Source organism: Drosophila willistoni (assembly GCF_018902025.1).
Source record: "Drosophila willistoni isolate 14030-0811.24 chromosome XR unlocalized genomic scaffold, UCI_dwil_1.1 Seg8, whole genome shotgun sequence".
Lineage (NCBI taxonomy): Eukaryota > Metazoa > Arthropoda > Insecta > Diptera > Drosophilidae > Drosophila > Drosophila willistoni.
Genome location: NW_025814059.1, coordinates 720,765 through 792,853, shown reverse-complemented (window position 1 = coordinate 792,853; position 72,089 = coordinate 720,765). Strand labels below are relative to the sequence as shown.

The window sequence follows — 72,089 nt, the reverse complement described above, 5'->3', positions numbered from 1 at the left end:
AGAATAAAAATAGCACATAAACCGGACAATACCCTCAAATATGTATTCAACAAAACAAAATCCAAAATAGAGATGACTAATAGAAGCAATGTGATATACAAAATCCCATGCAATGGACAAGGAAACATACCGTGCAATAAGATATACATAGGGACGACAAAATCAAAATTAAAAACTAGGATTTCCCAACACAAATCGGACTATAAAATGAGGCATTACACAGACACACCAAAAACAGCACTAATGACACACTGTGCAACGAGTGGCCATGCACCGAATTTCGAAGAGACGACAATATTAGATGAAGAGCGGCACTATAACAAAAGGTTCACGATGGAGATGCTATATATCATCAATACACCGAGCGCCACACGACTTAACTTTAAGACTGATACTGACAACTGCGCTCACATATACAGACATTTACTTGACAAGAATTAGTTCGTAACTCCACGTCAAACGGTGCTGACGTGTTAAATAATGTATGTTACAAAAGATTTTGTTGATTGTCACATAATTGTTAAATGTTCTTGTATTTTATTGTAGTTGCCCTGAAGACGGTTGCCGCTGCGCAACCGAAATATATCGGAAATAAACAAATAAAACAATGTTTCATTTTTATTTGGAAAAAATGACCTAAAGCCTGATCAAAAATAAATTTTATATTATGAATTTAAGGAATTTTCATTAAAGTAAGAATTGTGAAAACAATTTCACTTTCAAATCGAACCATATTGGTATTTTATCTATTTAGGTTAAATATTTGTCTTTTACTATGGTTTGTTTTTTTAAGGATCTTGAAGTGGTGTAAAGTGTAGAGTGTCTCAAGGTCGGCCTTTTTTTTTTGTTAGTTCTATTAGGACACTTATTGGGTCACATTGTGACCATTCTCTGACTTCTGCCAAACAGCCAGTCAGCCTGCTTGTTGTCAATAATAAAAAGCCGTTTGTATTTTCTTACCATTTGGAAAAACGTGCATATTAAATGCGCGTTGTTTGGTTGCATCTTGGCCTCTTCCGCGCGACCTTTTTTTATTTTTCTTCATTGTCGTGTTGTGGCCCTTTGTGCCTTGGCCCTTTTGCTAACAGCCATGAAATTAGACACATGTGACCAAAAAAAAAAAAAACGAAAAGAAAAACGGAAAAGGGTTCATGACCCTACCAATACTATACATATATCGTGGGAGGGGAGGGGAGGAAGACACCGAGAAAAAGTGAAAAATATTGGAAACTTAATTACCTTTTTTTTGTTGTTGTTCGTGTTTTTGTTTTGTTGGGCAGGTTCAACTTATAAACATTAACTTGGAACTTCCTAACGAAGCAGCTGACAGTTGGGTTACACCCGCGCAGTTAGAGAAGGATCGAAAGGGCAATGAGGGGAGGAGTGGAGTCGAGTGGAGGGGGAGGCAAGAGATAGAGAGGGTTAATGGCTAATGGTTTTCTTCGATTTTCTCATGTGTAAAATTGTTGTAAGTTTGTTAATTTGTTTAATTGTCTTGCCCCAGTCGTCATGTGAACACATCATCGTCGTCATCTTGTGCGGTTGTTGCTTGTCTGTCTGTCTGTCTGTCTGACTGTTTGTCTGTCTAGACGCAATGAAGCCGAAAATGTTTTTTGAAAGAAATTTAACTATTGTAGCTCTTCCTCCAGGGGGGGTTTCCTTTTGTATAACATAACATAAAATTCTTCATCCTCTCTCTCAGAGAGACACATCAGGTGTACCAAAAAAAGAAGAAAACTACAATGCTAATGAAACCCTTTTTTCTCAACATATTTCTCAAACGATCGTGACGATGATGCGTTGCTGCCTGCTGCCCCCTTCGATGCGTCTTTGTGTTGAACTGTGAAGAAAAAGTAAAGCTGAACAACAACACAATCATCGGCTTAAATGGCGCTCTTTTGGGGGCCGCCTTTTAACAATAGTTGTAGAAAATAAAGGCGCTTTTTTTTTTTTTTGGTTTGGTTTTTGGGGTTTCTTATTTTTCTCAAATATTTTTTTTTGGTTTTGTCCATTTTTTTTTTTTTGTTTTTTTACAATAACTAAAACTACAAAGCAATGAATAAGTTACATGTGTACACTTGCAGACAAAAGGGCCATGAATACACTTCGATATGGTAATGCCATGTGAATTGAGTTTGAAACGAATTGGTAGAAAAATTTTGAATGGGAAAAAAATGCTCAAAAGATCGAAACCAAAAAGAAAAAAATTTCATTCAAACAGTTAATGGGCTAAAAGGTCTTTTCTTGGGTGCCCAAAACAAACCGTAAACTAAAATGACTCTCAAGAATTTGTATTAAAATGATTCAATCGATGATTGGACCAACCAACTAAAACATTTTCTGATTTCATCCATGTCTCTTTGATTATGAAAGGGTTTTTTTTTTTGTGTTTGATTGTTTGCTTAGTGTTGTATAAGACATCTTTATTCAGTTGTTGCAGGACACGTGCCTTTGTTACTCTTTCAGCTCAAACAAAAAACGAGTTTATTTAGAAAATAAATATATTTTCTCCATTTTACAATTTCAAAGAAGAAGAAGGATTCTTTGTGATAGAAACAGACAATATATTTTTTTCCCTGATTCGTAAATGGCTAAAGTGCCAAAGTGAAAGTAACGCACAAGCATAGATTAGCTTAGCTTAGTGAAGGCTTTTACAACACTACTCGAATACATCGATGTGATTACTGCAAACTTTCGCAACAATAATACAGAGTTTAGCTTATTAAATACATTTCCAGTGCCAAACCAGTTCCGATGCAAGGATTTACTTTACTTTTAACACTGTTTAGACACAAGGATTTGTTTGAAGTCTAATCCAGGCTATCTCTAATACAAAGGTTTCCTTTTTAAAAATCTCTGCTGTATTTATTGATCGGACGGAAAATTTTGCTTAGTAAAAGCTTTCCCAACACTGATTTAAGATTCTTATAAGTAAATGATATTTACTGTACTACCAAAGAAGGGTGTATATATTGCATAAGGATACAAAAATTTGCTTAATAAATACGTTTTCACGTTGATAGGATGGACATGAACTTCTTTAGTAAAAGCTTTTCCAACACTGCTATACAAAAGTTTGCCTTTTAAAGACTTTTGATGTGTGTAACTACTTATTGTTCCTATTCAAGGATTTACTTAAACAAAAACATTTCAACACTGATATTTTCAACACTTTTGACTGCAATGCTTTACTACAATACCAACATGTCCCATTTTACTTTTGCTTTTTTATTCCCGATAATATCACATAATTTTCAACATTATCAATCACCTGTGTTAATTTATGGTCTACCCTTAAGCTTACCATTTTACACATTCACTAACTCTGCTGATTGTTCGCCGGTTGTCCACCCCACCCTCTGCAGTTTTGGTGAAACCTGCCCCGCTGGTATCCTAATTAAAGCGACACCTTTTATGGGAGACATACATGCATACACACTCACATCTTTGTACATAAAACATTCATTTTTAATTCAAGCTTTTAATCATTTGTCAGTGAAATTGTAGAAATTAATAAATTTTTCATGAGACAGTTGAGTGAAAAATTAGACAAGTTAGACTTCCCCTATCTATCTATGCGACAATGTACCCCGGACCGCCCCTGATCTACACAACCCCTAAGCCATATCGCCCGTTTAGACCAATTTGAAACCCTATTTTAGATATTACCCCTATACACTATGCTAATTATGTGAGATACTCCTAAAAATTCGATGTCTGTATATAGAGTTTTACTTTAATAAAAATGTTATAATAATTCACTTTTTTGTTTCCTGAAAGGAGAGAGAGAAATTTATTGAGTCGGTTAACCTGAAAGGCTGCACATGCTCAATGGTCGGACACATGTGACGTAGATAGTGACGGGGGTTAGTTCTCTTCTTGGTTGGATGTTGCCTTTTTTTTTTTTGACCACAACCAAGAAGACACGCAACCAAATGGAACCGAACCGAACCAAACTGAACTATCGAGCATTCTAGGGTTGTCAGTGTGTGTGTGTGCGAGTGTGTGTATATAAATTTAATTTAGTCGGTCGGCTGTTTGCGCCTAACAATTAAAAGGCAAACTTCAACTAGAAACAATTTTCAAGATGAATACAACAAGATAAGAGGAGTGCAGAGAACGAGGGTCAAAGCTGTCGGTCGGCATGAAGTTGACGCCTGCATTCGATGGGAAGACTTTGTGGACTAGAGATGGGATCCTAGACAAAAAAAAACACGCTAACTGTAGGCACATTTAAAAATACCTTAATTATGAGTACAGAAAACTTTTTTAACATGCAATTAAGTAGGATTTTCAACAAAACCCAAAAAACGTTTCAAATGAGACGTAATAAAACTTTGATATACATTTAACTAAAGTTATTTACTTATAATTAGTTCTTAATTCATTAAAACTAACTTTAGTTAGAACTTACCTTAATTTTCCATTCATGTGCTACAAAGAGAGTTGTAATTTTCTAAAAAGTAAAGTTTAATTTGTTAATAACTTTTTTGGGAATTTACAAAAAGATTTTCAAGACTATACAGTTTGGATTATAGATACAGCTATAAATGGTTTACTTAACATATTTTTTGAAAGCAATATCGACGGTTAAGATAAATATTCACCTCGATTTGAGAGTATATCAAAGAGCCCCTTTGGATAGATAGTTTGCTGTCTAGTTCGTGTCACGCTCTCATCTCTAGTGCGTAGATCGTATGCGCCGGCGTCTCTCAAGTGACACAGCAAATGCGTGTCCCTCCATCTCTTCCCCCCACCCCATCCCCATCCCCATCACCATCTCCAATACCCAAAGCCAAAGTCAACCCCAACTACTTACGTGCATACCTGACGCAAAAAAATGTTAATAAAAATCATTTAGACAAAAAAAAACTGAAATATAAAGGAAGGAAAAATAGTGTGTGAGACCATTTCTCAGCTCGTTTCTTAAGCGTTTCAAATTGACTTTAGTCTTTTGGCCTGACTCTCCATGGAATATTAATTTTTTGTTTTTCGTTTTTTTTTTTTTCTCTCGTTTCGGGGGGGCAGGTACATATATGCAAATGAATTCGTTTGAACGTTAATGAGTTGAAAAACGCCTCCTGTCTTTGTTTTTGTACCTTAGTGTGGCACAGCCGCCGTAGCCGTTGCTGTTGCCGTTGCCGCCGATTGTTGCTGTTGCTGTTGCCTTCTTTTTCGCTCTTGCCGCGTTGTGTGGCTGCTACTGAACTTCAACTTCACTTCAATATTAATTAAAGAAAAAAAAGATTTTTTTCGTTTTCTTGCTGTTGTTGTTGTTGTTGCTGTTATTGTTATTGTCGTTGTTTTCTGTTGCTGTTGGTTTTTCTGTTATTCTGTTATTTTTTTCTGCTATTCATTTGCGTTGTCAGCATTTTTATACCCTTACACAGAAATGGCCTAATCCATATTGGCTACAACATCACAGAACATCATTATGGTTATATATACATATATATGTGTATATGATTGATCAGCAAGTTGATATTACAAATCAATTAGTACAATTGAATAGCCAAGGGAAAAGTTATCGACTGACGACTTCATCCTTGGCTAAAAACCAAAAGAAAGTTGGCCAAAAGAGTATCTTAACTTCGATCCGAAATATATTCGTATATGGCTTTCTGGCTTCTTGTTGTCTTGACTGTATTTTATTTCCTTTAATTAATCATATGCAATTTGGGGAGTCTCGAAAAAGATCTCAACTCTCAACTGTGTTGATCCACTTAATTATTTAGCAATTTATTCTCACAATTGTTAACAATTTTTTGTTCGTTATTCTTTTCGGTTTTTTATTTTTATATAGTTTGTAGTTTTTTTTTTTTTTTTGGTGTTGTTTGTTTTCCGCTTTGCACGTTTTGCGTAGTTTGGTAGCCAGTTTTGTTGGTTTTTCTATAGTTTTCGGGGCTTTTGTTTTCTGTTTTTTTTTTTTTTTTTAGTTGGTGGGAAGGGGAGTTGGGGGTTGCCATTAAACTAATGAAATTAGGAGGAGAAAAAAGTTTATGCTGATAAGACAAAACTATTAAGGTTTTATTTTATGGTCTACGAAGGAAAGAAGGGTGGGAAGGAAATTAAAGCGTAATTAATGGTTGAGCTGCTCGGACTGCGATTAATCAAGATCAATTAAAAAACGAAAATAAAAAAAAAATAGAGTTCAAAAGTATTGAACTAAAAACTACAAACTAACAAAACAAAAGAGTGAGAGGAAATTACGAATTGCAGATAATGTGTCTAGGGGCAGTGGGAAACATTTTTAAAAAACCAAATTCTTATCAGAAAGTATCAAAAGTTTTCAATTTGGCTATCAATTACTAATTCACAGGAAGAAGAATTTAGTCTAAACTTTAATATCCTTAATTTGCTGCAATGCTTATTCCCCAAACGATGCAAAGGGGGGGGGGGGGGGGGGGGAGTAGATAGAATCATTTTTATTACCCAATTATACACCCGTTTACCCCTATGCCTAAATGGTACTAAATAATAAATGAAAAATAGATAAAAATGCGGCATGCCAAATTGGGTCGTGGGATTAAAATTTGAAAATGGACCTTTAACATGCAATTATATAACATATTCACATAGAGAGACATATCCATGTGTAAATATGTATATGTGTATAAATTTAATGCATGTGATTAATATTTCGATAAGAGTATAAACCCATTCTTATCTATTCACCTGATGACTGACTGACCGACCAACCAGTCGACCAATCGACCAACCGACCGACTGCCTTTAAATTTAATACAACTCAACACCCCATTCAATGAAGTTGGCCTATTCATTCAATCTATCAATTCAAGATAACAATTCAGCCATAACTAATTCAGAAAACAACTCATCTAAATTCTCTCATTAATTTTGCACAAAAAACAAAAAAAAAGAAGCAAAGCTAAGCAAACCAAACCGAAAATCAATCAATTTGTGTATTTTATAGCTGTCGCTTGGCATTGTGTGTTGTGTCTGACATTTTCCGAATTGCCATTTAATTAATTAATCGACTTTAAAATTGTCAATTTCAAATGTTTATCACTTATTAAAAATCTATTCAAATCGAAATACAAAAAGCCGCCAGCCAGCTAAAAGACAGCCGTATAAATTTTCATCGTTAGTCGAATCATAAAACCCACAAAACACACATACTAAATAAATAAATTTATCTAACAAAATATCTACGTATGTATATATATATATAATATATAGAGATATTTTTTGGCAAATAAATTTATATTTCAAGAAATTGCACACTCTAAATAAATATATGTATTTATGGTTTAGTTTCGGTTCTCCATCGACTTTGTTTAGTTTAGTTCGAGTTTTGTTAAGATCGCTGACAGTGATAAGTATGGGGCCACACGCATTAATTTGTGGCTGGAGCTTTCATTAAAATCAGAAATAAAACATAAATGAAAATAAAACCAAAAACCAAAACCAAAAAAAAATGAACTCGAGAGCAAGAAAAATGTTTTTGTGTGATTGCGTTATTGTCCGACTTTTGTCTTGAAGATTGGGTTTTCGAATCGCTAAAAACTTGGACACGCCATATTCGCATTCCCGTTCCTCTGCAGATGGTTACGTGACACGAGACGAGACGAGAAAAGAATCTATCGAATATAAAATGGAAACTAATTGAAGTTCCCTTTGAATCCTTTGAAGCAGCCTTTTGCTAGTCCATGAGTTAATAACTTTGTAATTAGTCTATTATAATGTGTGATGTATTTGAGTTAATGTGATTATTAGTCACTATCATCTCTAGTTTTTGGAAATATATGCCATGTCTGTTGTTTGTTATGGGTAGCTGCTGCTACTCTGAGCTTATGAGCCTTATGAGTTTTCTCTTGTCGTTCATCCAGTCAGTCGCTCAGTCACTCAGTCACTGTTGCTCTGACGCACGATGACGTTTAAATTTCAAATGATTGATTCCCCGCTGGCAAAAACTTTGATTAAAGCCGCGCAGCAGCCTCAACCATGTGGCAGCAGTCTCAACAAAACTCTGGAGGAGTTTGTGGGCCACGCCCATTTGAGTCTTGTTTAGTTGGCAGGCCTATTTGCGTGCTTAAATATTTTAATTAAAGAATAAAAACAACAACAGCAACAACAACAACAAGCCATGTTAGTTTAAAATAAATTTTTGGAGGGAACCATCACCGCCACCCCCTTTTCCACCCAATCCATCCCTCGTCTATTACCCCGACTGGGTTGTGTTTTTTAATTGCAGTTAACATGTCTATTAACAAGCTTCGAGTTTGTAACTAACAACTTTTTCAACATTTTGTTTCTTGTCTCTTGTAAAATTTTTTAATTGCAACTGTCATCGCGTAGATAGAGTGGGTAATTGAAGCGTAGGACTGGAAAAACGTTTTTGAAAAACCAAAAAAAAAAAAAAAGATATATGTACATAGCCATAGGAATAATAATGAAAAAAACTCCAACCTGTCAAGTCAAAAACCCACCCCTTCCCTCTTCAAACCCCGCCCATTGGTAATCCCAGACCAACTCCACCTTGCATCAGTCATCGATCAAAGTGCCCCGCAACGAGCAAAAATTCTCAAATTTCGTTCAGGTGTAGAATGTCAAACCGCAAAAGAAAAATTAACCATAAAAAAATTCACACGTTTATTATGTCAATAGAGTGAGAGACAACGAGACTGATAGAGACAACGAATTGCGAATTGAATGAGGAAAAACCGCATTGAAAAGCCGTCAAAACAAAATTGACAATTAATTGATTTCGATTTATTTCATTACACTTTTCACCTTACCTTGCATCTTGGTTTATTAGCCTCATCTTAAGCCCAATTGGCAATTCCCTACAGTTACGTGGAGTTGTTTATATTCTGGAGATTATTAAATAATGAATTATTCAAAAATCATCAGAATAGGAAAAGTCAATTGCCAACTTGTTGGTGAAATAGTCAAATTAGTTTTCCGGTACACGTGTCGTATGAGTGATATGAAAACCAAAATTTTGCACAAAATATAGAAAAAATGTATATTGATTTTGTAAACACTAGTTTAACAGCAGATTCAAGAGCATCACAATGGATTTGTAGAATGAATAAATAAATGTTGTAATATGTTTTAAATGATATCAAAGCCAAATCGATAAAGATAAAAGTTAAAGTTGAGTTAAGAGAAGCCAAGCTTGGCTTAGATGGCTTGGGAAATAAGAATTCTTTTATTTGAGTTTAATTTTTGGAACTATCTTAATAAGTTCTCAATTGTAACAAGTTCATTGTGTAAACACACATGTTTGACATTAATAAATATAATAAACGAAAAACTTTATCTTCAATTATGATTATGGGGTATGATGAACGAAAAAAAAAACTCACAAATATTGCCCAAAAATGTATGCGTATTAAATTTTTGGTTGTACAATAAAAATATCTGAAATGAATACTTATCATTATCTTTTTCGGTTGGAAAGACTTGCCGCCGTTTGTCATCAACGGAGTCTTTGGTTAATGGATGTGGTTGGTGTTTTTTGTTGTTGTTGTTGTGTTTTTTCGGGCTACCGCAGTCGTTGAGTCTGCGAGGTGCGATCTTTTTTTTTTGTTTTTGTCCAACAACGCGTTGTCGCGTCTGTCTTTGTGTTGTCGCCTTTTGCTTTTTGGAGGTTGGCGGCGGTGGGGACTGGCCACCGACTGAGGCGAACACTCTGTCCTCTCTGCCTCAACAACAGCAACAACAACAACAACAAGTTCACAACTTTGCGCGCTTATCTTAATTGTTGCTCGCATATTAATTTCGTACCTGCTGTGCCAGTGTGCCAGAGTTCCGAGTTGCCTGTGTGTTGCCTCAGTCCCTTGCTGGAACCCAACTTGACCAACTGGAACTGGGACAATCGGCAGTCGACATTGGACAGTCGTTGGTCGGTTGTGGTGTTATCTTCCCTCCAACTTCTTTTTGGTCCCGCTCAATCACTGCCTGTTCCAACTCCTCCTCCTCCTCCCAGTTGTTTCTTTCTCTCAGTCTCAGTCGCAGTCTCAGTGTTGTCTCAACTTTATTGTTGACAAATTAATAGATTGTCTTGTCCATATTAACACGTTTACGTGTTGTGTCGCTTCCTTCCGGGAGCATTAAAAATTTATGTGCAGCAATAACAACAACAACAATTTTCGAACCTATCTGAGATGTGTCTGCTACTCTCTGATTAGTATTGATATGCATTTTATCGCCTCAGACACACACACACACACACACACACACACACACAGAGAGAAAAAGAGAGTGAAAGACTTCTGTATATACATACATATATATTGGATTGTATATATTTCATTTCGTAAGCTGATTTTAATTAACCACAAGACGAAGCAGGCGTGATAAGTGCATCAGACTTAAGAGACATTGCCCAAACCGATCACCTTGCACCGTCCCAGAGACCATCCATCCATCCATCCATCCATCGATCGCCGGAAGCGTTCGTTACGTGTTATTTTAGAGGCCTCCTCTTGGCCTCTTGGCCTCTCGTTCTGTCTCTTTTTCTTGCATCACGTTTGGCGTAGATGATAGTCTAGTTAACTAGAGATCTGATAAGCATATAAAATGATTGATTGCGATTACGACTACGACGACGACGACGACGTTGGGCTGCAAGAAGAACTCCAAGAAGAAAGTTGCACACACTCACCTGAAAGTCGCGTAGATCTATAAAAATTAAGATAATAAAAAACTATACGAAAAAAAACACAACAAGGTGATAATTGAGTCAGAGGCGGCGGCGGCGCCTATGCGACGTGATTCTTTCTCATTGAAATGGCAACGCGATAAGAGGAAATCGAGCTACAACTTGAAAAGTAGTTAATTTGATAAAATATAAAAAAACCAAAAAAAGAAAAACTCTCATATAACAGTAAAAATCCCAGATGCATTTGGTATCTTTTAATGAAGAAATATCTGTTAGTTGTTTTTTTTTTTGTTTTACTTTGAGAATTCGTAAGCAAATGTTTTACTGATTGTAAGAGAGTTTCACGAGTAGTTGAAATATTTTTTGCCATCATTTTTCCATCTGCATAATTTTTATATCATTTTTTGTTGCAGAAATGTTATATAATCAATAATAAAAAACCGATAATAAACGGTTATACTAAATGTTGGTGTGGGCTTAAAACGAAACGAAGTGTTTCTTTTTTTTTTTTTTGAGGATAAAACAAAAAAAGAAAATAATGTTTAATGCTGTTTGAGGCGGCTAGCTGTCGCGTTCAGCGAGTTAAAATGAAAAATTTCTGACCGTAAACAAATCTCTTCAACTTTCAACAGTCCATTTCTGACATTTCTCATGCCCCATCATCATTATCATCATCATCGTCATCATCATCATCATCATCATCATATTCATCATCATAGCCCGCTCGTCGTCGTTGTTGTAGTCATCATCAACATCATCATCATCACCGTCGTCGTCATCGTCGTCGTACTCATTGTCAGACCTATGGATGATATGTGGATAATGGCTTTCTGTGCACCATCAACAACAGTTTATCTTGCCCTAACCTTCAACCTTTTGTTGTAGCGGCAATCAACTTGAATCCGCCTTCCGCTTTGCCTTCCCTTAACCGATCCTATGATGCCTACTGCCGCTCTCTACCCTTCACTCAGCTGTTCAACACCTTCGCGTTGGAGTTTTATTTTTTTTGGATTGGAATTGCAGCTGGCTAGTAAAAGACAGACAGGCCGCCAAAAGTGTAGACAACTTAAATCAAAGTGCTAATTTTAAAATAACAACCCTGTAGACAGCCTAAACACACAGCCAGAAACAGTAAGACGGTTATAAGACCAAGAGAGAGAGAGAGAGAGAGAGAGAGAGACGAGGAGTGAGGGCCAAGCTACTCATATTGGAAAAACGTTTACGCGAAACTGCTTAACTAGCTTGGGCAACAACAATTGCTAGTGGTAGTCGTCAGGGAGTAAGATGAACGGCACGAAACAGGATGTTGGAACGTGGAACACAAAACGGCCAAGCCAAGGCAAACCAAACCAAACCAAACCAAGTCAGGCCAGGCCAGGCAAAAATTTGCAAAAAGCAGCAACTGCGCGAGAGTCTCCACCATTTGCCATATACTCATGCCATGATGATGCCCATGCCATCTCATCCCATCCTTATCCCCATCCCCATGATTGTTGATGTTGAGTTATAGCGGGGTATATTAATTTTAGCTGCCGTTGATGGGCTTGAGGGGCTTCCAAAAAACACAAAACAAAACAACAAAAATTTTCGCACATTCACAGCTTTTTTTTGAAGAAGAAGAACTGAGCTGAGAGTTCGCTCAGTTTTTTTTGGTTTTGTTTTGCGAGGCGCTCATTCTAATTGACGAAAATCAAAAAGACAGACATACAAAGATCGAGATCCCTTTTTGTGTGTCGACTTGAAACGTCGGGACCACGTAATTGTTTGCACATATTTCTGAAACACCAACAATCTTGGAGGATCCACAAAACGAGAGATGGCAGCGTGACTTTTAGTCAAAATGACACGATCTTACAAACCTCCTTACACACCCCACCCTCCAAACAAGGCAAATAAGTGAAAACACTTAATCTTAAATAGACACTAGAAAAAGGGGTCTCATTGGTCTCTTGCTTAGTTCAGAAACTAATTATAAGTGGTAAATCATTTCATTCATTTGTCATCACGTGAATTCACAGGGTTTTTCCATCAGTTTTTTTTGTGTCATTCTCCCATCGCTGAGAGTTTTGCGGGCTATGCAATCTGCAATCGTCATTTCGCTCGTTTGCTTCCCTGGTATGCGCTTCGTCTTCGTTCTTAGAAAATTGCCGTCTTCTTTGGGGTTTGGCATTGGAATTGAAATGAAATGATGATCGTTGATCGTTGTTGGTGCTGCCGTTGTTGCCATTGCTCCAACCAGAGCTCTGCTCTTCACGTTTTTCGGTGATTTTCACATTGAAATATTTTGCCCGGTGCGAAAAATGCCAGAAGAACGGACTTGAGAGGACCTTCTGCTTTTCGCTCCTTATTTTTTTATTGTTTTTGTTGGGTGTTCGTTTTTATTATTTTTTTTTTTTTTTTCTCCTCATACAATATAAACAATAAAAACAGGCATATTTGTTTGCTCGGCGTTTTGCGTTGTCGTTGATTTATTATTGGGTAACAATTCATAAGCCTTTATTGATATTTTTCAATTCCTGAACGTCGCTGCGCGTGTGAGACACAATAAATTTTGAAATAAATTGGATTTCGCAGTTTTAATCAGCAAGCCAAAGGAAGGGAAACAGCACAGAACAAAAAACTGGGAATGCTAAGGGAATGGCTTGATGAGTCCGAGGTCTTCTCCAATCCAAGTCCAGTTCCACACACCAAGTCAGGAGGCAGAGTGACAGAGAGGAAAAACGAGAGAGAGAAAGAGAGAGAGACAGTGTGTGTTCCAGACTTTGCTTAGCCAGAGTAGACGCCACAAAATGAAACTGAAGGTGAAGCTGTTGCCTTGCAATGCCGCCTAGGCAGGCCACTTAAACGATATGCCACAGTAACAACATCAATTGAACATTTTTTTTTTTGTTTTTTGCTTGGCCTCAAGTCGAACTTGAGATGCCCTGGTTAGTACACATTGTTATTTTAATCGATATTCTACGGATTGGTATTTATCTTTTAAGGAATTGCTATCACACTTTTGCTGTTTTCAGCATACGGTCATACTATTTTAAAATTGTAACGATTTCTAAGCTGCTATAAGAGTAAAGAAAAGTATATTGCATATTTAAGGATATTTACCTAAGATCAAGGTTTCATGATTAAAAACTGAATAAAGTTCATCATTTTATAACCTAGAAAATTGACACTTAATAAATTGGTAATAAATGGTTAAAGGAAATATAATGTTCCTTTTATTTCGTTTTTTTAGATTGTTTCTCCTGAATTGTTTTTCATATATGTATAGTAGTTTCTCTTTACTAAATTAATCCTCTCATATGTGTAGTTTCTCACATCAGTATCGTTCCTTTTCTTGCATAACAATATCATTTAAAATTCATTATTAATGAGAGATTATAATAACTAGCTGGAGGTCAATATTTATCTCACATATAAATCAAAATGTTCACTAACAAATATACATTGATTACACAGTGTTACGGAATTTTCAAAATATTTATAATTTGTTTAAAAACGGCAAGTAAGTAAATATATGAAAAAACTGTGTAGTTGATATTGTCAGGACATCCTTAAATATCCTTCTTAAGACACCTTTTTTTTTAAAGATTCACGAAAATTTTTAGATATATCCTAAAAATTGGTGATCCAATTTTCATCGTTTTGAGTTGGGTAGAGGAAATATCACCACATCAAACAACGTATCCCTTTTTTCCCTATATCAAAAGCAATTGAAAGCCAAAAGAACTTGGAGTATTCCATTTTGTGTTCGATTTATTTCCCTTTGATGCCTCTTTATGACACTAAATCATATTGACGAACTTTTTTAAATGTGTTAATAAATAAAGTGCACTTCTTTTCCCGCCGAAAGATGGGTTTGTTGTGAGTATTAAATTGTAATTGGGCACCAATTATCACCAGCATAATTTTATTTGCTAAGTGTTTTTTAAGTAACCACGAGTAGAGTTTCCCGTTTTTTATATGAATTATATAAAAGCATTTTATAATCTAAAAGAAAAAAACAATATAAAAACTTGATTTAGAGACTAAAAGAATCTTTCGAGAATATTTTTATTTTCAGTCATATTTCTATCTAACTAAGACTTTGTTTCTTTAAAATCTTGTCAACATAAATAACTTGCAAAAAACTGCATTTAAAATTTTAAATTCCAATTTTATTTTTAATTTTATCAATAGCTAGTAAATAGTCTTTGATACCTTATAACTTAACTTATGTAAGTGTAATTAAAGGTAACTGAAGTAGCTGCTGTTGCCTGTTATTGAAGTGTTGCCAACTCTATGACAAACTAATTATACCCTGAGAAACATATCAGTTGAAGACTTATTAAAAAACTGAGAAAAAAGTGCGTTGCGTCTCCAATGATGGGGCAAGCAGCAGCAGTTGATGTTGAAGCCGTGGGCTTTGTTTTTTCCTCTTTTTTTTTTTTGGTGTTTTGCAGAAGTGTAAAAATATGCTGCCAATGTTGCAATTTATTTATTTATTTTTCGCCATTTTTTTGTTGTTGTTCCTGATGCACTGTGTTTGTGTGTGTGTGTATGTTCACATTGTTTATTTCTCACACACACTTATTGGCCCGCAGGCGCTACTGGGCACAACTCTTCAGTTTCAGTGATCCCCTTGTCTTTTGTAGCTCCTCCTCAGCCTCCTCCCTACTCGTCCTCCTCCGTTGTAGCGTTGCCCAGTCAGCCACTCCTCTCTAGCTCCAGTTTGGCTCGCTTCAGTGAGCAGGGCTGCAGGCCTTGGCAATTGGCTTGTCTTGTCTTGTCGTACGTTTTCCAGCTAAGATTGGCGACGCCATGTAGTTAACGCGTTCGCACTTTTTTTCTCTCTCTCCTCACTCTTGTTTCCTCTGTTGCTGTTGCTGCCTGTTGGCTTGGTCTCTCTGGTCAGCCGACACCATGCCACCTACTTCGGACTCTTTGCCTCAACTCTAGTGTCCAGTCCATTGAGTTTTCATGCTGCTGCTGCTGCTGTTGCTGATGCCACGCAAACCGCAGCGAAATTGGCTAAAAATGACACTCGTTTTCATTGCTTGGGAATGGAGTGGAAAAAAAAAAGAAAACATATATGTAAATATATATATATATATGTCTAACTACAGATATGTGGGCATAGGCTTGGGCATGGGCAATGGGCATGATTTCTGATTGGCTATAAACACACAAAAGTATTGAGTTTTTGGTTGCTATCCAGGCTGCGGGCTATATGGAAATGGTTTGAAGATTGCTTTTTTTTAACGTTGTTTTGTGCACATTTTCACTATGCAAATTGATGAGAGTTGTTGCCAACAAAGAAATGCATGTAAGAAACAAGTTAGATAATATATGAGTGGGTTAAGGAGAAGCTAAGTACGTTATGTAATGCCAATTTGCCTTCACTCTTATTTCTATATATGTGTATGTGTGTATAACTAGCCATGCTATATATCATTCTCAAGTTGCCATTTAAGTCAGAGCAATTATAATTACATATACGTTCCTGTATATGTGTATGTATATGTGTACATATATATAACTAAAGACCATATCTGTTTAAAAATCTTGACGAGTAACAACATGCAAAACAAAGGGAATGGTTAAAGTAGTAGCACTTCTGACAGCTTTTCCACCATCGATTTATGATGGCCTAAACCCTTTTATATATGCAGACTTGTTGCAGAAAGCCAGTTAGCATTTTGGTTGGTTGGCTGGCTGCTTGGCAGGGATTAAGATTAAAAAGAAACTTTGGTGCTACATCAAATGGGTGTGAAAAACGCAAATTACAAAGAATTTGTGCAACTCCACCAACCAGGAAGATCCGGGTGGAAAGAGGAGTAAAGTTGGTAAGAGGGCTGTGGGGTTAACAACAGGAAACTGCCGCATAGCTTTAGTTGGCTCGAAGATGGACATGGGACAGACAGACATATAGACAGACAGACCGTTGGACACTACCGCCTCATCCCGACAACTAACTAACTAACTAAGGGCGTGTCAGCCAGAGTCGAGTATTCGTCGTCGTCGTCGTCGTCGTGTAACTTTGAAATATGTTGAGCTTGCTGCGATAACTGGCCAGGTTGGTAGGTAAAGGTAGGTAGGTAGGTAGAAAGGTAGGCTGGTAACTAACTACTACTCCTTCTGGTTAACTGACAACTTGGTAACTGGCCAAAGCGAGACAGACAGGCAGGCAGGCAGGAGAGTGAAAGAGAAAAGGCTAGACTAAGGCTGTGACTGTAAGGTAAATGCATATGCATATTTTATGCCATTTTTAGCGGCATTTATGCTGCACTTCGCGTGTTGACAAAAAGTTGTTGCCTGCTCGTAACTCAATCTCAATATTTCCCCCAAACGAAAAACGAAACGAAAACGTGACTTTGACAGTAGCAACATCGGCATCGGAACGTGCCCCAAGCACTCTGTGAGCCAAATGAAGGACCCAATGACACTGAAAGAAAATTTATTCCCAATCACACACACACACAAACGCGCCTAAACAAAGATACACACACACAAACATGCTCAAAAAGTCTAAAAATTAAATTCAATTTAAATATTTTCTTCAATAAATAATCTTGAATAAATCTTGTATTGTTATTATTTTTCTGCAGTGTATTGGAATCGATGGTGGTTTTCAGGAGCGTTTGACAGTCGTTAGGCAAAATATGTGTCATCCTTATGCTTAAAAAGAGAGAAAGAGGGAGAAGGGGAAAGAAACGGGAGTCGATTACAGGTTTCTTCGTTCGTCTCTGTCGGTCGTCGTCACAGTCTGATCTATTGGTTATATATATTTATATATATTACCTATGTTGATTTTTTTATATATATTTTTTTTTACAAGCCTTTCGTGCATGCATATTAGCCAAGAGACATTCTGCGTTCTAAGCTCACTCTCTCTCTCTCTCTCTCTCTTTCTGGGTCTTTCTCCTCTCTTCTGCATATTTTCAGTTTACAATAAAAAAAAATCTGAAAAACAGAAAAAGAGTAACGAAAAGAAAAGAAGAAAAAACCCGCCAACAAGACACGATTTTTAAAACGAAAACCATGTTCTTTTCGTTGGGTGTTGGGCGCGGAACGGGGTGAGGGGGAGATATAGGGGCGCGGGGATATGGGATACAATGTTGAAGATCGCACTTGAGAGAGTCTTTGGCGTTATTTATAAAACATGTACAGAAAATGCAAAGCATGCGACACGACAAACATTTTTCATGCCCTTTATAAGTCGTCCGTTTACAACCCAAAACACACACACACATACATACATACACAACACATACACACACAAGTGCCAAAATAGTTGGCATCACATCGAAACATTAACTCAAAATTTGTCACAAAATCAATCAAATCTTTGGAAATTACATTTCAAAATAATCCTTTCACAATTTTTTCTAACTTTTAACTATCGTGATCTTTTCAATCCTCGACGCTATAAAATTTACTATCCAATTATAATAGCTTAGAACGAAATCACAAGCTGTTGATAAGTCAAATATTAAATATTAATAAATTTACTATTTGGGAAATTAGTTAATATATTTAAGCACTCGTTAAGTTGTTGCAGAATCTGTTAACCGATTACCTAGAAAGCCTCTCAGTCAGTAAAAAAAGTTTTTTAAAAGATGTCACAATAATACGAGAATATTGCGTATACGCACTGTTATTCTTTCTTCATTTCTGTTGCAATTTCTTTAGGCTCAACTTAAATCCAGTTGAAAATCAAAACTTTAGCCAAGTATTGATATAAACTATTACTTGTAGAAAGATTAGCTAGTTGAATTTTTATAGTTTTAGCCTTTCTGTCACGTAAATTGTCAATAATATTAGTTTTTCTAGTTATTCTCATTAAAGCTAAAGCGAACATTAAAAAAGAAATAGCAGTTTGTTTAAAACATTATATTTTCGCAAGAATGGGTCATCATGGAGAGGGAGAGGGACAACAGATTGAGTGGAATCTTTTGACAATATTTGAATAGGGCTATTAAGTGGGCACAATTTTGCACATAATATGGACACCCCATCTGTGAGCTCTATGCGTAACAATTAAATCGTGTGGCCACTTCTTCACCTTCAGGAAACATCATCACGATCTGCGACATGAAAATACATAGTTGCAGCCGTAGCAACTCCTACATTTGGTAGTTTTTGGCTTGTAGTTAGTTAGAGTTAGTCACAGAGGCAGAGGGAGAGGAAAGAAGCGTCTCTGACATCACGATATCGATGCCGATGCCGATGCCGATGCCTATGCCTATGCCGACGCCAACTATCATCATCAGCTGGAGAGCTAGAGTATTAGGCTTTTTGCATATTTAGCAAACACATTGCCAATGCTCGTAACAAAAAACGGTTTCATTGTTGCCGACAACAGCAGCAGCAGCAGCAGCAACAGCAACAGCAACAGCAGCAATAACATCATAGCCTGCGCTCCTTTTGGTGGCCAGCACACACACACACACACACACAAACTGAGACACACATACAGTGAGGAGAGATAATAACAATCGACACACAGTCGGGCCAAGAACCAAGCAGTAAGACCGACCACAAAGCAGACCAACCAACAGCAACAGCAACAGCAACAGAAACAGCCGAGACCAGCGCAAAGACCAGGGCCCAGAGACCAACCGACAAGAAAATAAGTTGAATAAAATTATTGTGAACACGTCTCGTTGATTTATTGTGAAATCGCGCATGAGTAATGATCGCATATTTGGGTATGCCTGTTGTAGTTGTTGTTGTTGTTGCTGTTTTTTTTTTTTTTTTTTTCATTGTAGCCGAAAGAGAAGGTCGCTCCTCCACTTGGCAGTATCCCGAACAGTATTTCTTGCTGCTGTTGTTGTTGCTTTTCTCGATGGTTATTGCTCATTTTCGTATCGATACGTAAGCCGGTGTTTTATTTTTTTTGGCTTCTTTTCTTTTATTTTCAATTTTTTTTTTTTTTTTTTTTTGGTTTGTTCTGTTTACATTTAACCAAAAACGTTGTTGAAACGTTGCGCTCGTTGCTCTTTCTCTATTGTTGCTCTAAAATGGCAGCCGAATGAGTTGAACATATTTCTAACCCAACAGCAGGAGGAGACACACACATACAGAAGAGAGGACTAGGAGGACGGCGGATAGGAGAGGGGGAGATCAGCTCAGTGGTTGGAAATTCGGCTCTTTATAATTGGGTACCCAACATGATGCCAAATGGATTCAGTGCGATCATTGTGTAACAATTAAGGTAAGCAGAGGGTCGCGACCAGGCTATATACATGGGTAGATATACAGGTACAGATCCATAAGATACAATGCCACCGCACATTCCATACCCTTCAATGATATTTAGAGAGTTAGGCAAGTATCAGCAATTTTATTCTAAAATAGAATTATATTTTGTTTTAAATATTGGTATTCGATTTTAAGTGTTTTAGGAGGACAAATTGAATAGTTACAAGGAATTTTACAGTTTTTTGATCAAAATATTAAAAATATATTTAAATATGTTTGTTTTGTTAATAAAAAAAAAACCATTCCTGATCAATATTAACTGTTCTCTTTAACAAAATTCTTAAGCATTAACATATCTTAGGGCGTTCAGGTATAAATATACCTTCAAAATTTAAAAAAAAAACCATACAGATCGTATTCAAAATAAATAACTCTAGCTTTACACTCCTAAGAATCGAGTGGAATTTAAGATAAAAAGAATATATGTATCAAATCTTATTAAGGACATGACAGTAACCCAAATGAATATATCTACTATCCACCGCGATAGGGAAACAACCAATATTGATCTATTGATATATCAATTAAGAATATAATTATAAATTCTCTAGATTACATTGCGAAACTTAGGGCTAAAAGTAATTTTAATAGAACGAAAACAATGTAGATCCAAACTGATCTAGAGATTCAATTTTTTGTTCATAGCTTTCGGTATTCCTCAGTGATCTGAATCATAGCTAAAGACTTCAGTAGCTCTCTACTATCGTACTGTCAATTTCATGAGAACCATTTGATCTTCCCTTCATTACTTCATATTTTAATGGAAAATCATTTGGTAGCGTATACTTAATCGTTTCGGTTCCACTGCCTGATCAAAACCAACATCATAATTTGGTTAAATTGATTTCAAAACTGTGCAGTAAATTGAATATTTAATTATTAGATTAAATGAAGACGCATTGGACCAAATATATGTATATGGGACTTCTTGGTATTGCCTTTTGTAGGCTTGTATTTAGGCACATCTCTAGGATCAAAATATGTTGTTGTGTTTGGCTAAATATTTGAATGTGGCAAGATTATGGGCCATAATGCGTTTTAGTTGTATGCCCTTGATTGTCCTTTTAAATGGTTTGTTGACTTTGACCCTCAACAACAGCTTAGCAAATGCCTCTAACTGAATCACTTCCCAGTAGGGATCACTCAAACACACAAACACATGCAACTTTTAAGCCATTTTCTATCCCAGGTGATCATTGCGTATACACGGCTCACCTATAATTAGGCCAGCATTGAATGTTCAACAACTTGTTCAACTAACCCACGCATAAAACTGCTATGAAATGAAAAACGAATTGAAATTCCAATGAAAATCTTTTACGATCTTCACCCAAAACACATCGGTGAAAATAAACGAGCCAGAGGGATAGATGAAAAAGAGACGAACACTCTAATTGATGGTAAGAAGGAAGGGCCACAGTTGGTTGATCGGTTGTTTGGTTGTTTCGCCGGTCACTTCTCGATCGCTTCTCTCTTTCTCTGTTGGTCTCTCATAAAAGTTACAACCGCAAAAAAGGATTTTCCACTGTCAGCAGGGCCATTAATCCCAGGTGAAGATTGTTGTATTCTGGTTTGGTTTCGTTTTTGGTCTTAGGTAGTAGTTTAGTTCTCTGTCTCTCCATCTCTCTTTCACACGAGAAGTCCATTGACATTCATTGTGGAGCAGCAGCAGCAGCAGCAGCAGCAGCAGTTGGGTTAGGCTCTAATAATTTCAATCATTATGAATTAATTTTGAGAGAGGAACAGAGGGAAAAGGTTGCCCTCGAGAGCCCAGCGGGTGGCTCTTGGTGGTTGTGGCCACGGATTGTGTCAAAAGATATAAGCGACGCATGTGGCGCAAAGTTCCGCCAAATGCACAGTTGGTAGTCTCCACATTAAAATATATATAAACCAAGTTCTCCTCCAACAACCTATAAAACAATTCTGGTGTTGGAATTTTTATATAACCCATTTTTCTCTCAACACACTGAGAGACCCCAAGACGTGTTGGTTAGAGACAGACAGACAGAGAGAGAGAGATAGAGACAGGGCAAAAATTATTTGTTTATGTCATATTTCATATTTTCCAAACAAACACAAAAAGGTCACAAAAAACTCACGCAAAATTGGCTCAAAGAGAAGTTTATCGCATCCCCCGCAAGACGAAGCAAAAAAAAAGACGTAGATGGTTATAGCAACCTTTTGGCTCTGGCTTTGGTTGGAACTGCATCATTGCCATCACTGGTAACCACTAGCACCACTACCGCTCGTCGTCGTCGTCGGTCTGGCAGGCAACGTTGCGTGTCTGGCCGGCTTTGACCCAAAATAAAGTTGGCATTTTGAGTGTTTTATTGCATGGACACAAGTTTCAAGCAATCAACAAAGCGACTGATCAAATGCAAGATCATCCAAATGGGACAGGCCCTGGCCAATATAAGTATATTGAGAGAGTCTCGAGTTTGGTGGCTTGTGGGGGGACATGGAAAAGAATCGAGTGGAGAAATATGTTCATAAACATGCACATTTGGCACGCGATCATCAATTTACGTTCGTAACCGTCGCCGACACCGCCACCGCCATCGCTGCTGCCAATGCGTACTCCAACTTTTAACTTAATTTTTTTTTTTTTCTGTTTTCCTTTGGCTTTTGCCTTTTCTTCCATTTTTGGCTTTGGTAGCCTTTAATAGAGGAGGAAAAAAAAAAAGAAGGCAACAAAGTTGTAACCAGGAATGTTGTGGCCAGCAACAGATATTGAAAGTGATCGTGCCGCGTGAGTAGTTGAGAAAGGTCTCCTGGCTAGAATCCTAGAACACATACTCAATGATATCTTTAATTTCATACCATTTTTTAAAACTTCTTCTTCTCTCAGTCTCACCAATGCACTTAAATACAAAAGATAAATGCAGCAAATGAAGCATGGACAATGTATAAGAATTGCTATAGTGATTTACAGCAGTTGCAAATGGAATGTCAGAAATGAAATTATCGCGCTACTAGAAATTGCTAGTCAAATAAAAACAAAAGGTATCCTTTAAAATAATTGCTTCAAATTGAGCTAAAAATCTCAATAAATAAATATTGAAATTATGCAAACATAGAAGACGCTTAATTGCTAAAGAGGATGCTTTTGGAGGCTGCACTTTCGCTTTGTCGCTTTTCATTTCATTGTAATTCGCAACTAGTTTTGGCATTCAAGTTTGTAGAGTTCGCAGTCATTGTAATTCGCAACTAGTTTTAGCATTCAAATTTGTAGAGTTCGCAGTTCTCAAAAAGAACTTCCCTATCTTTGATTTGCTCTCTAATACTCGAAATTTGATTAGATTCACTTCGACTACACTTTACCCACCTTACGGTGGCTATTCTAAAAATATATTGGAATACTAATTGTTGACGAATACTCTATAGAATTATTTTCCTTACACATAAAATTAGAGTTCAGTTTTGATACTCCATAGAATTCTTTTCCTTACACATAAAATTAGAGTTCAGTTTTGAATCAACTAAATTATTTTCAAACTGAACTCTTCAGAATCTCTCTTCAGAAAAAATGCAAGCATTTGGCATTTTTCGTTTTATTTATTATAGCAAGACGATAATATATCTTCCAACAATCATCATTCATTAGATTTCATTTGTTAAAGGTAACTAATTTCTTTTCTCTCTCTTGGGAGGGGATATTTTCGCTCAAATATTTTCTGATTCTCAATTTGATTAGAGAAAAATAAGTTTTAATCTTGGAGTATTAAATTAACATACATAATTCAAAGTTGAAATGCATTTTAAATTAAATCGAAAAACCCACATACCCATGGCCATTTATCTAATCGTGAAATGCACCTCTCGTTCTTTCACGCACACAGACACACACACACACGCATACATTTAGCCATTCCACCTACTTTTGTTTTACAAATGATCGCCCTAAATATACGTTAATATGGATATATATGTATGCATATCTAGAGCTATTCCTAAATTGTCATCTATTTGCAACGAAAAAAAAAAAAACAACCTAAAAACAAAATAAAGAATGAACAAAACAGCGTCAAATCTGATAAAGAATACCGACCATCAACACGAATCACGAATCACTTTTTAAAAGTCTCAAATAGACAACTACTTGATGAGTGATCAAAGTGAATCAAGATGGAAATCAGCTTAGCTTTGTCGTTGTTATTGTTGTTGTTCTCTTTGAAGAGATTAAATTACCATTCGAGATTGTGGGATGCTAATTAAAAGCGAGTAAAACACCAAATACCGAAATAAAATAGACAAGACTCGGGCAAAGACAAGCCCGAGACGAAGGGGTACAACAGGGCCAGGCCAAGACAAAACGAATGATGAAAAAAAAGAAAAAAAACACACACACCAAAACCAAAAGAAAAAAAAGGGTAATAATTTCACAGACATTTCACATAAATAACATCAATAGAGGCAACTTCTAGGAAAAACGAAGAAACAGAGAAACATCATTAACATGTCTTGAAGTATTTCAAAGGGAGATTCTTTTATTTTGTTTTATATCTAACTGATTAACAATCGACGCTATCAGTTCAAGGCGTTAAGGCAAAAAAAAAAAAAATATCGAGAAAAAAAAACCAAGTCAAACTGAGCCAAACTAAAATCAAATGGAGTTACGACTTATAGTTACCCTGTAACTAAGTAATTTTGTTGGGCACTCTGGCGCCATCTAGCAGACCATTTTGTATATATCCTTGTGCTAGCTATAGGCTTATTAAGAAGGTTTATCTTTCCTTCGTTTTGACCTAACTTTATTCTCTCTTTCTTTGTGTTTTCGGCAGTTTCCATGCGATCGATAAGATCTTATATATTTGAATTATCAGAAGTATATCAAATCGATTTGTATATAGATATAGTGATCATCTGTCTACCCTATGTAGGATCCTGCAGGCTACAGGGTACACAACTATTTGAGTAAGATTTTGCCCCGCATAGAAATCTCATCTTGTCTCTCGTCTTACTTTTTTTTTTTTTGTTTCTCTCGATGTCTGTTCAATCTTTTGGTTTTTCAGATTTTCGTTTCGTTTGGTTTTGTTGTTGTTGCTTTTTTTTTTTGGTTTTGGTTTTGGGTTTTTTTTTTTTCGTGTGAAGCTGCATCATCGAACAGGTTAACACGCAGGTTAAAACTGACCCGAAAGACCCAAGACCCTGAACTGAACATTTTTTGATTGCTTTTTTAATGTTTCCAATTTATACGAATCATTGTTGTTTTTATAGTCTGCCATGAGAGTCCATAATTTAACCAGCCGACGATGAAGGAGAAGTAAGGGAATACATTGGAATAGAGTGTAGGGAAAAAGAAGAAAGAAAGAAAGAAGAAAAAAAAACGCAAGAAATTGTTAAGAAAAATTACAAAATAAATAGCAAGTGCGCGCGGTCCAGCAAAGTCGCCAGTAAGCCAGACAAACAGACAGACAGACAGACAGACAGACAGTCAGTTAGCCAGTTAGCCAGCTCTTGGACTTCAAATGTCATAAAGTCAAAAAGGCAAAGCCAAAGCAAAAGGCTTTTGTCGGCATCGGCAAGCCATGTTTTTAATTAGACAGTTTTTTGATCAGTTGCATCAATTGTCAAAGGGTTCTTCTCTCTAAGACGCAGAGATTGGAATGGGTATGGGTATGGGAATGAGAATGAGAGGAGGATGGGGTATATGGATGCAGACGTAGACGCCTGAAGGCCCAAAAAAGGCGACGGCGTTTGTCGCCAACTTGGCCAACAGCAGCAGCCAGCAAACATACACAACAACAACAATAGCAGCAACAACAACAACCACAACAACCAACACACAACAAATCTGTGTCAAAAGGCTGCTGGCTGTTGGCTGCCGGCTTTGGGCTTCTGGCGGATGATCTGAAGCGCGACAAGTGATTGCCATCAGTTGTCAGGCCGCTATCGTTGATCACAATGTCAACAGCATCAACAAGAGCAGCAGCAGCAGCAGCAGCAGCAGCAGCAGAAGCAGTAGCAACAGCAACAACAACAACAGCAACAGCAACAATCACAACAAGAATAAAACTTGGACTCTCTCTGGCATATTCCCGTGGGGAGCTGCATTTAAAAGGCATTTAAGCCACAAAATCTCAAGACCAACAGCGGCTGCGGCTTCAATTGTGGCGGCAGCAGCAGTTGCAACAATTACAAAACAAGTAAATACCGCAAATCTATATATACCTACAATATATACACTAATATATCTCTCAAGAGTATAAACTTCTCTGTAGAATTTTGTGTTTTTTTTTCCCCCCCCTTTTTGCCCATTAAATATGTTGAAATATCTGAATCTGAATTAAATGTTTAAGTGCAAATGGGCCATAAAACTCAAGTGTTTTTATATTTTGTATAAAAATAGAAACATCATATTGCATTATAATAAAATTTAGAAATTTATAGAACACATAAATGTCAAAGAAAATATAATATGTAACAACAATATTAACAATCTTGAAATTAATTTAAAAAAAAACGTCAAATTAAATATCTCCTTAATTTGTGAACGATCTAAACTTATTTTTCTGTTTTATCTTAATTTTTAACAAAGAAAATCTATTTAGTTTGACTTACTTTTAAATTTAAATGTTCTTCATGCCTTTAAAAAAAAAAGAAATTTCTTAGAAATGTGACAGGATGTCAATTATTTTCTTAAATGCATTGTAACAGTTGGAAATCGCTGCAGGAAACATTTTCATCCTAGATCTAAATAAATTAAGTAGTGGAATTTATAGGCAAACCGATATTTTCCGGAAAATTATGTCTATGTTTGCAAACAAAAAATAATTACATATGCTTGATGGGTTCATAAAAAAGTAAATATATAAATAGATTTTGAAAATATTTTTATTTGAATTTAATAGTTTAAGTCTTTTTGTTGTTGCTAATTTTTTTCATATTTTTTTATGGTGTTCTAGAGGAAACCGATTATATTCATGTTTCTTTATATGCCAATCAATAGTTTTCTTTTTCGCTCAGTTATTAGCAAAATCAATAAAAAAGTTATTATACCCCTTTGGCTGTTGGTTTTTTTTTGTTTTTTTTTTTGTCGAACCTTAATAAAAGCTGGAAGAAGAAGAAGAACAAGAAGACACCGTTGCCGCCTGTTTCTGCCTCTGTTCTTGTAACCACAGCAGCAGCAGCAGCAGCAGCTGGGAGCTAACTTTCGTGACATGACAATTTCGATGACGATGATGATGAGCGCCGACTGAGCCCAGCGTTCCCCCTTTCTTCTCCTTGATTGTAGTCGCGTCCTCCACCTACTTAATAATACTTGGGGGCCTTCTACTTCCTCATCTTCGTCTCGCCGCCTTCTGCTCCAACTTCGATCAAGATCAAGGCAAAGTCAGTGGCTGCTGCATGATGATGTTGTCGGTTGACAGTGACGATGACGACAACGACAATGACGACGACGACGATGACGATGACGACAATGAGGAGGAGATGAGAATGACGATGACGATATGATAGACGCACTCATCACATCAGATCACATCACATCATCTCAGGCGGACGTGCGCGTTGATTGTCACAGCCGCCGCAGTAACTGGCTACTGTCGTTTTGGACTAAGAGGCTCAGGCTCAGGCACAGGCTCAGGGCGACTGGCAACTTGGGATTGGCATGCGGGCAGCTCGAAAATTGCAATTTGCCGTCATTTTGTAATGAGGGAGCGCCGCTGTTACGTTTACGTTCAGTTCAGTTCAGTTCAGTTTAGTTTGGTTCAGTTTGGCTGTGTTCTCTCTGTTCCGTCCCTCCAACTCCAAAACGACAACGACGACAAAATTATGGCAAATTGTTTATGGGGTGTTTAAATGGCCCTGGTCATGTTGATGTTGTTGTTGTTGGTCTTGTTATGCATGTGTATATGTAGTGGTGTATCTGGAGTTGAGTTAAAAATGAGACGAGGCTATAATTTTATTTGTAAATACTAATTCACGAAAAACCAACAAGCAGCAAACGTTGCAGTCAGTTGAGTTAGAAGCCCAAGCGCAACGGCTGGCCGTCCCATAGGTTCTTTAGTTTGTTGGTTCGTTCTCAAAGGTCATTAATCATCTAGAGAAAGAGAGTAGGCAACGCCTTCACATCACATCACTTCACTTCTCCTCCTCCTTCACCTTCTCCTCATATTCTCTCTATATCACATTGTGCGTGTGTATTTAACTAACTCATTATAAATAAGCAGGAATCCCTAACATGCAATTAAATAACGTGGGTCCTAATCCTAATGAGACGACAGCCACTATGTCATGTACACACACACACATACAGACACACACACACATACACACACACACAGACATTTGATTCAAGAAGGCTCCCAACTTGATCGCCATGCAACATTTGCGTTTGCGTTTGCGTTTGCGGCATTTCCCTCTACCAACACACAACATACAACACAACACAAAGAGGTTTTAGGTCCCTGGAGATTTAAGAGTCCCGGAGTCCCGGTCTATTCCACGCATGAGTGAAAGCTGCGATTTAGAGAATCGAGAGTAGAGGATAGAAGAGAATGTGGGCAAAGTCAGCTAAGCGAAGGGAAACAAACACGTGTTCTCTCAAACCAATTGCCATGGGCATGACTTTTTAAGAGAGAGAGAGACAGAGACAGAGAGAGAGAGAGAGAGAGAGAGATGGAGCGAAAGATCCACAAAAACCAAATTAATCATATTTGATTTTGAGCCAGAATTATTGTGGCTACACACACAACACACACACAGATGGCTGACTGGATGTGAATGAATGTGGCATTAAGTCTTCTAGGAAGTGCAAGCGCGGGGTATTGGGGGAACAAATTCTTCTATGTTGAAATCATTTTCATTATCATACGTTTTGGGGGCAACGATCAGGTTTCCGAAATAACAACCAATTCTCCAGGCTGCAGGCTGCAGGCGGCAGCAGCAACATTTGTGTGAGATATATCTATCTATTCAATTGAATGATATATCTCTATTCGAGATCCCTCCGCTTCTCAAAGAGAGTTGCTTTAGTTCTTTGAAACTTAACTTTAATCTATTAAGCATTAACGGGTAATTAATTCCAGGGATTAGTAATTAAAATTGAATATCTAAAAGGCATGTAAGTGGAAACGAATTGAGTAATTTTATTGAGAAATTTCACAAAAAAAAAAAAATAAAAACTTTTCTTTGAATTCCAATTTGAATCAATGAACTAAATAACTGAAATAACTTTAACCATGATTAAATCATTTAATTTTAAGTACATATAAATTTGTTTGTAAAACTTTTTGTAAAGGTAAACAACTCTTGAAAGGGTTTCGAGCATTCACTTGTTGAGAATTTGTGGTTTTTAATCTGAATCACCAAAAACTAAAATATATAGATTGTGATATGAGCTCATGGTCTTAAAAATAGTTTAGTTTGTTTTTTTTTTTTTCTTCTTCTGCGGTTAATTGAAAAGAATGATGATCAAATTTATGCCAACTCTTTTTTTTTGGTCACACAGAAGTCTCTTTTGTGGGTGCCCATTTTCATTCATTCCCATTCATTCATTTAGAGGGCTACTTCCTTGTCTCGTGCTCCCCATTTAAAGATTTCTCAATGAATTAAAAGCGAATATTTATTCCTTTCAGTTTAGGCTTAAGCCCCTCACCAATTGAATCAAGTTTGAAGTTCTTATGCTAATTTTAAGTACGTTACGCCTCAGCAAAGTCAATTTTGATGGACTTAAGTAGTTTCAATTTTGATTATGTATCGCGTGTCTTATGAACTGGGTTGGTCAGGGCAGACAGACAGACGGAGAGACTGAGACTCTTTGTGGTTTATTTTGCATATGTAGATGATTAAATTTTTGCCAAAGCAGAGGAGCTGAGAGCAGAGGCTGAGGAACAAACAACGAAGTAGTTGAGTGTATCAAGGTTGACTGGTTGTTTGTTCATCAAATTATATAGAAGCTACCTTTCGAACCGAACACTCACTACTCCCAGGAACACATGTGTATTTGTGTTTGTCTGTGTGTGTGTCTGTGTGTGTGTGTGTGGTGTCTCGGAGAGTATCCTTTCAATTCGTTAACCCTCTGGGCACAATACAATTGGAACTGTGTGTTTCCCGGTGTCCGTATCTGACATCGTCTATGCTCGTTTTGATGTGCGTCCAGTCGGAACGCAAAAGTCTCGACTTTGCTTCACAGTCGTGCTGCCAAGTTTTCTTCTCCCCTGGACTCCCCCCTTTCCCTCCTCAATTCACCGTCACCCCTCCCCCTCTCGCACCATAGCATTTTTTCTCTTAGTTTATTTTTTTTTTTTGGTTGGTTGTAGGTAAACACTCGCGCCTACTAAAAATATCTACAAACTCGTGCAACAACTTGAAGAACTCGACTCGGACTCATGAGGCAGCTGCAACGCGTTTCGATTAGTTGTCTGTATGTCTGTTTGTCAGTCAGTCAGTCAGCCAGTTAGAGACCCAAAGACCTCAGTTCCAGTCGCAGTCTTAAACCCAAAGACCTGAACCCGTCCATGGGCCGACGCCGTCGCTGCTGACGCTGACGCTGTCTTGTTAATTTTTTGAGCTATTTATTTTGATGTTTTCGCTTTTACGCTCTCGTTAAGTCGACCAGACGCAATGCCAAAGTTAAAAAACAAAACAAAAAAAAAAACAAAAAAAAAAAAAACAAAAACAAAAAAGAACAAAGTAAAGAAAAATATCTAGAAAAAAAAACAATTCAGAATTCTGCTGACCATCGCGAATGTGAATGCAAAGTCGCTGCAGTCAGACTCTGGGTCCAAGTAGAAGTCCAACTGCTAATGGAGTGTGTGGCAGGGTGTATGTGTATGTGTGTGTATGTATGTGTGTGTGTGTGTGTGTGTGTGTGTCTGTGGGGCAGTGTGTGCGTGTGTTTGTGTGTGCAACGTTGCATCACGAGATAGTTAAGCAAAGATATGCATACAAAATTGGAAATGCTAATTAATATGTTTTGCGATATCTTTGCGAGTTAAAACAACTTCGCTCTCTCTCTCTCTCTCTTTCTTTCTGCCATTCGATCGCCCTCTCTTTCTGTCCTCTATCGCTCTTGGGTTTACATATATGCGTTAAGCGTGTGTGTGGTTCGGCACCCACAATAATCGGAAGATGTTGCAGATACAAAACATTATGAAATTAATTTTTATTAGGCGTCAAGCCATAAAGAACAGCTGAGAGATAGCAAGCCAGAGAGTGAGAGAGAGGGAGAGACGGAGAGAGAAAGGGAGTAGAGAGTCGAGTGATGGAACGGTGGAGCCATGGTGCTGCCCGCTACCCATTGCCGTGAGTGTGGACGGGGGGAATGGGAGTGAATGGGAATGTGAATGAGAATGAGTTGGGAATGAGAATGAATAGCAAGCTCACATGACAACAACGACAACGCGTTATAATTAAGAACAATGGCAAGTTATTCAACGGGGCATAGTTACGATCGAGTGAGGGAGTGAGGGGGAGAGAGTTATAGCGGGTCTTTTGGGGACTTTCTTAGCCTGCATGGTGTGCCTTGTGAAACGATGGGAGGTGGCAAGAGCAACAAGGAGGAAGGGGCGGGTGCGGTGCGGTGCGGTGCGCTTTGACACTTGATGAATTCCACTGGGAAGGGGGGGTGGTGACTGACTGCCATCAGATGGACATGTATAAATTGTAATTGTAAGCGACGACAGCCAACCAACCAGGCGGCATTATGGGCAAAACCATTCATACATACATGAGTCAGCCCGTTAAGAATGCTCAAATTGGGTTAAACAAATTGCAGTTAGAAGCAAAATTACCTAATATAAATAACAAATGATAGCCAATATGAAGATACTTATCATAGCATTTAAAAGATTGTGTAATATTTGCAGGGGAATCTACATAAAAATCTACATAAAGTATTTCATTATACAAAACATTCCAATGACATTCAGTTCGACGAGTTTTTATTATGATTTCTAAGAATAAATGTTTTTTTTTTTTGTTTTTTATTTCATATGAAATTAATTGTTGGTTCATAATTTCTAAAGCATAATTGCACATTTCGTGCTATTGACCTTATACTTTACACTTATCTGTAGAGGTAAATAATTTTCCATAGAATATTGTTGCTAATTTTTTTGATTTACTTCCTCTTTCTCTTCAAATTGCATTTGTTTATTTTTCTTATCTTAGTAAAACTAACATTTGGGGGCTAAAACGTCTGTTACCAAACATTAACGTTGATCGTGATCGGCATATAATAATAGAAATATCAAAATTTTAGCAATAAATCTCTACTTTTCAGAATTAAACTCGAAATCAGTTCAAATTTTCAAAGCATTTAACACAAAAATTATATCTTTTAATTCGGATTACTTTGAAAATTATTACTATTTTGCTCATTTTTTTTACAAAGTTTCCACATTTTTTAGATTAACTGATTAAAAGGATGAAAAACAAGCATATCGCAACATATTGTAGCGTATACGCCATGAGGACATGACCGAATCGAAATATTTTGTGGACCTGTAGAAAATGACACAAATTATTACCAGAAGTTAATGTTTATTCATTATTTGATTTGAGCTGCAGTTTTTTTTTTTGGGTCATACAATAATATTACCGATGCCTCCAGCCATCGAGAGGAAATTGAAAATTAAGAATATTCTCAGGAGAGATTTTTTTTTGATGTGTATCAATAGGATGAATGATATGCATCAATTCTCATGGCCTTTACTTAACTTAAATCTCTCAAGGGTTTCCTTGCCATTGTCACCTACAATTTCGTCCCCTAATGCGGTCATTGTCTTTTGATAAAAAAATATATATATATCCAAAAAGAAGTAAGTAAGCAAAAAAAAAATCATAAAATTGAAAAAAAAAGAAAAGCAATTACAAACACAATGCTAAGAAAATGTTCGCAGCTGTCTCATGACTCATGTGACTGTGACCCAATGAGCAATATGCACCCACAAGACCCAGAGCCAGAGCTACTTGGGCAATAACAAAAGCCACGGCACAACAAATGAAACGATTACAATGAAATATAATTTGCGCAAAAACAGAGAGCAAAACGAGAACAAGAACAAGCGATCGATCGATCGATCAGTCATCATGGCGAAATGTTGCCTCAACTCCTCCTCCTCCGCTCGACTAATCTAATCAAATCAAATCAAATCGAATCAATGAAGGTAAAAGATGGTGTGGCAGGTTCAGGTTCAGGTTTAGGCACTTCCTGGCTTACAAAGTAGCTGGCTGATCGATCGATAAAGGAAAGGAAAGAAGGAACAAACAATTGCTCTAGGAGAGGATTGTAACAAAATCCTAGCGCAAAAAAAAAAAAAAAACAAGGAGAAAAGATATGGGTACCCATGTCGTCTTTTGCTCTCGTCATCTTCTTTTGGTCTACCTGGGATTTTCGGCACGACTGGGAGAGAGAGAGGGACAGGGAGAAGATGATGCAAAGATGTTTGCCCATGGTCAACTTTCAACACACAATTTGTACGTAGCGAAGGGCTACCTGCAGTTTACTTTTCCTGGTTTGCTTTGGTTTGGTTATTATAGTTGTTGCTGTTGCTTTTGCTGCTGATGTGGTGTGGGTTTTCCTGAGAACAGGCTGCGGGCCCAGCTAACAAGCCTTCGCGAGACTGATACGCATCACTTGGTATGTGTTTGGTTTAATCAGCACCTGTCGACTGTCGTCGAATGACTCTCTACTTCACTCCACTCCACTCGACTCTAAACTGGACAGGTAGGCAATCGGAACAACTAACCAACCAACCAACCAACTGACTGACCAACCAAGCAACTAAACTAAGTAACATACGTGCTGTTTTTCATTTTTGTGTTTTTGTTTTGGGAAAGTTTTCAACAACAACAACAACATCAACAAAAAAGCAACATATGCCAAAAAACCAAAAACCCAAAAACCGATCTGATTCAGTCACCAAAATAACCATTCTCCCCAGAGTCTTGGAATCTCTGGCCCCTCTGGCGGCGGCATCTTGATTGCCACGGCCTCGTCTCAGCTCAGCTCAGCTCCGCTCAGCTCAGCTCGGCTCGGCTTGGCTCCAGCTCAGTTCGACTCGTTTGCTCTCATAAATCAAGAAAAATCAGTCAATTTTGTTTTTTATTCATTCACTCTGACATTGGCTGAATTAACAATTGATTTCAATAATTTTTTATGATTATTTTTTTTTTTTTTTCGGTGCGGGGTTCTTAAGCTTATACTATAAGTAAAGATGGAGAGAGGAGATCAGTATTTTTTGAGCCATTCAGCGAAGGCTCCCTGCTCTCTCACACTCACTAGCGCTGAATATGAATTCCCACTCAATTTTGAGTTGAATGTTTTGGGCGCTAAGTAGTAAAAACAAAAAACACTGAGAGATGAAGGAAAAGAAACTCGTCTAACCGGTATGACGAGTGTCAATGTCTCATTGGAATTGTTTGATGCTCAACGAATCAGACAGGAGCAAGCGGGGTGTTGTGGGGGTGTTTGGAGCATAAGAGTCCAAAGAGACAGTGGGACAAGACTAAGTCATAACATTTGATAGCGTAAAGATAATTAGATAAGAGGGATATGGTAACATACTAGGGGAAACTTTTGTTAGATTTAACTTATTTGATTAGGAGAAAAAATTACATTATGTATATAAGAGAACGGAAATCAATAGTTCGAAATTTATATCGCAAGTTCTTTTGTGTAATGATCTCCTTTATTTTCTACAGGATCTTCTAAGCTACTGACTATCTTGCGAGGACATCGCAAGTGCCTCTGACAGTTGTTCTAACGACTTATCCTTTTCATTTCCGTTCGGTCTTTAAAACAGATTCTCATCCTTAAAAACTGGGTCAAAATGTGATCCTTTTTTTTTTTGTTTTTCGGGCCAGCTTAGTTATGTAAAAACGTATTTCAGAATCTCAAATTTCCTTTCTCTCTCTGTCCCTCTCTCTTTCTCTCGCTTAGTCTCTGTTGGGTAATTTTGCCTTATCGCCTAAGGAGCCTTTCGCATCTATTCGCAGCCCACACACCTGCTTATCTTTGCCATCTTACTTCCTCTTCCCTTGGTTTCGGGAAAAAGAACAAACTACCTGTTTCTGTCTCAATGAGAAATTCCCACTTTCAGTCCACTGTGCAGATTGCGCTATGGTGCGTTCGGCTTTTGCATTGCATAGGTGTATCTTGCTGTTGTTGGTGTTGTTGCTTTTGTTTGTTTGTTTATTTAAACCGCTCACTCGCTCTAGTTCTTGCTTAGCGGTTTTTCACTCAACCTCCCCCGGTCACTCTCTCTCACTGTACCTGACGCTCTCTATCGCACTCTCTGATGTTTCTCTCGGTTGCACCATGGTCTCCCTCATACTCTCTCTCTCTCTCTCTCTCTCTGTTGCAGTTTGCGTGTTCATTGAGTGCTTGCGCCTCAGGCAAACAACAACAACCAGCCAAATAACAGTTTGAGTTTGAGTTATCTGTTAGAGTCGTCATCGCAAGAGATGGAGGAGAATCTGCTGTTAGCTGGCTAGGCTGACTTCTTTTAGAGAGCAGAGCGATCAGTTTTTGAGTTGACTTCGAGCCGAGCGGACGTGTCTTGTGAAGCCGTTGTCGAAATATGTAATAAGCCAACACACTATACACTATACACAAAACGATCGAATTTGACACAAGAATCATAATACACAAAAAGAATCACAAAAGAAAACAACAGCAAGAGAATAATTGATCAAAACGCTATCTCCTCCTCGTCGTTGGCGTTGTCGACGTCGTCGTTGTCGTTGTCGTCTCCCCCCCACTTGGATTACGGGTCAACGCGAACAAGAAAACAAAAATATTGAAAACAACAACAAATTTTTTTGGATTGAGAATATATCTGCGATAAATACATACATATATTTCTCAAAGTGAATGGTGTTTGTGGTGCGTGGTGGTGCAACAACCAAAATCAAAAGAAATGGCTTATTATTAACAAATACAAATGAATTAATTCGCTAAAGAAAGCCAAAAGAAAAGGTGACGCAGAGCAGAAGAAGAGAATTAAGTTTGAGAGAGATTTTTTTTTTTTTTCGGGTAGAAACAAGTCGAACTAAAATGCTGGCCACTAGCCATTTAATGTATGTGCTCATTGCCAGCTGTGTGATGCCCATCTTTGGTGCGGCATTAAGCAAAACCGTGCTCTATCAGGCACCCGATGAATGCCGCTGGTCCGGAGGCGGTGGCGGTGAAGATATCACACTTGTCTGCCATCTACGCACTATCAATTCGGAGCTGGAGAATACAAATTTCAGTGTGATCCAGCCGCATAATACGGTGCGATTGCGTTTGGAATGCAATGATGCATTATTCTTTCAAAGTAGCCTGAGTCCGGATAGTTTCCGTTCATTGGTGGAGCTACGTGATCTGACCATCGAATACTGTAAATTGGGTAATCTAACGGAGGGCTCGTTTCGTGGCCTGCAGGAGCTACGAAATCTAACCATACGAACACACAATGGCGATTGGTCAACCATGTCCCTGGAGATGGCATCGAATAGTTTTGTCGACTTTCGTCAATTGGAACGCTTGGATTTGAGTTTAAACAACATTTGGCTGATACCCGATGGCATGGTTTGCCCCCTGAAATCGTTGCAACATTTGAATGCCTCATACAATAAGATACAGGATATTAGCAACTTTTACTTTAGCTCATCGATGAGTTCACGCAAAACACGCATATGCGGCTCAACGTTAACCAGCTTGGATTTGAGTGCAAATAAAATGGTTAGTCTGCCATCGGCCATGTTATCGGCATTGGCCCGCTTGACCCATTTGAATATGGCCAGGAATAGTATGAGCTTTCTGGCCGATCGAGCATTCGAGGGTCTGCACTCACTCAATGTTGTTGATTTGTCGGCCAATCGTTTGACCTCATTGCCACCAGAATTGTTTGCCGAAACAAAGCAACTGAAAGAGATTTATCTCAAGAATAATTCCATCAATGTACTGGCCCCGGGTATATTTGGTGATCTGGCCGAGCTATTGATCTTGGATTTGGCCCACAATGAGCTCAATTCCCAATGGATAAATGCAGCCACCTTTGTGGGTCTAAAGCATTTGACTCTTCTCGATTTGTCGGCCAATAAAATAAGTCGCCTCGAGTCTCACATATTTCGACCACTAAATAGTCTGCAAATCTTGAAGTTGGAAGAGAACTATATTGATCAGTTGCCCAATGGTATTTTTGCCGATCTAAGCAATTTGCATACACTGATCCTATCCAATAATCGGATCTCTGTCATTGAGGCACGCACACTACAGGGATTGAATAATCTTTTGGTACTCTCCTTGGACTATAATCGTATTGGTAAATTGGATCAACGATCTCTAATCAATTGCAGCCAATTGCAGGATCTGCATTTGAATGATAACAAATTGCAGGCAGTGCCAGAAGCATTGAGTCAAGTGCCACTATTGAAAACCCTCGATATGGGTGAGAATATGATAACACAAATCGAAAATACAAGTATTACCCAATTGGAGAATCTATATGGATTGCGTATGACGGAGAACTCGCTGACCCACATCCGGCGTGGTGTATTCGATCGTATGAACTCGTTGCAGATTCTAAATCTATCGGGTAATAAACTAAAGAGCATTGAGGCAGGATCTCTGCAAAGGAATAGTCAACTACAGGCCATACGATTGGATGGTAATCAATTAAAATCGATTGCCGGCCTCTTTAACGACTTACCCAATCTCGTTTGGCTCAATATTTCGGGCAATCGTTTGGAGAAATTCGATTATTCTCACATACCCATTGGACTGCAATGGTTGGATGTTCGAGCTAATCGCATCACTCAATTGGGTAACTATTTTGAAATTGAAAACGAATTGAGTTTGAGTACATTCGATGCATCGTATAATCAATTGACGGAAATAACAGCCAGCTCGATACCGAATAGTGTGGAAATTCTTTATCTAAATGATAATTTGATAAGCAAAATTCAACCCTACACATTCTTCAAGAAGCCCAATTTAACTCGCGTCGATTTGATAAGAAATAAATTGACCACATTGGAGCCAAATGCCCTGCGATTGTCACCCATTGGCGAGGATCGTGATATACCCGAATTCTATATTGGCCACAATGCCTTTGAGTGTGATTGCCATTTGGATTGGCTGCAGAAAATCAATCGAGAATCGCGTACCCAGCCACAATTAATGGATCTCGATCAGATCTATTGCAAATTGACCTATGCCCGGGGATCACAGTTTGTGTCCCTGATTGAAGCGAAATCGAATGATTTCCTTTGCAAATATGAATCGCATTGCTTTGCCCTCTGCCATTGCTGTGATTTCCAGGCATGCGATTGTAAAATGGAATGCCCGGATAAATGTTCCTGCTATCACGATCAAAGCTGGACATCGAATGTTGTCGATTGCTCGCGCGCCAGCTATGAGAAGGCACTGCCCACTCATATACCCATGGATGCCACACAATTGTATTTGGATGGCAATCAATTTAAAGAGCTCCAGAGTCATGCCTTCATCGGACGCAAGAGATTGAAGGTCCTGCATTTGAATCATTCGTCCATTGAGATACTACACAATCGCACATTCTATGGTCTATTGGAGCTGGAGGTTCTCCAATTGCAAAACAATGAACTGAAGGCACTCAATGGCAATGAATTTCAGGGTTTGGATAATTTGCAAGAATTATATTTGCAGCATAATTCTATTGCCACCATCGATTCGTTGACATTTACGCATTTGTATCATTTGAAAGTTTTACGTTTGGATCATAATTTGATTACCTCATTTGCTGTATGGAATTTCTTGCCATCGTATCTGAATGAATTGAGATTGGCATCGAATGCCTGGAGTTGCAATTGTGAGTTTATCGATAAGCTGAGAGATTATTTGGCCCGTCATGAATATGTCACAGATCGTGCGAAACTTATATGCCACAATAAGACGCAACAGATGTCGATTTATCCCAATTCTGAGGAGCATTTACCACTCATCCAATGCAGTCAGACATTGAAATTGAATTTGGATAACAATTACAATTTCGAGGAAGAGGAGAACTCACTGCTGGCCAATAGTAGTTCAACGAAAATGATATTGAATCAGCCACCCAAACAGGATTATATACCCATTCTGGTGGCTATATTGACTGCCTTCATATTCATTATGATCTGTTTCCTGTTGGTCTTCATATTCCGTCAGGAGATGCGTGTGTGGTGCCATTCCCGTTTCGGGGTACGTCTCTTCTACAATGCCCAAAAGGATGTCGATAAGAACGAGCGTGAGAAACTCTTCGATGCCTTTATTTCGTACTCATCGAAAGATGAACTGTTTGTCAATGAGGAGCTGGTGCCCATGCTGGAGTTGGGCGAACAACGCTATAAACTTTGCCTACATCAACGTGACTTCCCTGTGGGTGGCTATCTGCCCGAAACAATTGTCCAAGCCATCGATAGCAGTCGTCGCACCATTATGGTGGTCAGTGAGAATTTCATCAAATCGGAATGGTGTCGCTTCGAGTTCAAATCTGCCCATCAATCTGTATTACGAGATCGTCGACGTCGCCTCATTGTCATAGTGCTCGGTGAGGTGCCACAAAAGGAATTGGATCCCGATCTACGTTTATATCTCAAGACCAATACATATCTGCAATGGGGCGATAAATTGTTTTGGCAAAAATTACGCTTTGCTTTGCCCGATGTATCCACATCGTCGTCGAATGGCGGACGTAGTGGACCTGGACAGCCTTGCCATGTACCGATCAATCATCCTGCCTATCATCATCATCATCATCATCAAATGCATCTGGCCGGACACCATCATCTTCATCAGCAGCAGCAACAGCAGCAGCAGCAACATCCACATCAGCAGCAGCAACAACAGTTTATGTTGCCACCAGTTCCACCAGCGGGCAGTTTTCGCCGGCAACCATCGCGTGGACCCAATAATACACAGCAGCAACAACAACAAGCCGCTCTACTGATGGGCGGTGGTCAATTGGCAGGATCTACGCAACAGATGATACCCCTGGCTAGCGGCATACAACAACAGAGCTTGCCGCTGCCGCCTACACAACAGCAACAGCAGCAGCAGCAACAGCAACAACAACTACCAACGCCTGCAGCACGTAATTTGCATATGTAAGTGTATTTTGATGTTGAAAAGAGACAGCCAGTGATGGAGAGAGAGAAAGGGAGTGAGAGCTAGAGCATACATGTATATTATCAGATCAAGTGTTACTGATATAATTTCCATCACAAAAATTCTCAATTTTTGGTGCATTTTCATTTTGTTAAACAAAAAGGGAAACTACTACTACATACATACACATACATACATATATAAAATGTGTTGTCGATGTGTGTGTGTGTGCGTGTGTGCGTGTGTGTATGGGTTTGTGTTTTGTGTGTGTTGCTGCTTCCTCCCTGCTTAAATGAAATAAGAATTGCAGTCAATATGCAAATTGTGAACGTTTAACGATAAAAGCCTAGTTACATGCTTAAAAAGAGAACTACTAAAAGAGGGTATACATATATACATACTTACATATATATATTGTAGTAAGAGTGTGGGACAACAAACAGGAGGAGGAGGAGATGGAGGGACAGGCCAGGGCAGAGGGGAGCCCAGCAGCAGGTTAGCTACAGTGAAACAGAGAAAACGAAAAACGAAAAAAAAATACCAAAGAGCCGAGAGCCAATTGTTGTTGTTTTGTTGTGTGTGTGTGAGAGTGTGTGTTTTTTTTTTTTGTGGCCCTGTTCTGTTTTCTTATGGCCAAAGCTATTTTCAGTTTCCTGGCTCGTAGGCAAAAGCAAAAGATTCAGAAAATTGATGTTGCATGCAACAACAGCAACTGCAACCAGTCGGCAACAAAAGGCAAGGCCCAAAAGTATTTTTCTTTCTCTATGTTTCTTTCTTGATGCAGTTGTTGTTGTTGATGTTGCTGTCTTTGTTGTTACTGCAACGTTCACTCGTTAGTTCATCTTAACTGCTTGCATTTTGTCTGTAACAAGCTCAACGTGTGTAGAAGATATCTCAGAAAAATAGGCAAAAACAAAGAACAGAACAACAGAGAAAACAACAAAAACCAAAAAAGTAGAACCCGAAACAGAAACGCAAAACATCAGAGAACTCATGTCTGGGGCGCAAAAAAAGAAAATCGAAAAAGAAATTGTAACAAACAAAAAAAAAAAATGGCAAAGAGACGAGGACGAGGACACACCAGACCTAGACCGTCTACAGACAGTCCGACAGTCAGCTAGCCCAGCCAACCAGCCAACCAGCCAAACAGCCAGGCAGCTGCTGTTGCTGCTGCTGTGAGGAGAGTTGCCTTTCTATTGGTTTCTTTTTCGGGGTCTCTTTTTCTATCTCTTCTTTGTGTGTTTGTGTGTGTGTGTGTGCTTTTTTTTTTGGGAAGGGGGGGGGCAAGCATTACACGTGCTAATCAATGAGAGAGTTGCGACAGCAGAAGATTAGCTCAAAAGTTGGCTCACAGCGAAAGGTTAGAATTGGGAGCTTAATGTAAAACGTGAGTTTTACTCTTTGCCCCAGCACAGAAAATGAAATTGAAGGTTGAATTTCGGTTAAAGGAAAGTTGTTAGTTGTTGTAGTAGTAGCAAGGTTTTGTTTTTCATTTTTGTGGGGTTTCAAAACTTTTTACAGGGTTAGATACCATTGGGTTTCCATTCCTAGATTATCATAGTTTTAGTTAGCTAGTCAAAAGAGGTTTTTTTTTTTTTTGGTATATAGGTGAATTGATAAAGTTTCATATCAAAAATTAATTAGAAAATGTGTTTCTTTAATATCAAATCAAATGAGGTTTTCAATTGTCATATTTTTAGAGATGAGAAGAAGAGTTCTTGAAGATTTTTCGGGGATCTACAAAACTCTTGAAGGTTCGATTAACAAATTGTTGGCAATTTGTTGTTCCTAGAAGAACGAAGAAGAAGAAGACGAAGTAAAACTTGTGTGTGGTAATCTGAACTAGTGTCATCAGAGCATAAACTAGTGCCTAAAGCCCCCACTCAAGTACACACACACACACACACACATAACCACAGACACAAACGTAGGAGACATTTGTCGTGTGCTATAGGCTCAATTGCAGCAGTTTCTTTTTGGCCTGGCCTTTGTGCCTAAGCTAGCCTTCAACTATCTGGTAGTACCTAGACCAAAACTACTCACACACACACACACTCGTACACACCCAATGGCTCTAACTGTGGAAAGAATGAGGAACATGTAAGAGAACAGTGCTACAGATTAGTTTGGTTACGATTAAAATCTACCTTGTTGTTGTTTGTTTGTTACGCCTGGGATGTACTACGATTTTTGTTGTTGTTGTTGTAGCTGTAGTTTTGTGCTTTGCTCCTCAGTCTTGGTAGATTTAACTCTCCTCCCCCTCTCTCACCACTGTCTCACTCACTCACTCTAACTATGGCATATCCAACTGAATTGCATTCCAAAAGTAAGAAGAAAAACAAAACGAACAAAAAAGTAAAACGAAGAAAAATACCTAGTTAACTGTTAGACATTTGTACATACATACATAGATACACAACAAGCATTGGGATGTATAAGTATGTAGACACACAAATACACACACACCAACACACACACACACACATTTAATTAAATGTTAATTTTGTTTAATAATATTGTGATATTCATTTGTAATTAAGTTTAATTTATCATAATATATAATCAAGTTTTCCTATCAATAAAAATTCAACTTTTTTCCTCATTAGTTTGTAGGAATTTTTTTTTTAATGTTTTTTTTTTTTTTTTTGTTTATTAGTTAGTTTTAATTATCAGACAAATACATATGCAACACACACACATACACATATATATAATACAGCCATATTAATTAATATACAAATAGTACGAAAGAAAAACTTTATCAAATTTCATGTACATATATAAATACAAATATATTTAAATATCAACAATTTTTTTTTGAATATATATATTAATTCTATTTGTTAAATGAAAGAAACGATATAAGAATTGATCACACAAACTATCTATGTGTATATTTATATATATATATATATATATAAATCGACTGATTACATGTGTATTATATATAAATTATCAACCTATATTATAAGTAAAGTTTTTTTTTTTTTTTTGTCCTGTAAATATTGTACTTTATGTTTTCTAGTTTATTAAAAAAAAATCAAAAATCAAACAAAAAGAAACAAATATGACAAAAAAATATAAACAAAAATACAACACCAAGAGAAAAGAAATATATAAAATGAACAAAAAAAAAAAAACATAATTTTGTGTCGACTTTTCGTTTTTTGCTCTCGTTTGTCTGTCTGCTGCTGATAATGAAATAATTTATGTATGGATGGATGTGGGGGAGAGCCTTGACATTTGATATGGTTATGAATTGAGATTCCATCAACCGGATTCAGATTGCCAGAGCCCGAGCCCGAGCCCGAGCCCAGAGAGTCCAAATTTAAAATGAAGTCAGCAATCTAAATTTTCTTTTGAATGCCATGGGCACACTGAGCTAAGATGATTTCTGTTTATTGCATGGCAAAACAACATGCGGATATATCTCTATTATTACCATCGAAAATATGTGCAAATAGACACTAATCAAATGAGAGTGGGCGGTCAGAAGAGTTGCCGCCTACCAAATGGAGTATGTTCAATCACAATCAAAACTCATTTCATGACAAATATTTGCTACGTCTTCTCATGTAAGTAGAAAAAGAACTCAACAAGTGGATTTGCCTTTCCAAACAATGAGGTGGCTTAACAATAGTATAATACATTTGTACCCACAGATATATGTATATTAAGAAAACATTAGAAACTTTTTAAACTCAAACAGCTGAAGAAACTGCAAAGGTATGTAAAGTGTACAATTACATGACTAATATCAAAGAAATTCCACCGACAAGTTGACTGCAGTAAAATAATTCCTTGTCATGTATATGATTTCCAATGACACTTTTCACCAGGTTTCCATACCGTGCACATAACGAAAGCGAAATGGGTATCTTAGTGCACAGACGGAGTAAATAACTTATAATCATTGTGACTTGAAAGATGTCCGAATTCATATAAATATTTAATAAGGCCTAAGAAATTTGTATTGACCCATACAAACCATTGGAGTATTATCTTTAAAATCAATAAAATATTTTTCAAATATGTAACTTTTTAGAAAACCGAACAAAATTTTGGGACCGTTGACTCAGGGCATCCAAGGACCTCAAAATTAATTATAAATTAAGTCGCAAAAAATTCAGTAAAATGAATTAAATGTGAATAAGAAAAATAATAAGACATTAACTAATAAAATTTATATTTCAATTAATTTTTATTTTTATATTTTATTGATGCACATATATTTTTTTCCCATTTCTTACTATTCTTATTCACTTGGTAAGTAAAATTAATTTAAAGTGTAGATTATTTATTAATAAAAAATATTTGAAATCATTGAAAATAATTGCCTTTTATAAGCTTTCACCCAAAACTATTCAAGAGAACCTCGCCGCCACACATCGTCACCAAAGTCAGCCCACGATTATTTTTGTGTTTCATTTGAATTGAGAGAAAAAAAAAATACTAATAAATAAGAAATCAAACTGAAGAAACATTAAGAAAGAAAACCGACTTCTACCGCCTTCTTCGCACAGTCATTTCAATTTTTATTTTCCCAAGCTCGTCTTCTCTGTGTGTCTTTGGCATCTCTTCTCATGCATATTTTATAGATATCGGCTATATCGTATATATTCGCTTATTTGTATTTTTATTATTTACTTGTTGTTGTTGGTGTTGGGTTTTTTTTTTTTGCTTTTCTTGCTTTTTATCTGCTTTTTTGTTTTAATCAATGAGCCCACAGCGAAATATTTCGCTGATTTAGCTCTCTTTTTTTTTTCGTTCTGTCTTTCTGTCCATTTTGGAATGAATGAATAATTTTTATGATCAATTAAATGCGCAATAAAATTGATGAGGCCCTCTTTTAGCCAATCTTTAACGTCGTCGTCGACGTCGTCGGTCGTCCACCATAAATTCACATTGCTTAAATTAGCAAATTTTACAATCAATCATTAGCCAGGGTAACGAAGTCGTTTGATGTTGTTGCAATTCCCCCCCGCACTCACACACACACACTCACACACACACACTCACACTCACACATACACAAAGCGAGAGCAGATAGAATTGTATCTACAAGATACACGTACGAGTATTTCTATGTATATGTGGGTTAACCAGCACAAAAAAAAAAACAAAAATGAGTACAAAAAGTTCAAGCGTAAGTTAAACCCTTTTCAATTTTTTTATTTTTTGTGGGTATCCCCTCCCTTCTCCATTCGCCCGCCCCTTCACTAAAATGGTTTCTTCTGCTCATCAATTCTTTACCTATTTCAATGCAAAAACAAAAAAAAAAAAAAAAAAAACAGAGACGTACAAAAAACTTTTGCAAAAAGAAACACGTCAAATATTACAAACTTTTCTTTTTCTTTTTTTTTTTATGCTGCAGCTTTTACTTTCTAACGTATTTTGGTTTTTTTTTTTGCTATGTGTTTTTTGTTTTTTTTTTTATCAATTTCGCCTGTGGGATTTGTTACGGCGTAACGGATGAGCTGAGGGCACAAACTTTCAATTGAATTTTTTTTCCGGTAGAGCAAAGTTAGGCCCGACTTTGACTTAGTCTTTTTCTCGTTTCGGGGGTTTTTGAGGAAAAGATCTTTCCTTCTTTCTTTTTTTTTTTTTCTCCTTCGTCCTCTCCTGTTCTGTCATTTTGGCAATACGGGTCCCATTTGTAAATACATAGTAGAATATTTTTGTCGGTTTACAAGTCAGTTTAGTGTCAAAAGAGAGATGCCTTTTATTTATAGATTGCCTTCTACAAGGCGGTGAATTACGTATCAGTAATTTTGAGTGTGAGAGTTGGCTGGGTTTTTGTGGGTGGTGTGGGTTAAAAGGAGTTGAACAAGTCCAGGAGCGAATTTGGCTACACTTGTCGGCCAAATTAGTTTCTGGCAGAAATTAGTTTTACCTCTTCAGGAAACATTTTCCAAATATATTTCAATCAAGCTGTCAGTCTAACCATGTCCGGGTGTTCGTTACTCAATTTTTCTTATTTGACATTTTGAAACAGACTTTCATATATGTATATACTTGAAATGTAAATTATTAATAGCTTTTTTTCCTGGGTTTTTATTAGAAGTTGTGCATATGCAAATTGTCTAATTAACAGCAACCATAAATAAAATTATGAAAAACAAAAACAACAACATGCAACGAATCAACAGCATATAAAAATTTAACAAATTGATTCATAAAAAAAATGTTATTAACAATAAATTTGCAATTTTGCTTGCAACAGCATTCAAAATTAACGAAAATTCATTGCCAAAGCTTAAAATAAGTAGGACTCGCAATTAATTAAGAGATTTTAGTAAATAAATATTGAAAATTGGACAATTTGCTAGTTGCAATGAACTTTCATTTGTCTTCAATTTCCTGTAAGTGTGTGTGTATTACCTTGAGGTAACTTTTGGTTACAGGGACCGCCCCTGTTCTCATTTCTCAAAACGAAAAGTCGTGTGAGTAAAGAGCGTTAGAGAGAGAGAGGGAGTGTGTGGCGTTTTTTTCTTCTTACCTACATCAAAAATAGAAAGACCAACTGTATAAGAAGAAAATGTTGAGTAGAAGGAGAAAAAGATGGTAGAAAACACCTTTTCCTTTGACTGCAGTTCAGCTCAAAGTTTTCGTTCTTTTGCTTCCCTCCAAAAAAAAAAAAAAGGCTCAAAGTCAAATCAAAGTGCTTAGGTACTAATGCCAAAGCCATCAGGCTAGCCTCATCAGCCCCATCAGCACCATCAGCCCTGAACTTTTCATCATATATCAAACAGACAGAGAGGGAGAGAGAGAGAAAAGTAGGAGAAAGAACACAAGAAAACGAGCCAAACAGATTCGCCTCATTAAAAAGCCACATTCTTTTGGAATTTTCCCGTGAGGTGCCATCATCATCCAGCATCACCAGCATGGATGGAATCGTATGTACATATGCAGCCATCCAAAAACCAAAAATCGTAATCAAATCCAAATCCAAATCGAAATACAGTACTATACACTTGCCTCATTAGATTGCCAACGATGAATCGAAAGTCATAAACTTGTGTACGACTGCTGCGACGTCGACGACGACGACGACGACGACGATGACGATGAGCAACAGCAACAACAACAACAACAACAGCAACAACTGTTTGCAATAAAAGCAACATTTTTCTTAATTTCCATTTCTTGCTAATTTAGCAGCCATAAATTGTTCGTCTGTCCATTTGGGCAAAGCAAAAGAGTGTGAGACAGAGTGAGAGAGAGAGTGTGGGAGGAAGGGAGGGGATGCCCATGATGATGGTGGTGGGAGGTGGTGTGGGTGCCAAGGGAGCGGACAGAGAGGGGGACACTGTGTGAGCAGTGAAAACAAGCCAAGCCGAACCGAACCGAAACGACGGTAGACACATAAAATTGACTACAAATTATTGCACATTGTCAAAACAACATTGGTTTGCAATTTTCGCGCTTCAACGCAGATGCAAAAGATTGCAGAGAGGGTCGGTCCGATCACCAGAGATGATGATGATGATGGTGATGGTTGGTGGTCGGATGGTCGGAGGGGTAAATGTGGTGGTGATGGTGGTGGTGGACTAGGTAGAGACGTAATTTCAATTTGAAAAACCATCAGGTAAACGAACTCCACACACAGACAATACTCTAGCGATTTTCGCAAAAGAGTGCTCTCAATTTCTTTATCTAGTTTGTTTCCGCATAAAAAATATATAAATTTAAAAAAATTTCAATTCATATTTTAGGGGTTGATTGTAAAAGAACAAAAATATATTCAACCAAGTTATAAATTGTTGAAGATATTCGAAGCTGAACTAAATATGGAATTGGATAAATTATCTCTAAGAATTGCAGACCTTTTTCAATTTTAACATTAGTTTTTAATTCACTTGAACCTCTTAAGATCTGGACTTAGGTATAATTTCTTTTTGTATACAATTGACAGTTCTTTCTTTAACTATTCTTAATTAAATTTTTACTAAAAGCAGCCAATTGTAAAGAACTTCTAGAAGAAAATAATCAGCCTTGTCTAAAGAGAAATCAATGAAAATGTTGTAATTTTTGGGGTTTTCATTAGATCTGGTAAAACAATATAATGCAATGGTCAAAATAAGATATGATAGCTGACTTAAGGTTCAAACTTATCAATACATAGTTTTTCTCGAGTTTTAAATTATATATACACAAAATTTGCCTACATTAAAATTATTACTATTATTAATTAATGAGCAGGAAAAGTGTATGTGTGACTTTTCTTCCCATTTTTCATGGGGGGGTGGAGGGCGAGTGCTTATGCCAAAAATGGTGTCATATTGCCCCTATATACATATATGTTTATGGAATATTTATTACCTACACAAATTGTATTTTATAATTTTTTTTATCTGCCATTGGTAATTGTGTGAAATGGAATGAAAATGGGTTAGGTAAGGTTATGGAAACATCACACCATACCGACCCACACTACCCCTCTATAAAGACCTCCTCCTTCTCCTGCTTCTCCTTCCCACTTATTGGTCTTTAGTTGATGTCTGTTGTCTCACCATTCCCACCAATTCCATTCCATTTTCATTATTGTATTATTCAGCGATGATATCCGTGGACATTGACATATTGTCGACCGATTAATGAGCCCAACAGCAACAACAACAGCGTCGAGAGTTAAGCGAGCGTTGATTGTTTTCTTGAATGGAAATAAATGACAGACTGAGTGGACTGTTGACACAGGCATTTGATAAATAATAATAATTTGCACTACCCAAAAAAAAAAATCAACAAAATATACACATATATAGGTGTATATATACAGTTTCTTCTTCTCTCTCTCACTCTCTTTGTATCTCTTCTCTACTCTCTCTTGGGGCAATATATATGTATGTAAAAGCAAATTTGTATGCGTCTTTATCTTATCGCGATCACGTTGCATCTGACGATGACGACGACCAAAGACGGCCAAAACCAAGATGCTGAGAGGATGCGCGTAAGTTTCACGTATTTTCATGCACGATTAAAGCCTTAATTTTTCGGACTGGACAAAAGAGCAAAGGCAAAAGCGAGGAAAAAGAGATTCCTTTTGGTTTTATTTGGTATACTTACATACATATGTATATATATACATATATAGTAGTAGTATCTGAAGTCTCTCTGCCTAATTAATGGTTTGCATCGGCTGCTTATCGCCCGGCACGCATCGGGATCGTCGTCATCGTCTCCATCTCCATCTCCATCGTCGTCTTGGTCTTGGTCGTCGTCATCAGCTTTGCTTTTGCTAAGTGTTTCGATGCCTTGGCGGCGGCGGCACCTGATCAACTCAAAGAGGCTAAGGAAGAGCCGTTCAGCAGATTTTGCTTGATATTGCGTAGAAAATATTTTTCGTTTCGACTGCTTCCCGATTTTTATGAGCTGTGTGTAGCACCACATTGCACATTATTGATAATCCGCAAGGATTCCGCAGAGGGTGTTGTCAAAAGAGTCTCTCAAAGTCATATTCCTTAAGCTTTTGCTGATAACGGGCAACATTGTTTTTTATTTTTCTTGTCAGAGATATGAAAAAAGGGAATGACGATGGTTGGTAGTGGTTGGTAGGGCGATAGGTGGTTCGAGGGGATCTACTGTGTTTGGGGTGTTGCGTGATAACAATCGAATTGGTTGGTTGGTTGGTAGGTAGGTAGGTAGGTTGAAGAGAAAGCTCCAAAAACAGTTGTATGTAGAGGAAGAGCAACAGAATAAACCAGGCAGAAAACGAAGAAGAAGTATAAGAAGGCGGAGCTAAAGGCATGTACATTTTGGCGCTCGATTGGGCAACTGGAATTCTGATCGTGAGCAAGATCTCGATCCCCAAGCTGACCGATAACGGATGAAGCAACTACATGAGATGCTGCTCCTGCTCCTGATGCTGATGATGATGATGATGAAGAGGAAGCCCCAACATGATCAAAATATAAAATAGTATGTGATAAAAGTGGGAAGAAGGAAAGATATATCCAAGCGTTTGGGTGGGAAGAGACTCTTTACACGCAGTTTAGTGATCAGATTAAATCTGAACTGCAAATTAAAGCAAAATATTTCAAGTAAAAATTTTTGATCTTTTTCTGCGAAATAACAAAATGAGAAAGTTCTCCCTCCCTATCGATCGATCGATTATGCTGAAAATTATACATATCTGTATATTAAGGACGTAGGAAAAACAATCATTTCGATTTAGATGCACTTTTGCATTTTTTAGATACATATTGTATGTATATACATATGTAAAGTATCTCAAAATCATTACAAAATAGCTTTATTAGCTTATCAAATAATCGAAATATCTGCAAAAACAAACTGATTTCTCTTATGTAAGAAAAACTTCATAATTTAAGATTTTATTTCTTTCTCTTTAGGTGTTTTTTCACAGTATCAACAAGTTTTTGTATTTTTTTTAAGTATCATAATTAAAATAGTTATATACAAATATTGTTTAAAAAGAAACTTAAAGTTTCGAATGGTTTTTTCAATTCAAGCTTTCAATATTTTGTAAAATTTTGTTAAGTAATTGTCTTGAAATTTCATTTTCAATAGAAAAATGAATGAAATTTGCAACTTTTGTTGACTAAAAATTGATTTTTATGACGATTTTCTTAATTAATTTGTTATGAACTATCTATTTTATACCATTCTGAAAAGTTTTTAATTCTAAGGATATTCCAAAGAAGTTTTATATATACATATATCTGCATATATGATACTTTAGCCTGGATGTGCATTAATTATGTGAGATAAATTGAATTTAGTTTGCATTTTCTTATGGTATAAATTCAAAAATTGTTTTGTTTTATCATTTAGTTTGATCTTGATCTTCAATAAGCTGTGAAGACAAGTGCAAAAGCCTTTTTCGAATTGTTTGCTCGATTGATTGAAGTTGAAGTGAGTTAGTTGGCTTCTGTTGGGTTGACAGTCACGTTTTTGTTGGCATCATCTAATATAATTTGCTTTCTAAACTTAACTTTTTTGCCTCTTCTGTTTCTTCTGTTTGTTGGCATAGCGCAAAAATCTGATCAATGACTTGACAAATGAATGGTAACAGATTTCCATTGCTTTGGTTTAGATGGTGGTTTCGGTTTGTCAACAGATCGTGTATACGACCAAAAAAAAAAAAAACATTTTTTAATTGTCATGCGATAAAAGCAAAGCAAAGCAAAAAAAAAAAAATCCACAAAAAAAAAAAGAATAAATCTCTCCAATCTCCTCTCGAGTTAAGGCTTAGTTCATGATCTTGAACATGACCATGAGCGTGGAGCGCGCTTAAAGCTGGTGAATTGAGGGATGCAGATGCAGAGGAGGAATGTAAAGAGTGTGGTGCGGTGAGGTGGGGTGGGGTGGGTCGGGGTTGCAGTGGATTTGGGACCCCCAGACCCACCAGACCTGCTGCTGCTGCTGCTGCTGTTGATGGTGACTTCCAGTTTTAAATGAGCTCGCATGTTCGCGACTCTCTTGCGACTCTAATTCAAATTGCATTGACTTGTCCGCTGACTTTTCAAATACATATTGCTGGCTGCAACTACATACATACATACATACATACATATATAAGTAGATAGTTAGGTTGGTAGGTAGGTAGGTAGATAGTTAGGTACACACATACAAACAAACATATGTACATTCAATTCAATTCAATTAAACAACCAAAAAACTTTTCTATTTTGGCCCCAAAAAAAAAAACAAAAAAAAAATGTATAAGACAAACAAAGCCAACAACAAAGTGTTAAACGTGCAACGGTTTGGGGTCAGTTCCATTCACTTTTTTCATTTCGTTTTAAACTGGAGTTAAGTGCTATTTGAGGTAAGAATTTTCATTACGTACTCGTACGTGGTGCATACTCGTATTGTATAGGATGGTATGGTGTATGGTGTATGGGAATGGGGCATGGGTGGGTTGTATGGGGAGACGACACAGACAGACAGAGAGAGCGAGAGAGAGAGACAGAGACAGTGGGAGACAGACAAACACACAGTTTGCATTTTGGAAAAGTCACGACCCACTTAGCCAGCGAAGAGTAACGGACGTTCGAAAACAACAAAAAAAAAACCAACGTTCGGTCCAAAAGTGTGTCTATAAACAAATCGGCCTTCCCAATCGGTTCCAAATGTACATACATACATATATATGCATCTTACTTATCACATCGTATCGTATCGAAACGATCACAGTGACTCACACAATTCTTAGCTTTAGTTTTTGGGGCGAAGATGCGTTGATTAATTGCCCAGCAAAAGCTTTCAAGTGAAATTCGTGTTTTATGTTTGTTCATTTTCAACAAACATTTTTCTTCTCAGAGAGCCGCGTGTGAAGAAAGTGAAAAAAAGAAAAAAAAAAACGTTAAACTTGTTGGTGGTAACAATAGCTGATAAACAGAAAAAAATAAAAATACATTTTGTCGCCTTTCGAAAGAGTTAAAGACAGACAGACACCAAAGAAAAAAAAAACGGAGAATACTATATAGGTACACAACAGATATATAACCAAATGGTAAAGATGTGGAGACTCATCTGTGATTTATTTGCTTGTCAAACAGCAACAACAACAACTACATTTCGGTTTTTTTAAACGATGCGGGAAATTTCTTGAAGAAGACTTAAATGTTCGTGACCGTTAGACAAATAATATTAAAAAACAACAACCAAAGAAATAGTAAAATAGAAAAAAAAAAAACGAATAGAGAAATAGAGACATTGTCGCCACACACACAACATCATCAACGGCTATTGAAAGGCAGCCTCAAGACAAAAAAAAAACCAAATCCCAAAAAAACCAAGTTCATTTACATAAACAAAGAGACTCGTCGATGTTGATTCTTTTGGCCTAAAACGCATTTTTTTCTTCTCAGTCTTTATATTATTTTTGTGATTTTTTTTTTTTAGTTTGGTTTGGTTTTGGATATTTTTTTTTTTTTTTTGGGATTTTGTACTCTGCTGCACGCGCTCATAAATCAAAAGGCAACTTGTTTATAACTGAAAGCGATCAATTAAAATGTTAACGCAAAAAAATAACCAGAGATGGGCAGAGTTTGGGTTAAGATGGAAGATGATGACGACGATGATGATGATGATGATGTTGATGATGAGGATCGTTGATCGGCTGATGAGGCTTGATCGTGCCGAATTCTTCTCTTTTTTTTGTGTTTTTTTTTCTTCTTCCTCTTGCCCTCCCCAGCTCCACACTTTGTACTCTCTCCTCTTGGCATTCTGTCGGCCTAATTCTCTTCAAAAAAAAAAAACCAAATAAATATATATATATAAAATATATACACACACACACACACACACATAAACATGCTTATATCAGGAAGCATTTAAGCCCTGAAATTCCAGTTAAAACCCCGAAAAAAGAAACTTAAAAGCTGCTAACTGCATTTTGGTGTCAACATTATGGTAAATGAATTGGATTTTATGGCCACAATCGAAAGCTAATCAATTGTTCGAGTTGAATGAGTCAAGATTGACTGACTGACTGACTGACTCTTGGTGGGGAGAAGGTGTAATCGGAAAAAGGTAAACATACGAGGTAACTTTACCTTTACATCACCCGTAAGTGAGAGCATAAAAATCATTTGGAAATTTTATTGACCGTATTCAAATGATAAATATTTAAAATATGTGATACAAGAACACAAAAACAGTCTCCTTAGTATGCCAAAAGTAAATGAATTGCTTCTGTTTTCTTGGATTATAATCTATCTACTTATACTCTTAGCTTTTTTAATGAATTTGGTAAAAGTTAGGGCCAAAAGAGCTGATATCAATTAATTGAAACTTTAAATTTATGGCAAAAGTAAGTAATAAAAAAATGTTGTACTAGATTTGTTTCTCAGAATAATGTTCAAATAATATTTGACCTATATAATATTATTTATCTATCTATAATTACAATAAAACAGAGAATGAATTAAATTAAAGACCTTAAATTAAATATATATATTTTAACTTTTATGGTAAGTCATTGAAAGTAAATTTCAAAAAGTAGGAAAAGAAAATAAATTGCAAAATTAAAAGTAGAGTAATAATGCAATAAAATATCAAATCAAATATAATATTTAATATATTCCGCCATGCATTAACTTATGGTGAGTTTATTCATATTTTTCAATTAATTCACACAATTTTTAATTTGAAATGGCAAACGTTAAGGTGGGACAAAATGGCGCACTTGGAGTCGGGGTAATTATTGTTATATATTTAAATATGACTTGCCATTTAAGCTTTATATTAATAACCACAGTAGAATTAGACGGCTCAGAGTACTATATCATATAGCTTCAATGCAAAACGTTGCAATTAACAGTTATACGACAAATTTCTACAAATTCAGAGAGTAGAACGAATTATTTAAAAAAAATATTTAATTATGTTCACAAACTTAAAAAAGTCACTCGAAGAATACCAATATTTCCAAAACTACTAACTACAGCTCAATACGGTATATATTTTCTTAATACAATAAAATAACACAAAAAAATTAACCATTAACAACAACAACAAACAATAACTAATTTCATTTAAATAAAGTATCTGTGAGATGATGTGAATTGAGTTGCCAAAATTAATGTAGAATGTAGATTCATAATCTTTGTTCGTGTGGAAGGATACGGCTGAATTCGAGCTATACAACTTGTGCTCTGTAGCTCTTATGGTCTGGGCTGAGTTGGCCCTGATACAGACGGACGGACAGACGCGCGGACATGGCTATTTCAACTCGTCTCGTCGTGCTGATCAAGAATATATGCACTTTATATGGTCAGAGATGATTCCTTCTATGTGTTGCACACTTCTCACTAAAACTAATATACCCTTTTTGCAAGGGCATAAAAATCGATAACAAAAAAAATGAACTCTTATTTTCATTTCAAAATAAGAGTAGGCCTTGTGTTTCTTCTGTCATTTTCATTGTCAATACCCCAGATCCGATTCGGATTCATTTCAGTAGCAAAGCACCAGAGCAAGTAACAACATTAATAAGTCTCTAAACAAAATTAAGGTAAGTAAAAAAAACCCAAAAAACAAAAATAAAAATATCCTGGTGAGTATTGATTAAAGCGAAAATCATAGAATAGAAAGGGTTTGCCTTAGGATATTCAACATGGAAAGGCGACACACACACACCCTCTAACAACTGACGGATGTTACTGTAATCCTTTTTCGAACCTTTTCTTTTTCTCTTCTAGGACATTGCTCGATATTAATGAGGTCACCCCGGTTACCGAATACAATGGACGGCATTCCATGGGAGCAGCCAATGGAGACACTGTAGATTGGTTGGCGCGATCTTGGGGCCTAATGACGACTTATTTGAACGACTTCATTGAATGCCTATTTCAGTGACGTTCTGGTCGACCATTGGGAGTGAATTTTTCGTGGAAACGTTTACCCACTATCGCCGATGAGAACGACACCGTAATTCGCGTTCAATGAAGTCGCTTCGGTAAGACGTCATTTTGCACCATGTATCGCGCCAACCAATCCATAGTATCCTCGTTGGCTGCTGCGATGAAGAGCCGCCCATTGTAGTCAGTGACTGGGGTGACCTCATTAAACTCTGGACAGCGAACGTTTCTGAATCCCCGAAAAATCCCAAAGAAGTCTAGCAGATTGCAAGTTTTTGGTACACTCCGAGGAAGAAACGACCACAACAAAGGGCCTGTTCCCTGGGAGTTCACTTAAGGGAGCCGCTGTCCATTTACCTCTTTCGGTTCCATTTCATACTCTCACGGGGCGCAGCCTCGCATACCGCATGCCTCCACCACAGACGAGGTGGTCTGCAAGCTCCTGTTACTGGATTCAAGGACCTGTCTGAACTTTGATTCCAAGAAATCTCACTGCTTGATCCAAAGGAAGGACAATGCTTGAGCTGAGTTCGGCGCCCCTTCAAAAGCAACGGACGCCAATTTGGCCGCACAACTTCCAATGGAACGGAGCTGGTCCAGCACGATGTCGCAACCCGAAGCGATCGTGTTTGAATCTTAATTCTATTGCAGTTTAAGAAAAAGAATTATAAGCTTCATTAAAAAATATTTAAAAAAAAATGTTAAATCTTGTGAAAATTATTTTTTTCGACCGATCGTTCCTATTTAAGCTAACGAATATTAATTTGCCATCTGTAGATCTAACGGTCTAGGCAGAGTTTGCTCTGATCTAGATGGACGGGAAGATGTTGATTCGGATGACTATTTCTCCATGAGCTATGATGGCGGCAGTTTTGTCTGCATAGTCACTCTCTTTGGATGCTATCAGTATTGATTGAGTATAAATTAAATAAAATACAAGTTTAAATCATTAAATATGACGACAAACTCTTTTCTTTTAAGTTTCTCTATTTTCTTTAGATTCTTTTTGTACCATTTTTTAAGAAGAGTTGTCCATAATTTGTATTAGAAGATAGATTCAAAATAGTAAGATATTGCCTTTTATTAGCTCTGGATTTTGTTCAAGAATCAACAATCTAAGAATAATTCAAAAAAATCAGTCAAAAATCTCACAAAGCCATTTTTAATTACGGAGTGAGTTTAATATAGATAAGATTTAAGCACCGATCTACAAAATGGTATGTCGATTTCTATACTATTTTCTTCACTTTAATACGTACATATATCCTTTTTATACCCTTGAAAAGGGTGTATTAATTTTGTTCAGAAGTGCGCAACGCAGAGATTAATGCATCCCAGAGTATATTCTTGATCAGCATGACCAGACAAGTTCGTGCGTCTGCCCGCTCATCTGGATCAGAGCAAACTCTGCCTAGACTGTTAGAGCTACAGATGGCAAATTAATATTCGTTAGCTTAAATAGGAAAGATCGGTCGAAAACAGTAATTTTCACAAGATTTAACATTTTTTTTAAAATATTTTCTAATTGGTCTTTTATTTCTTTCTCTTAAACTGCAATAGAATTAAGATTTAAACAGCATCTCTTCGGGCTGGTCGTGTTGGACCAGTTCCGTTCCATTGGAAGTTGTGGAGCCAAGTTGGCCTCAGTTGGTTTTGAAGGTGCGCCGAACTCAGCTCAAGCATTGAGCCCTCCTTTGGATCAAGCAATGGGTTTTCTTGGAATCAAAGTTCAGACAGGTCCTTGAATCCAGTAACAGGAGCTTGCAGACCACCTCGTCTGTGGTGGAGGCATGCGGTATGCGAGGCTGCGCCCCGTCATAGCACGAAATGGAACCGAAAGAGGTAAATGGACAGCGGCTCCCTTAAGTGAACTCCCAGAGACCAGGCTCTTTGTTTTGGTCGTTTCTTTCTCGGAGTGTACCAAAAATCTGCTAGACTTCTTTGGGATTTTTCGGGGATTCAGAAACGTTCGCTGTCCAGAGTTTAATGAGGTCACCCCAGTCACTGACTACAATGGGCGGCTCTTCATCGCAGCAGCCAACGAGGATACTATGGATTGGTTGGCGCGATACATGGTGCAAAATGACGTCTTACCGAAGCGACTTCATTGAACGCGAATTACGGTGTCGTTCTCATCGGCGATAGTGGGTAAACGTTTCCACGAAAAATTCACTCCCAATGGTCGACCAGAACGTCACTGAAATAGGCATTCAATGAAGTCGTTCAAATAAGTCGTCATTAGGCCCCAAGATCGCGCCAACCAATCTACAGTGTCTCCATTGGCTGCTCCCATGGAATGCCGTCCATTGTATTCGGTAACCGGGGTGACCTCATTAATATCGAGCAATGTCCTAGAAGAGAAAAAGAAAAGGTTCGAAAAAGGATTACAGTAACATCCGTCAGTTGTTAGAGGGTGTGTGTGTGTCGCCTTTCCATGTTGAATATCCTAAGGCAAACCCTTTCTATTCTATGATTTTCGCTTTAATCAATACTCACCAGGATATTTTTATTTTTGTTTTTTGGGTTTTTTTTACTTACCTTAATTTTGTTTAGAGACTTATTAATGTTGTTACTTGCTCTGGTGCTTTGCTACTGAAATGAATCCGAATCGGATCTGGGGTATTGACAATGAAAATGACAGAAGAAACACAAGGCCTACTCTTATTTTGAAATGAAAATAAGAGTTCATTTTTTTTGTTATCGATTTTTATGCCCTTGCAAAAAGGGTATATTAGTTTTAGTGAGAAGTGTGCAACACATAGAAGGAATCATCTCTGACCATATAAAGTGCATATATTCTTGATCAGCACGACGAGACGAGTTGAAATAGCCATGTCCGCGCGTCTGTCCGTCCGTCTGTATCAGGGCCATCTCAGCCCAGACCGTAAGAGCTACAGAGCACAGGTTGTATATCTCGAAGTCAGCCGTATCCTTCCACACGAACAAAGATTATGAATCTACATTCTACATTAATTTTGGCAACTCAATTCACAACATCTCACAGATACTTTATTTAAATGAAATTAGTTATTGTTTGTTCTAATGGTATATTGTTTGTATTATTTTTGTTTCTTCTTCCTGAACTATTTATGGTTTTGAAATTCCTTTTTATAAATCTAATTATTGGTTATTGACTTCACTTTCATCGATTTTAAGAAGTGTAAAAAGTTTATTATTCTTATTTGCCTATATTAATGGGATATAATCACACACACACACACAAACTTAGGAGTGGTTTAACTGTTTAACCCAATATTAAGATTATGAAAAACTGTTGCATCTTCGTTTTGGGTTGGGTTTAGTCTATTGAAATGATCATTTTGAAATGCATTTATATTCATATACATAGATTGATCAATATTCTGGAGAAAAATATGTATCTTAGGGCACGGTTTGGTTGATTTGATAATCTCACATTTCCATGCCATAGAGATTGAGATTTTCCTCACCATTTTCGTCTTAATATAGCCATATTATGATAATTCATTTATATACATATATAAATATTGTTGTTGTTTTTTTCGTATTTGTGTTGTGTTTTGATTTTTTTTTCTTTTCGTTTTGGAACCGAAACCTACTCATATTATCGCATATCATGTAGGTCAGAGCATAAAATAATTATGTAAATCCGAGAATGCAAATTCAATAATGCAATCAGAGACATATTGATAGACACCTGATATGTGCGATGGTATAACAAGTTAGATGGAGTTGGGGTATAATTTATGAAGTTTATGACAAATATGATGACAAATAAAAATAATAATAATAAGAGGAGATAAAATAACGATCCAAAGTGAACTGAAACGCACAATTTTTGTTCGATTTTGATTTTTTTTTTCTTCTTCTTCTTGTTTTTGTCTCATTTTTGTTGAATGAAAAACGAAAACAATGCCATTTTACAAGACACTTAACGAGATGTGGAGTGAAAGCTACGAGGTTTTTGTTACTGTTTGGACGGTTGGTTGGTTGGTTGGATGGTTGGATGGCTTGGTTACTTGCTTGCCTGGCTGGAAGCTTCTTTCTCGCGTGGATGGTGATGGTGATGGTGGTGAAGTGAAGGCATCGAATGGAGTGGCTGCAGATGGATTGGAGTGTAGAGTGGACCAAAGTGACGTGGCTTGTTTTGGCATACAAGTGCCACTTCACTTGAGTTTCGAGTCCAATCTAAAGAAGCACAAGTGAGCGCAGACTTTCGGTCTAGTGTCTACTACACACACACACACACATACACACACACACCACACACACTCTCTTTACACTCGACGCTTTTTTTTTATATATTTTTTTTTTGTTTTTTTGTTGTTGTTGTTGTTGTTGTGTGTTCCATCCAAACGTTTTGTGTCTAATGACAGGCAAACAAACACACAGACCTCAAGGAGCTACCGACTCCAACTCCAACTTTAGCTCTAGCTTCAAGTCTAGCTTTAGAGCTCCAAAAACTCCACATAGCACATAGCACATAGCACATGAAGGAAACGACTTTGACTTTCTCATGAATTTGTTTGAACAAATCGAAAGAAAAAAAAAGAAAGAGAGAGAGAGAGAGCTAAGAAATAGGCAAGAAAAAGAAGACAAAAAACCACAAAGTAAACGAAGAGATTTATAGCTTTTTTGCCATTCACCAAATTGTTAGGCGACAACTAGGACAAAACTGTTTTTGGTCAAAAATCGAAATTAGAGAGACAGAGAAATTGTCGAATGCGCGCACACATACATACACGACATATATACACACATACACATAAATATACATATATAAAATAAATGATAAAATGCTTAATGCTCAGATCCTGCCGGCATTCGGCAATTGGCAACAGGTTAAATGGCTAACAAGCCAGCTCAACTCGAGAAGTCGACGAGTCAGGTAACTACCTAGATACATACATACATACAAATGAACAAACCAAGATACATCCATATGAAAAAGTATCTCATCTTTAGCCAGCTAAACGCATGCGCGTTGACCGCCCGCTGTGGTACACATTCTGAGAACTTTCCACTTCAATTAATAACTAATTTGATGTGTGCCGCGGCGGTGGATCGCGGTGCATTTTATCGATTTGGACAGCACACAACGAGAACATCAGCAGCAGCAACTATCGTGGCTAGAGAAGGGTGCACATACGCAGGAGAAGAAGGCGGTGCGACGGTTTTTTGAAGCACCTTTTTAGATGTGGTTGCTTGTGCTTGAATGTTACTCTCTGACTCTGACTCCGACTCTGACTCTGGCTTGTGTACCCTGCCGTTTTTTCGATCCAATTGATTGAGAAGGGTCGGTTTGCTTGCTGAGACTGTCCATCCGTCCGTCTATCTGTCTGTCAGTCTCCTCTATACTCCTCCTCCTCCTTCTCCTCCTCTTTAAGCGGCGCATGTGACAGTGAATGTAACCAGCAGGAAAAAAAAGGGGGCGTGAGAAGGCATTAGAAAAAAGATTAAGCATATTCTGGAAGGTAGAAATAATAGTTGATTGGTCTACCCAACCCAACTATATACAATTTTCTTGAGGCGGGGCAAAGGAAAATGTTCAGTAGAAACGGAAGTATTAGGATAAATTTCTTACAAACTTTGTTTTGTTTTCATTTCATGGAAAAATTACATCCAAATGCATCTTTTTGTATCTCTTGTTAAATACTTTTAAATGATCACAAATATTTATCAGTTGAATTGTTTTAAATTTGTTTATTGTTAGTAGGAATGTATTGAAATTAATCCCAATTAATTTTGAGCTAGACCAGAAAGGGTTAAAAGCATTTCAATTCAATTAAAATGCTTGAGAGTTTTTCATTATGTTACATTTTTTAGTAAATTCAACGGTTTCAAGGACAAAAACTTAGTTTGATGATGTTCTGACTCTCTAATTTCATAACTAGAGGTTAGTCCTGTTTTTTTTTTCCTGTTGTTTTGAAAATTCCCATGTTTAGTCAATGAGTTATCATCATTTTGGCATGACCAATTGAGAATCTTTGGTCGTATGCGTTTTTCCTTCCACATCCTTCATTCTCCTCCACCGCCCCCTGCTCCCACAGAACGCTAACGTGGTCCGCACAACCATTTGATCAGCTGGCATTTGATAATTATGGCTTATTGTGGCTCTCGATCCCCAAGTTGGTTGGCTGGTTGGCTGGTTGGTTGGTTTGTTGGTTGGCTGAGTTAAGTTCTGCTCTCTGTTCTGTTCGCTTGTGTTCTTGCACCGCCCGCCTGCCGTGTCAGGCAAAATAAATCACAGTCTAAATACCCAAAGCTGAAGTTTAGGCCCCCCTTTCTTCATATTTTTGTTGTGCTGTGGTTACTTTTTTGCACTGCAACACTTCAACAATAAATAACCAAGTCATATTTTTCACCTCCGTTTGGCTGTTGTTGTTGTTGTTGTTGGTGGTGGTGGTGGTGGTGTTGTTGTTGAGTCACTTCCTGGTTTTTGAACTCCAACTGGAACTGGGCACATTAACGAGCATATTACCTACTATCTGCAAGAGGAGCTCTGTGCCAAGAAATATGCAAAATTGTTGGACTGTCCAGAGGTTGGGGCTAAGGCTGAGGCTGGGTTTTGTGGCGGACTGGTGGCAAACAGGGGGATTTGGCTTGGAACTGAGCTGCAAATCATTAACATCTCTCCGACCAACAAACCACCACGAACATATTTCTGCACGTGACCTTATTTCCCCCGCACTCTCTCAGAATGTGCTCGGTTGTTGTTGTTGTTGTTGCTGTTGTTTTGGAGCTATTTGGTGGTGGAGAGCCTTGCGGTTGCCTATGGTTGGGGGCCCAGCAACATCATTTTTCGATCACGTTTTAAGTGTCTTGCGCCGACGTCGTCGTCCCCACCACCACCACCACCATCATCATCGTCATCGTCATTGCCGTCATCATCATCGTCATCATCATCTTCTAGGCAAGTTAAATGATTTAAAACCAACACAAAAAAATAGAGGAAAAAAAAATATCGTGCCAAGTGCTGCATATTGCGCACATTTGAAGCCCTCCCCGAATACCAAAATCGCCAGAGCTGTTGTTCAAGCCTGAGCCAGTCACTCACTCAATCCGTTAGATGGAGTCGACGTAGGCCACGTAGTTTCGTTGTGACTGCGCTGATTGTTTGGAGGTTTTTTTTTTGTTAGTGCTTGGTTTTGGGTTTGCTTTGGTTTGGGTCTCTCGTCGTTTGTAAATTTTGCAGCGCTGCCTAACGACAGTCTCCAGCATCAGATCCGCCTCCCCGCCACCCTCTCAACCTACTCTTGTTCCGTCTGCTATTCCGTCTGCATCTCGTAGCACTTACTAAACTGCATTATCACGCCTCTCCATTGCATTATTGGCAGCGGCGGCAACCGCATCGCGCCGTCTTTGTTACCCCCATTCGCTTGCTCGCTCGCTCGCTCGCTCCTCCGGTTTGTTCATTTCGTCGGTTCGTGTAGGTTAAGGTGAAAACAAGACGAGACACATTTACACTGTCCGAAAACTTAACTATATGATATGCAAATTAGGTTTGAAATGTTCTAAATTTGCTAAGTTGCTTTTCCTAGAAGTTTTCCTTTTGCCATTCGATTCTTATGATCAGAAAACTAATTCATTGAAGGCTCTTAAGGAATTCTCTTTTTATTTTGAAACTTTTGATCGCATAGAATCCTTAATTCACCTGCTTATAAGTACATAAATGCAGTGAAATCTCTCCATGAGGACGCCTTAAAAAGGCGAACACCTCCATGGGCAAACGGCCCATTGAAAAATCATAAATCGCATAAAAATTTCACTTGAAGCAGGATATTTGTTCAATAATCCACTTTTCACATATAATTTCCATTGTTAGGTAATTATAGGAAAACAATACGAAACTAACAAAATCGATTAACAAGCTTTTATTTAATTCAGATTGTAAGAAACTGCTTTGAAAGGATCACAAACTTATCTTAGACGTCTTTGATCCTTTCTGAAATCAATAGCTAAAATGTCAATCTTAAATGCGAAAAGCTTTCATTAAGAAGAAATTTTCATTACCATTTCAAAAATTTAGGCAAATTTTCTGGAGCTTGTTCTCATTGTAAGCATTTCTGCAAGTGCATTTCTTTTTGGCGTCCAGCATTCGGCAACGATCCTAACTACACTTCACTAAGCAGGCAGGCGAAAGACAAAAATATATATATATACATATATATCTGACAGATGCGATGCGCAGACTTGCGACTTGGATGCTACGATTCGTTTCGCTATTCACATTTAGGTGTCTACTTAAAAAATCAAAAAGTTATACAACAGCTTCCCCTCTGGATCCCTCCATCTGCCTCTTCTCCACCCACCATGCCATGAGGGGGCCACCCCCGCCTCCATTTGTAAACACAGAGAGAAGGCTCTTTGGGGGTAAACCGCAAAAGCTAACCGAAAAATGAATAAAAAAAGAAACACGCTACAAAAATGACGTGGCAAATAAAACAGAGCGTTGTCTCAACTGGACAGTTGACTGTTGGTATGTACATACATACATACATATTGCTTAAAATGTGTACATACTTTTAGCTATATACATAGATACAAATATTTCATTGTGTGGTGTGAATGTTATGGAAATTTGTTAAGTTCTGCCCAAAAAGATTTGCACGAAAGTTGTGAAGTTTTTTATTTTTTTTTTTCTTTTTTTTATGATTATTATAATTTTTCTCAGATTTTTCACACCAAAATAACAAAAGATTTTAACTGAAAGATGGAGATGTGGATGTGGATGTGGATGTGGCTTGGAGTGCTGGTCACCAGGTGATGTGTGACAGCTTTATTGGATTTCAATTCCCAGACCTATGCACACATATGTATGGCCTGGCATGGCATGGCATGCCTTAAGAGAGGAGTAGGAGTAGGTGGCACTGCTTGGCGGGGAGTGGCCTAATGGAGTTGGAACTCTGAAGTTGAAGCTGCTGATTACAATTGGTTTAGCCAGCTGCTGATTGATTGAGAGCCTTAAGTCGTCATCATCGTCATCATCATCATCATCATCAGCAGCAGCAGCAGCAGCAGCAGCAGCAGAAACTTCATCATAATCAACAATAATGATGAGTTGGTGGATTTTGGAATTGTGCTGACTAGAAGTCCTTGGCATAAGATGGTTGTTGTCTCAAGGAGTTTTGATTGGGAATGGAATAATGGAACAGTTTTTGATTGAAGATTAAAAATGAATTCGCTGTGTTTGTGGGCTCAAAGTCCAAAATAACCACTTCAAAAAATGGAATGTGTCTTCTTCTACTTCTTTATTTTCATTGTGTTCTTGTATTGATTTAATAAAAACAAGCCAAGAAGCAAAAAAAAAAAGACCAACAATGTTATTACAAAATCAATTGCCAACTTAATGACTTCTGGTAAAACTAAAAAATTAATCATTATTGAAAAAAAAATATTGCAATTTATTTGTAGAGAATCTTTGGAGCAGAAAAAAAGAAGGTTTAATGTCATTTTTACAGCAGTAGTTGTAAAAATTAACTACATGCACATTTTAAGTAGATATTATTTTTAAATTACTTTATGCGTTACAAGTTTAAGTACCACATAATGCACAAGCAATTTCAGTTAAGTAAAAGGGCGGTATTTGTGACCTCTAAACTTTTTGAAAGGTTTAAAACCCAATTTCCATTACTTTGGAATTCTCCACAGACAGGTTATTGGCGGTCAATAGGGTAAGCTTTTCTCTCATTTACTTTGGAAATGTTTTCGAGGCACCCTGTATGAACACCACATGGTGTGTCTGTGTGTGAGGATAAGTGGGCAAATATTGATACAAAGTAACTGCTAGAAATCAATAAAGAACTTCTTCAATATTCTTTGTCATTTTGGTTTCGTTTTCGATATTTCTCAACAATTTTCTCTTCTTGGGGTTTTTTTTATTTTTTATTATTAAGGCCACCTAGTTAATCCCGAGAAGAAACTGAACAATTTATTCAAGCCATTCTTCTTGTTGTAAACAAAACGAAGAGTAGTAAAAAGAATTCTCCATTCAATTGTGTGAGACTCTCTGTGTGGACATGTGCAATTTTTCGGGAACTATTTGTGGGGTAAACGACCAAAAATTAAGACCATAAATAAACAACAACAGGAGAAAGGGAAGGGCAGAAGGCAGCAAGATAGAAAGAAAGTTGATGAACAACAGAATCGAGTAGAACTAAACCGAACAGATTGTGTGTTCCTTAAGCCCTAAAAGAGAACGCATACATCTACTGCAGCGATCGATCAAAATAAATCACAAATGTATAAGAAAATATCAACAAGAGGCTAAGCCGTACAATTGTACGCACAATTTTCCAATTTTCCGATTTTCCACTCTTCCTGTGAGTTTCCCTTCCCCTCTCTCTCTCCATGTTGTGGGTCTGTGTTTTGGGTAAACAAACGTTTTGCGTAACAAAAGAGCGACATGACTAAGAAAACGTTAAAGGAACAAAACGAAAAAAAAAAGAAAGAACTGAAGAAAAAGTATCCGCTAGAAGCAGCTGTCAGAGCTAGGCACAAAAGACAACAACACGGTAAGAAACGGATAATAAAGAATGCAGAATGCAGAATGAAAGAGAGAGAGAGAGAGTTGGTCACATTAACTCAGTCCGAAACAAAAAAAAAAGGCCTAAAAAGGACAACAGCTGGCTGGGCTATCCTGCTGCGGGAGAAGGACAACATTTCGAGACGCTTGGCAGGAGAGACCAATGGGTCGTTGTTGCTAGATTTTCTTCCTTTTGTTAGACACGGTCAATTGCTTGGAAATTTGTGGTATCCTCCTCTCTTAGCCAGGTATCTTTGGAAAATTACAAAAAAAAAAAATATTGTGTGGTCGCACTGCGGGCCCATATATCAATCTAACAACAATAAAATTGCTGCGGTTGAACATTTCAGCGGCTGACACTAATCATAGATCAAGCGTAAAGGCGTTGATTTGTTACCCGAAATAGAAGGCGGTCGCGGTGCTGGTCAGGTACAAGAAATACCTTCTCATTCCTAAAGCCGAAAACTTTTGACTTTTTGCCCCGTTTTCCCGAAACTCATTAGAGAACAACTGAACCTCAATTTTTGTTGCAAAAACAACAAGAAGCAGCAACAGCAGCCGAAGAAGAAGCTGACCAAAAAAGTTGCAAAAAAAAAAAAATCTTAATAAATTCATCAAAAATCAACGCCAAGCATCTCACGACTCTCAGTCAAAAAATCAATGCCAGTCGATCGTCAAAGAAAAACCAAAAACCTCTAAAATGAACAAAAAAAAAAAAAAAGAAAAAAAGAAAGAAACACCAACTTACAAATATATTTAGCATTTTGTCGCTGCTGCTGCTGCAACGGACACGTTTCTGTCCAGGCTCAGGCTGAGGCTCAGGGTCTGGTTGTGGCCAGGTTAGCCGGTTTCATGGTGGAGGCGTCTTTACACATTTGCATGCTCAAACAGCAATCGATCACAACAGCAACAGCAACAGCAACAGCAACATACGTACCAGCAGCATTCAGAGCTTCGGCTAAGATCACCAACGTTTACGTTCACCCATGTTGGCATGAAGCTGAAGCTGAAGCCTAAAGTTGAAGCTGGTTAGCCTCAAACTGGTTTAGTCTGCGTGTACCACATGCAACCGATGTGTGGAGAGAGAAAGACTCACTCACTCACTCACACGGGGTAAACAGTATAAAACGTATATGGCTCAGGCTGAGATTTTTTGAATACCTCCTTTCAATGTGCAGAGCATTCAAAGGGTATGCAAAACTTCAAGTGTCTCAATATCATATGAGAATCATATCAAAACTTTGACACTTAACTTGGGAATGACTATTTCTATATATAGGATTTATTTTCTACCGCATTCGATGTCTATATTAGTTTGATTTTGCTTTGGGGTATCTATTAACTTAGAGTTTTCTTACATTATAATTAACTAGACTAACTAGATTACTTAATAATATTCAAATCTCAATTGATTTGACGTTAAGAACACACTTTGGAAACCATTTTCATTTAAAATTTTTGACTTTCATTCAATAATATTTAATAAAGAACATTGAATGAGATAGTTCCAACTTTACTTGTAAATACAAATAAAAAGCTAGCTAATCGAATATTAAAGAAAATTTATTGAATAAATGTAAATAATTGATAATATTTTATTTTAAAATGTAAGAATTATATATAACATAAGTTAGACTTAGACTTAGAATCAGAAAAGATCTCAAATTGAAAGAAATCTACCAAAATGTAAATAATAAACATTTAAATTAAAAATTAAAATTTTGTAGACCCATTCTTAATACAAAAAGCCTCTGAATTTCATGACTAAATGACTATGACTGAATAAAAAATAATTTTCAAACGTTATTACATAGCTGTAGTTCAAAAAATAATATCATCTGGGTTTAGTTTTAATTGAATTCTAAATGAATTTAATAATGCAATCATTATTAGATTTATTAAGTCCATACAAAGTCTATAATCATTTCTTATAAATTTAAAATTTTGTTTTTATTTCTAATTTCCGTATTGAATTGTTAGTTCAAGTTAATAATTATACTAAGTACTTTGTGGTCGAGTTTTTTGGCCAGCTGTTCTGCTGTTTCCTTGCTTGGATCGTCTACATACGTTTTTGGTGGTGGTTAGGCGGCTGGGTCTGGGTCTGGGCCTGGGCCTGAGCCTGGGCCAGGAGCTGGGCAAAGTGGAGGTTAAAAAAATTTGCAAAAATATTAACGAAACGTAGGCAGAGCTGATGGCTGCCGCTGCTGCTGCCGTTGCTGTTGCTGATCGCCTTTTTCCACACTGAACATTGCACACAATCTGCAATTATAGCGAACGGAGCTCAATTTTTTTTTTCTTTTGCTGTGTGTTTTTATTTTATTTTTTTTTTTTTGGTTGGGGCGGTTTGTTGAACTTTGACAGGAAGTCGAGAGGCTTCGGACCAGGAGACAGGCTCAACTCAAGTTTTGATGTGAAGGCTGGACGCAGGGACAGGACAAAGTCTTTGAATGTGGATGGGTTGGAGTTGGTTTGGACATGCAAAGAGTGGAAAAGGCAAGACAATTGACAACAATGTGAAAACGATGTCGATTAAGTTGCTGCCGTTGTGTTGCCTGGCCCCTGTTACCTGGGCTGTAGGTGAGAGACAGACAGACAGACAGACAGACAGATGGAGAGAGGGACAGAGAGAGAGAGCCCAAAAGGGCTTAACGATCAAAAAATAAACGCAAAGTTATGCGAATTTCGATTTTGGGAGACGGGGCGCAATATAAAAAGCAGGGGGAAATAACAACACAACAAGGGCCAACAAAATCTGTCTTTTGTGGTGTAAATTGTTTTAACAGCCTTGAAGGATAAGCAGTCATTGGGTTCGGTTCGCATTGGGAAGTGTGAACAATGCAATCAAGCAAACAGAAGGTCACAGTAGCTTAAAAGGAGTGAGAAGCAACCAAGGCAACACACACACACACACACACACACACAGATACACACTTTGCAGGGCTATTTAATGATGCCCTATGAATTTCCTTTTTTATTTTTTTTTTTGCTGTGAATTAACTGCAAAAACCATGTTAACTATATTAGATCACAGATCACAGAGATTTCTCACTCTTCTCATCATTTCGATAAGATCGTGTTGATCAACTTTGTTCGCTTTTGTGATCTCCCTTTATCTCTATATCTGTCTGTCTCGCTCCCTCTTTACCTCTGTCTCTGTCTTTACAGTCATTTCGTCATTGAGCGATCTTGGCATTAATTTTGTAATTACTATAATATGGCCGAGTTCCTTTAGGGGGGGAATGCGAATCGATCGGCTCTTGGTAATTCCACTTCATTGTAGTGTAAACGACTGCCAAAGCTCAAACAACCGCAGGGGCCAGCCATAGTGAAGGCTTCGTTTTTCTTTTAACTAAACTTAACTGAAACTGAAACACAGAAGAGAGGGGAGTAAAAAAAGAAAAAATTGAAAACTAACTGCTGCCTGTTTATATATATATATATATATCTGGATGGTCTTTTTTTTTTTGTGTTGTGTTCGTTTTTCATATTATATTACAACATCAGGAGCACATTTCGTGCACCGATCATAGGGGTGTGTGTCTTGGCTAAAGAGAAGCGTTTAAAGCGCGCGCGTACCTGAAATAATTATGGAAAATGCACGGGGGCCAATGGACATGGCATGTTTCCTTTTTTTTTTCTCTCCCTCTCTCTCTCTCTCTCACTGTGTTTTCTTGCGCATGGTCATGGGCAATGAGCTATGATGAAAAACAACAAGAAGATCATAATAAATAATAACCAGGCTGTTGGCTCTTGCCTCTACGGCCAAATGAGCGGAGGGGGGGCAACCAGCGAAGTGGTGCGGGGGTAAAGCGTGTTGAGGGGTAACAAGCGCTAATTATCGACAACAAGCTAAAACAACGGCCTACAATTACGCAGCGCCCTACGCAACGCAATACAGAGGCTGCTGCTGCTGCTGCTGCTGCTGCCTGCTCTAGCTCAGTAAAATTGAAGCAGAAACTGAAACAGGCTTAAACATACCCCAAGTACCAACAATCTATCTCTTTCTCTCTCTCTTTTTCTCTCTGTCGGTCTTTTGCGTTCTGTGTGTATCGTGAATGTGGATGCAACAAGCAGCAACTTCCAGCCATTAAAATTTACACAGCCTGCATCTGCGTTTGCGTCTCTTTGGCCTTTCTCCCATTTGGCGGCGGCGGCGCAAACTTGTTAACTTCTTGGCATGATGGTCATCATGCGAAGACTCAGAGGCTCAGGCTCAGAGTCAGACTCAGGCTCTGACTACGGCTTTTACTGTGGTTCAGAGCGAGCGAGTGCGGACACTCAACGCAAAAACAAAGCATGAAAATGGGTTAACTTTGTTTACAATCAACACGAAGCCATAATGCTCTTTCCTAAGCCGAAAATTCGAAGAATTTCTAAGGAAAAAGCAGAACCTTACAATAGAATTAACAAAATTTCCTTATGTCATAGTAAAAATACATTTTCTAGAGACGATAGCAAAAGTGTGACTGCATATTTAAAAGAAATTTACATAGTCGCAAAAAAGTGTGGCTGCCTTTTTGACAGCTATAAGATTAATTGTACTGTGCAGTATTGAAAGTTCTGGTGCATATTTCAAAGGATTTCCAAAAAGTGTGGTTTGCATATTTCGAAATTTGTATAAAATTCATTTGATTCATATATTATTTAAATTTTTTTATGGCATCATATAACACATATGCTCATGAAATCGTTAAGATTTTGGTTTACAAGAAGCAGCCGCTGGCCGCGACCGAAACGCTGTTGCTGTTGTTGTTGTTGTTGTTGCATTGCCTGGTTGGCAATTTATAGGCGCAGGATCGCTTACAAGCCAACATCGTCATAGTTGGTAGGTAATACAAACCGGCGGCAGTTGTTGACGTCGTCGTCGTCGTCGTCGTCATCGTCATCATCGTTGGGCGATGATTTTTATGCTTCGACGTTCATCGGGGAGATTTTCAACGCAACTGCAACTGAGACTGAGGACTGGGCGTTAACTGCGAAGTAATTGCGTTTCGGCTATGCAAGTACATAAATTGGATTTGAAATATGTATGTACACATGTTGATGGATTCCTTACCTACCTACCTGCCTGCTTGCCATCCAGCCAGCCAACAAGCATACCTTCCCGCCTACCCGCCTGCTGGACTGCTTGCCCTCCTGGCCAGAGTACGGCACAGCCAATCTCCCTCACCTCAATGCACTGCATCTATCTCGAATTACCCATCTCCGACTTTGACTCCTGCAGTGTTTTATATGTGTCTGTGTGTGTGTGTGTGTATGCAGAAGAAGCGCCGCGTACCATTTGTCTTTTGATAATTATCATTTCATCTATGATAGCATCAATTTCAAAATGCATTTGATGATGATTTTTTTTCAGTTTTTTTTTTTTTTTGCCTTTCTGCCTTTTTGCCTTTGGAGCGTGTGTCGGTCGTTAACGAGCGAGATGAACGGGCTAGAAGAACGGAGGCAGCTGTTATGCCTGATAAGTAAATAGTTTGGCTGCAAAACAAAACAGTAGCCAATGTTGCAATGCGGTCCAAACAACAAGTGGGTACGGGGGCAACCCAGTAACAAGCAGAAAACAACAACAACAACTAAAAAACTGCTGCATCATGATCGATTTCGAATGGCCGACGAGAGACACACAACAACGGGAGAAGGAGAAGGGCCAAAGAGAAGGTGAATGATCACCAGCATCATGACTGAGAGGAAGTTGTTTTCAGAAATTAAAATCAATTTAAATCTCACAAAATTGCTTTCAATGAATATCATTTAAAAATTTTTTTGACAATTTAAATAAACCGCCCAAGATACCGATTGAACTCAGCAGCGCCATCTATGGTAATAGCTACACACAGTTAAGGCCGATCTCTCAAGCCATTTCTACATATAATTTACATTTATTTTACATAAAAATTTCAACAAATTTAGTTGAGTTTCAAACCCAACTAAGAATTTTTGAGGCTTCCTGTTTTGTGAACATTCTTCAACTAAATCTTATCTAGAGATCAGACTTAGGGCTTGTTAATTTGTTTCCTTAGATGACTTGCTACTTATACAACAAAAAAAAAAAAACTTAATTCTAAAGACCTACGCAAAGAAATTCTTTCTTAATGAACCTTTTTTTCAAGTAGTCAAACGATGATACCAGAAGCATTTGCCATTTAAAAAGTACATCTCGAACTTTATATTCCAAATGAAAGTTAACTTGACATTTGAATTTTCATCTCAAATAGATATATCTAAAACGTTTAATGTATATCTGAAGACTTTTAAAGAAATTACACTGATGTAAGGTTGTAGACTTCATTCATTGCAAGTGATTTATTTCATTTAATTATCCTTTTT

General features: G+C 37.5%; 1 protein-coding gene and 2 long non-coding RNA genes across 3 annotated transcripts; 2 read left to right on the top strand and 1 right to left on the bottom strand.

The window, feature by feature from the left end:
* Positions 1 to 35,332: 35,332 nt before the first annotated feature.
* LOC6645768 (toll-like receptor Tollo) lies at positions 35,333 to 40,115 on the top strand. Its single transcript, XM_023177640.2, has one exon. The coding sequence runs from the start codon at positions 35,874 to 35,876 to the stop codon at positions 39,930 to 39,932; it is 4,059 nt and encodes a 1,352-aa protein (XP_023033408.1). The 5' UTR covers positions 35,333 to 35,873; the 3' UTR covers positions 39,933 to 40,115.
* Positions 40,116 to 43,414: 3,299 nt separating this feature from the next.
* LOC124460755 lies at positions 43,415 to 43,922 on the top strand. Its single transcript, XR_006954760.1, has 3 exons — positions 43,415 to 43,504; positions 43,592 to 43,655; positions 43,769 to 43,922. It is a non-coding gene; the product is annotated as an uncharacterized LOC124460755 (long non-coding RNA).
* A 12,851-nt stretch (positions 43,923 to 56,773) lies between these two features.
* Positions 56,774 to 57,895, bottom strand: LOC124460754. Its single transcript, XR_006954759.1, has 2 exons — positions 57,797 to 57,895; positions 56,774 to 57,609 (listed from the first exon to the last, which is right to left on the bottom strand). It is a non-coding gene; the product is annotated as an uncharacterized LOC124460754 (long non-coding RNA).
* Positions 57,896 to 72,089: the final 14,194 nt, after the last annotated feature.

What these genes read in the sequence shown, in the direction of transcription:
- LOC6645768 (XM_023177640.2), top strand. Translation starts at nt 35,874, where the DNA reads ATGCTGGCCACTAGCCATTTAATGTATGTGCTCATTGCCAGCTGTGTG.